Source organism: Pempheris klunzingeri, chromosome 22 (assembly GCF_042242105.1).
Source record: "Pempheris klunzingeri isolate RE-2024b chromosome 22, fPemKlu1.hap1, whole genome shotgun sequence".
In the NCBI taxonomy this organism is placed as follows: domain Eukaryota; kingdom Metazoa; phylum Chordata; class Actinopteri; order Acropomatiformes; family Pempheridae; genus Pempheris; species Pempheris klunzingeri.
The window spans coordinates 1,702,602-1,774,690 of NC_092033.1; the positions used below are offsets into that span (position 1 = coordinate 1,702,602).

The 72,089-nt window shown below is 43.0% G+C and overlaps 3 protein-coding genes across 3 annotated transcripts in view; 1 reads left to right on the forward strand and 2 right to left on the reverse strand.

Moving 5' to 3' along the window:
• Nucleotides 1-5,311, forward strand: part of tymp (thymidine phosphorylase) — a 6,601-nt gene extending 1,290 nt beyond the window's left edge. Inside the window, exons 4-9 of the mRNA XM_070854076.1 lie at nt 650-779; nt 887-1,005; nt 1,703-1,865; nt 2,931-3,158; nt 4,228-4,368; nt 4,888-5,311. Of these exons, the coding sequence (XP_070710177.1) occupies nt 650-779; nt 887-1,005; nt 1,703-1,865; nt 2,931-3,158; nt 4,228-4,368; nt 4,888-5,033 (927 nt within the window). The 3' untranslated portion in view covers nt 5,034-5,311. The remainder of the gene's footprint in view (nt 1-649; nt 780-886; nt 1,006-1,702; nt 1,866-2,930; nt 3,159-4,227; nt 4,369-4,887) is intronic.
• Nucleotides 5,312-6,397: 1,086 nt separating this feature from the next.
• Nucleotides 6,398-9,260, reverse strand: lsm8 (LSM8 homolog, U6 small nuclear RNA associated). Its single transcript, XM_070854001.1, has 4 exons — nt 9,074-9,260; nt 8,820-8,860; nt 7,789-7,916; nt 6,398-6,558 (listed from the first exon to the last, which is right to left on the reverse strand). Exons 1-4 carry the CDS (start codon nt 9,102-9,104, stop codon nt 6,468-6,470), a joined length of 291 nt encoding a protein of 96 aa, XP_070710102.1. The 5' UTR covers nt 9,105-9,260; the 3' UTR covers nt 6,398-6,467.
• A 5,100-nt stretch (nt 9,261-14,360) lies between these two features.
• On the reverse strand, nt 14,361-53,093 carry grip1 (glutamate receptor interacting protein 1). Its single transcript, XM_070854208.1, has 27 exons — nt 52,958-53,093; nt 35,462-35,542; nt 33,381-33,546; nt 33,159-33,304; nt 32,981-33,064; nt 32,702-32,777; nt 31,941-32,086; nt 31,186-31,333; nt 30,844-31,013; nt 30,208-30,345; nt 29,925-30,074; nt 29,160-29,346; nt 28,898-29,043; nt 26,952-27,032; nt 26,112-26,181; nt 24,793-24,938; nt 21,344-21,488; nt 20,673-20,812; nt 20,001-20,204; nt 19,715-19,868; nt 18,968-19,006; nt 18,575-18,686; nt 16,554-16,664; nt 16,354-16,470; nt 16,129-16,275; nt 15,457-15,747; nt 14,361-14,378 (listed from the first exon to the last, which is right to left on the reverse strand). The coding sequence occupies exons 1-27, from the start codon at nt 53,091-53,093 to the stop codon at nt 14,361-14,363; spliced, it is 3,549 nt and encodes a 1,182-aa protein (XP_070710309.1).
• Between the last annotated feature and the right edge of the window lie 18,996 nt (nt 53,094-72,089).

Consider the following 72,089-nt stretch of genomic DNA (forward strand, 5'->3'; position numbering starts at 1 on the left):
ACTGTTAGCTCTATTAGCTCCACTAGCTATAAGCTCTGTTAGCTCTATTAGCTTTATTAGTTCCATTAGCTGTTAGCTCTGTTAGCTATACTGTTATAATAAAACCTGTGTTTTACTGTTGCATTTGCTCTGAAAGAGTTAAACTCCATCTACAGAAACATGGTAATGAGATGTTTTTTCAGACCATCATGCTCCTGATGAAATGATCTTGTGACTTTTCTTCATGCAGCATCATCAGGTCAAAGTCTTAATGAGCCCAATGCTTTGGTTTATGACCAAATTAAACTGGGATGGTGACAGTTATGAAGCTAAACATCAGCACGGTAGCTTTGGCACAGCCACAACATCTGAAGTCAGCATCCTGCCATCATGACATGAACAATGCAAAGTGAAAAACCAACTCATCACACCGTCAAATCCACTGTAATTTCCGTTACAGTCACAAAACTGCAAATCAAGAGAGTTTCAGACGTACAAAAAGAGGAAGTAGTAAAAATAGAGACGGCGGGCACAAGCACTTCACTGTTTTCACACTGGGGGAGTCCTGAACCCTCATCGATTATCGTTTAAATCAGAGAATAATATCAAAGCCAGCTTCACAGATTCAGATGCTCGGTCTGTACTAATCCATAATATTCTAAATGTGCAGATTCAGGAGATCCTGGGCTCCGTGGGCTGTTGCATTGTGGGTCAGACGGAGATGCTGGTTCCTGCAGATCGAGTCCTGTACGGTCTGCGGGACACCACCAGCACCGTGGACAGCTTACCACTGATTGCTGGTGCTGAACTGGTTTTAGTAGCACGACCTGACATCACTACCAGCACGACTACAGCAGCTCTGCTGAGCAAATGTGAAATTAAAGATGTTTTTTTGTTGTTGTTTCAGGTTCGATCATCTCCAAGAAAGGTGCTGAGTCTCTGTCTGCTCTGGTGCTGGATGTAAAGTTTGGACGAGCTGCTCTGTATAAAGATCAGGAGAGCGCTAAAGAACTGGCACAGTTATTAGTACGTATATTTAAATTATCAATCATATTGAAACGGTAACTTGTGCATCTTTAAATCTGAGCTTTCTACATATTTGTGGTTTAAAATGACGTAGTAGGTACAAAAGGTTTTGGAACTGGTCCAGTGGATCGCCACAGACTAACCAATCAAGCCAGCAGCAGACCAGCAACTCCTGTTTCTGTTCTCTAAAATCCCTGTTTTAGTGAATGTAGTCTGGTGTGTGTGCTGTTTGTGGTTAAACCAAAAGGATCTTCCAGGTCTCTCTCTGTAGGGATCCTTTCCATGATGCTGTCACACACTTAGAATAACACTCTGAGCCTGTCAGTGGATCAAACAAGCTCTTTTAGTGGACCTACTGTGATCAGGTGCAAAACATTTTTCCCCTACTAGTCATTTAGACACTGAAATATGTACATTTTATTACCATTTAAGTACTTTACGCACAATTGCTGATTACACTCACATGTTTTAACATATGATTCGTCACAGGATTCGTTGTCTTCAGCCTGCTCACGTGGAAAAGTGCTCACCAGACTCCATTGACAAAAACAATGATTTTACCTCCCAGAACACAGGAGTTGCTTCTTCCTATATTTAGCTAAAACATTCAACATGTTGCACAGTATATACTGATGATGATGATGATGATGATGATGATGATGATGATTACGATGATGGTGGTTATGTGTTATTTCAGGTGAACGTAGCAAACGGCCTGGGCATGCGTACGGCGGCGGTGCTCAGCTGTATGGACGCTACGATCGGTCGATATGTAGGCAACAGTCTGGAGGTGATCGAATCTCTGGAGACGCTGAAGGGGAGGGGCCCCGACGACCTGATGGAGCTGGTCACCACTCTGGGTAACGAGCGGACTGACTAACTAGCACACACACACTATAGACCTCCACTACACACTAACACACTGACTAACTAGTTATTTAACCCCTTGGTGACCAGCTGGCTGATATGGTTGGTACCAGTGGATGCTGGGGGGGGGGGGGCTGGTTCACCATCACACAGCTTTACTGAGACACTACAGACTTCCCTCTTCCCCTAAATGTGACCAGAAGTCCACTTTCAAAACACTGGGTGGGTTTTTTTTAAATCACTTGCTGCTGACTTCTGCTTTACCCACAATTCAATGCATGAGAGCAACACTGTTACTGGAAGCAAACATTAACTTTACAGCTTTATTGTCCAGCTGAGGCAACAATCATTGTTTGTAGGCTGTAATTCAATTTTATGTAGGCTGCTGTTTTAATCACAGTAAAATCTGTTAATTAGAAGTTAATGGTAGGTTTGGGTTTATTTTTAATATATATTAAACATTATTATATTAACAAGCTACCGATTATGTTCGGTCACTGCGTTAACGCTGAATCTCCACATCTCTAATTGATTAAACTTGATTTTCTTCTAAAGCATTTAAAGTTTCAGGAAAAACTCAAATATAGAGTAAAACTGTCCGGTGCTGTTTAACTTTGCTATGGCATCACACAAATGAGCTCACAGTGTAGAAGTAACAAATTTGTATTATGAATGCTAAATATATTTCAGCTAACTAATAAATGATGGTGCATTATTTGGACCAAGTTAAACCATTAAACTAGCTTTAATTTCTGTACATAGTGACGAACAGCGACGCTGACAGATATTGATTAATATTGATAGATGACAGGATGAGAAGAATCCGTGCGCCGAACAAATTAAACCAGGTGCAGCAGTTGAGTAGTTCAGGTGAGTAGTTCAGGAAGTCTGGGAAAGTAGATGATTCCCAGAGGAAGCACAGAGCCGGTGGCTAGTTCAAAGAGCGTGGGACAGTGCTGTAAAATATAATCTAATATTAACTTGTTGTGTCACATTATACTATTGATGTTTGTCCAATTCATGGAAAATAATATTGAGTTTTGTTGCGTTGTCTGTAGGCGGTTTGTTGCTAATGATGACAGGCTTGGTACCCGACCAATCAGAAGGCAGGAGGCAGATTTCGGACGCTGTGATTGGTGGAGCCGCTCTGGCCAAGTTCCGGGCCATGATGGAGGCTCAGGGTGTTGCCAAGGAGACCGCTGGGCGGCTATGCTCCGCCCACACAGATTATTACAGCATCCTGAGGAAGTCAGAGCATCAGGTGGAGCTGAGGAGTCCTGAGGATGGTAAACACACTAAAACACTCAGAAACAACAAGAAAACACTCAGAAACAACAAGAAAACAACACAGAAACAACAAGAAACAACACAGAAATAACAAGAAACAACACAGAAATAACAAGAAAACAACTCAGAAACACTCAGAAACAACAAGAAACAACAAGAAAACAACACAGAAACAGTCAGAAACAACAAGAAACAACACAGAAACAGTCAGAAACAACAAGAAACAACACAGAAACAACAAGAAAACAACACAGAAACACACAAGACCATCAAACAAGTGTCAGGTTTTAAACTGATTTTATTTATATTTAATAATAATGATTATTTTTCTATGCAATAATATATCTACCTACATTTCACACATGCATTTACTAACTTATATATATTTACTAAGTTATATATTTACTTACTTAGATACTAATAATGGAGTAACACATTTTTTATTTATACTTATTCATGTGTTTATGTATTTACTTACATTTCTACATTAACTTATATATTTACTAACATATATTTTTACTTATTTACATTTTTACTTGCTCATTTACTTTTATATTAGATAACTTATATTTGTACAGTAGTACACACGTAAGTGTAACTTATTTCTTTACTTTTACTTTTTTATGTACTTTTTACTTAAATGGACATTTTCAAATAAATCTTCACTTATTATATATTTACATATTTACCATTTTACTTATGGACATATTAATTTAATGTCTTCTATTTGTATTTACTTAAGTACTCTGAACATATCTCTTAAACATTAAACATTTTTAAACTTATCTGTTTATAAACTAATATCTTTATGTACTTACAAAACATATCTTTTTTTACTTACATGTGTTTGTATTTACTTAAGTATGTAAAAATATATTATACTTCCTCACATTCATGTATATTAACAAACCAACTATTTAATGAGAAACTTGAGGAAGTAAAGAAAATGTTGTGACTAGTTTTAACGCTGTGAGTCTGATCATATGAACTTGATCATCTCTTGTATTAAAAAGTGTGTCAGATATCAGGTGTTGACACCTGCCTCCCTCCCCGTGTGGCGTCCCGCAGGTGTCGTCCTGGACGTGGATGGTTTGGTGTTAGCTAAGGTCCTTCACACGTTGGGGGCGGGACGATCGAAGGCTGGAGAACCTGTCAATCACAGCGTGGGGGCGGAGCTACTGGTGTCTGTGGGTGAGAAGGTGGAGAAAGGTGAGAGCTCCACGGTGATGGTGATGAGTTTGGCGGACAGCGAGGTGGATTCAGGAGGTTTTAGTGGAAATAACCATGTTTGCTGCCTTCACAGCCCACATTTCATAGACTACTGTTGTCTCTCACCAGGAGAGACAGAAACACATAGTACCACCCAGCCTAGCTTAGCTTAGCCTCTTAGCCTAGCCTCTTAGCCTAGCCTAGCCTAGCCTCTTAGCCTAGCTTCTTCCTGTTTTATAGTCTATGGCATAAATGCAATATATATATATATACATACACATATATCACAGTATATATGTATGTGTGTGTAATACAATAATATAAAAATGTAAAAAAACAAAAAAACGATATATAAAACAAGATGAAAGTGATTTTAAAAAATCAAGAATTGTGTGTAAATTAAGAATTTTTGAAGAATTACAGATGTGTGTGACGTGTATCCAGGGTAGATATTAAATGTTAAGACGTCTCCTGCTGAACGCTTCGCCACGTTTCATCTGTTGTTTTCTTTATTTCCAGGCGCCTCCTGGCTGCGGCTGCATTACGATGATTTGGCTCCGACTCCAGACCAGATGAGTCGACTGCGGAGCGCTGTGACTCTGGGAGCACGAGGGGAAACACGACGACGACAGAATTTAGTGAAAGAACTACTGCTGCCTAAATAAAACACACTTTAATGCTTTCGTTCATCAACACACACTCAGACGATGACAAACTTCCCCCTTAGTTCCTCAGTGCTACTGTAAACTCAGAGGATTTTATTCTGCTCTATTCTACATTTGTACTGTTATTGTAATGTGGGTTTGGCATAAAACAGGAAATTGGAAAAATTTCAGAATGAAAATGAAAACGACCCAAAGGGGGAAAAAAATATCAAAACTTTTTTAATAACACACAAAACTCCCTGTAATATTTTAAACTTTGTCCGTCTGGAATCCATTGGTCTTAATTTGTCTACATGTTTATTTTAAATGAGTTGTTCCTGCTGACGTGAATAAAAAACGTTTGATTCTTGTGTTTTTGTGACTTTCTGTCAACACGACTTGTTTGTTAGTAACTCATTACTTCATGTTTTTCAAGTGTTTTCACTTTTCGTGCTGGATTTGGTTTTTTTTAAAAAAAAGCAAATTAATGCAAAAAGTCAGTTTTGTTTTTCAGGGTATAAAATTAAAAGCTGCTTTTATGTCGTGAGAAGCCATAAAACCTGCCGCTGATTCAACATTAACATTATAACATCACTTTATTGGCTGTAAATCACCACTTTTTAAAGCTTCTTCAGAGCCACAACAGTTTACAGGTTCTAGAAATGATCAGTGAGGTTTTTATGATCTATAAAGTGGCGTTTTAATGTTTCTGAGTAAAGAGCAGTAAAAAGCAGGATTCTCACTTCAAAACAGAACCAGTAGAGACGCCTTGTGCAAACTTTGTCTAAATAAATATGCACACCTATTATTCATACTGACGTAAATACATCACTTACGTTAGATTTGTTTTAGTGAAATATTTTTTGTAATGTGTAATTGGTGCAATTACAGTACGATCTATCTGTGATTAGTGGTGCTGTTAGCTAACTCAGCTAGCTAATATTAGCTTGCTGCCCATTTGGTACGAATGTCGTGAAATATTTTGAGTTATGAGCTAGTTAATGTTCACGTTTTGTTTTGTAAGCTAATTTCCTCCGTTTATAATGTTACGGCTAACAATATTGCTAACGTTGGCTAAGGAGGAGAAATTTTATGTTTTAATTTTCTTAAATACAAAATTCCCTGACTTTCCCTGTCTGGAATATTATCTCCTTCATTCAATGACTTTCCAGGAATTCCAGGACACGTGGGCTCCCTGATTTAAACATCGAGTCTGTTCAAATCTAAATATGTTGACACCAGACAAAACAATTGGTCTGAAAGAAACAATTAAACCGACGTTCTGTCAAAACACGACAAATGAAACTTTATTAAAACAAACAATCTCAATCCAACAAAAGAAAAACAAACAACTTGCGGCATAAAAAAAGTTAATCCCACAGCTCTATTCTTTGACTTGTTTATTTATAAAAAATACAAACAGATAAATGTCGGAGCAGGAGTCTGAGGACAGACTCAGTGGACGACGGAGTTGAGCGGCTCGGCTCTGATGTTTCCTAAATCCAGAGTGGAGTCCGTCTCCTCGTCGATCTCCCCGATCACCGCCCTGAAACCACCAAGAGGAGCTTTTACTTCACCTGAGGGTTCCATTCCACATTTATCTGACATCTTCAGGTGCTCTACAGATTAGGATTCTAACACCAGAAAATGTATGAAGAGTTTCTAAAATATGATGTTTTGTTAAAGATTAATCAATAAGTCGATCATCATGTTTTTACTGGTGCTGCTGCTCATTCTGACAGTTTCTCACAAACCAATCAATCAATCAGTGGATTTCAGAGTCAGAGTTTCTCTGTTGGACTCATGAAGGACAGTTTAAAGCAGAAGGGGTCCAGAGATGTCGTCTGTTTTATTCCACATGTTCTTACTTATCAAAACCTGCTGCCTACATTACCCAGAATGCAAGCTGACCGCCTTCACACACAGAGACTGGAAACTCTTCTGATGATCGATGGTGTAAAAACATTTTCTGGCTGCAGATTTGCTGCTTTTCCTTTGAATGATTTTAATAATTTGAATGTGTTTTTTATTTTTTCCAAGTTTGAACTGATGGTTTGGATCACTGTGACATCATTTCTCACTATTTTCATTGTTTTTACAAACCAATCAATCGATGGATTGATCAGCAGCTACAGTTGATACTAAACAGTTCAGAATGAGCTCCGACGGTAAAATCCTGCTTTTCCTCAATGATGAGGAATAAAAATCAGAACAACAGTCACAGAGACACTTGAACTGGTACTTTAGTACTGACGCTGGACTCTTACTGCTTCAGAGTATTTGAACAGTGTGGTTCTAGTACTTTTACTGCAGTAAAGGGTCTCAGTACTTCCTTCCTTCCTAAGTTCTCACCCCCCTTTGACTTTTCCACATTTGCAGTGTTATGACCTGAAACTCAAACTGATCTTTTGAGCTGTTTGATAAAAAACAGCTCACACTTCTTTTTGTTGTACCACAAACTATAATTAAGACAAACCACTTCAAATGTGTGAACTATCTTGTGCTACGACCAAACTCGACTATTACTACTATTATTAAACTACTGTTTGTAGGAGAAAACGTCCAAAAGCAAGAAAAGAAAAAGAGTCACACAAAAAGTTTTACTGTCAGAACACCGTTTCAGTCTGTCGACCTCTTTAGACCTCTGCACCCTGATGTACTGACAGTAAGAAGGTTTTATAAGTTAGAAGGACCAGATCTCCTGTTTTCTTCTCTTTCTGATGCTGACAGATAGATTAATAGATTATTGACTGTCAGCAGGTCAAAGGTCACTCACACGTTGTCTCCTCTGACGATGTAGAGACCGAGCACCACCTGCTCCACCCCCTGACTGGAGCTGAACACCCGCTCATGACTCTCATCCAGAATCAGGTTGATGGTCTGATCGAAGCCCTTTAGCGTGCCCTGAACACACACACACACACACACACACACACAAACAGACACACAGACACACACACATTAACACACGTTAACACACACTTAGAGTCTTAATACTTGAATGATGCTGTGACACAATTAACATTTTGTTGCGATAAGATTAACAAAAAAAAAAGTACTAATCATGACGTTTCACAGTTTTCTCTTATCTAAGTGTGACAAGGCAGAAACCATTAGTCTTTTAATTGATCCTTAAACTGGGAGAGAATTAATTTACAATAATTGTCATCATTTAATAATCATTTCATTAATTTTTCAAGCAGGAATGATAAAACTTCACTGCTTTCAGCTCCTCACATGTGAAGATTTGCTGGTTTTCTTCTCTTCTGTCCAACCAACACTGACCTGTGATGGGCTCTTTTTTTTTTTTTTTTTTAAACTTCAGACATTTTAAAGATGACAAATCCAAAGAAATGTGGCAGCTATCTTATTCAAATTTGAGATATTTGTTCTTTCTATTCCAGGGCTCCTAAAACTTCAACTCCACGACATCTCTGTGGAAAATATTGTACTTGTAGCTCTGTCTTTAACAGCTTTAGGTGCTTTTTAGATGTGCTGAAGGTGAATATTTATAATAAACCTTTATGGGCTGAGAAAAAACAAGCTAAAAAGCTTCTAAAGCTAAATAATCTGTGTCAAATCCTTTTGGATCAGCAGGAAAAAGCATCAACACAAAGCTAAAAACAGGTCATGAAAAGATTTAAGACTCTTTAGACACATGTGGTTGCCACAAACATATGATGATCCTCTATCCCATGATGCATTGCTGTAGATTAAACCACCCAACAGGATGTAAAAGAGTTAAAATAATCTCCACCATAAACATCTACAGCAGAGCCTGAGACCCTCTCAGGTGTTTCAACTCACCACAATCATCCTGCCGTCTGAGGTGATGATGGCCACAGTACCTGAACCACACAGTTAAAGGAACAACACACTTTTCTGGACCAAACACTCATTAAACCAACTTGAGCAAAAATAATAGACTTCTCTGCGGACTGTAGCTGCACTCCTGCTCTGACAAACAGCTAAACAAATATCCCTCCTAGCTTGGACGCTAAGCTAACTAGCATTCATTCATTCAGACGGGCAGTTAGCATGTTAGCCGGCTAGCAGGATACGGTTAATGTAGCTCTCCAGGGCGGTGGACATGCTTCCTGCCGGGCTCGGCGGTTATTTATCCAGCAGAGAGGAGGTCGTTTCGCGTTTCCACCGGTTAGCTGGCGGTAAAACGGGGCAGAAACGTGACGGAGAAACGGCAGCTGATGCTAACAGCGACAACACACAGGCCGGACTAGTAGAGCACCGATCCACCCACCGGACAGGCTGGAGGGAAGAGTGCCGAGCGGGACGTCACATCCGGTTTAACGGAAGGACTCTAATAACATTATTTTCGATATAAATATAATAAAATTACAACTAAAATAAAACTGTAACATCTACTATTAACTATATTCGCATGATAATTCGTATATAAGTAGTTTGTGTCTCTCGTGTAATTAAATTACATTAAATCACAGCTAAACATTTTTTGGACATTTTTCAACATTGAACAATAAAGGAGGTCGTTTAACAGCTCTCACTGTTGTCTTTAAGAAATGTAGAGAAACCAGAAAGTCTTTTCTCACCATCAGGATGAAATAATATTCATCTGCTGCAAGTTAAAAAAAAATTAAGGTGTTTTCCAAGTTGTTACTGTTTGTTCACAAATCTAAACAAAGATGGCGGCCGGAAATTACGTCACATATCTTTGGTGCTGGAAATACACGAAGGATATTTACTCAAGTACAATTTTGAGGTACTTTACTGGAGTATTTCCATTTTCTGCTACTGTGTAGTTCTACTCCATTACATGCAGCTTGTCATACATTTACCTGCATGTATATTTTAATAAATAAAATGCTGTAAATAGGTTACAGTGGTAATACGGAAATTAAAGCCACATAATACACTGACATGAATTCGTTATTTTTTACAAAAAAATATTTAAATTTTCATTATATGGACGTGCCTACACTATACTACTTTGCTTTATATATATATTGCTGTAGTTTTACAGTTAATTTGTATAACTGAGTTTTATTTTTATGTCAAATATATGTGGCATATTGGTGTTGTTTACAGTTGATACCAATTTACCATATAATGAATGAAAAAAATGAAAATAATATATATATATTAGTTAGTATTTATTTTACACAGTCTAAGTACATTTCTCCAATATCAAAAATTATTATGTTGTGCGTTTATGTTACAAACAAATATGGAGTCCAGTCCTCCCAGCAGGTCTTCATCTTTATTGTTGCTCAGTAGTCGTCCATACAAAGGGGGGTGGAGGAGAGCAGTGGAGCCCAACAGGACAAACACCAGGAACGTCATGCTACCAAAGTATTAAATTTGTACAAAAATACTTTACAACATCCCTGTTCCTTTAAAGAAAAATACAGTTTGGTTGGTTGGTGAAGCTACATGGAAACTAATCTGACCCACTATTTCAAATGGCAGTGCAATGCATGTGTGTGTGAGTGTGTGTGTGTGTATATGTGTGTGTGAGTGTGTGTGTGTGGGCGGACGTCTTGCTGAGGTGAATCACTAGAGTGCAAATCCCTGCAATATTACACACACACTCACTCACTCACACATGCACGCACACACACACGCACACACACCAAAGCACACTAACACACACACAGTTAATACATGCGCACAAACACAGTGTGTATGGCTTTAGATCTCACTCAAACCCTCCTGAAGCCGCGGCCCCAAGCGACTTGGCCTTTTCCCGTTGGTGGAATAATTTGTCATGGCTAAGCGCTAAAATGCTATCAGTGCTAATCACCTTGCAAGGCTAGTTAGCTAGTAAGTTTCTAGTTCTCGCTACCAGCAAGATTATGAGTGTAGTGTGAAATGTTAGCCATATAATGGTAAATGCTAACAACGCTAGCTGTGTTGGCTCTGTGCTAGGTGAATACTTGTTGAAGCCCCGTGTTATCTGTGAGCTAAACCAAATATTAGCTCTGTTTACCAGGTGTCAGTCCTGTGCTAGTTTTGTTCTAGGTCTTTACTAACCACATACTAGCCATGCTATCTAGACGTTAGCCCTGTGTTAGCAGTGTTCTAACTAGATATTGGCTATTTACTATGTCTTAGCCCATGTAACGGGTCTGTGCTAACCATATTTAAGGCGTATTAGTTCTTTGTTAGCTGTGTGCTAACCTCATATGAGCTCTGTTTACTGTGTATTAGCTTTATTCTAATGAGCATTAACCATGTAACAGCTCAGTTATGTTAGCCCAATGCTGACACCTAGCTGTGTTAGCCCTGTTTTAGCTGTACACTCAATAACTTAGACATTTTTACCAGATGCTAGCCCTATTAGCTGTGTGATAACCAAATATTGGCTGTGTTTACCATGTGTTAGCCCTGTGTTAGCATTGCTCTACTAGCCGTGTGCTAGCAATGTGCTACCACATAGTTCTGTTCGCCAGGTGTTAGCCCTCTGTTAGCCGTGTGCTAACAAAATATTTACCAGATGATACACATATGTTTGCTAGATGGTAGCCATAGCTAGTATTAGCCTTGTGCTGTGTGTTAACCATATAGTAGCCATATGTTTATGCTAGCCCTGTGCTTAGTGTCTGCTAGCCACATGCTAACTATATGCTAGCAGTGTGCTTCAGTTTCAAACATCACAGTTAACAAAGTTTGGGACAGAATTGAATAGTCAATTGCAAATATCTACACAGAAACAGCCAATCACAGCCCTCCAATCTGGAGCACAGGGGGAGCTATTGGTCGCTCAGGGAGGGTTCTCATTGGCCAATTTTAATAGTGAGTTCAGATTGAGGTGAGCAGGAAGATGTTGACATCACTCCAAAATTAACACACACACACACACACACACACACACACACTCATACACTCTCTCTCACACACACACATACATACACACACACACACGCACACACACACACACACACAGATATTTACTGTCACAGGTTTTCCTGTTTTATCAGGATTTTTTTCTAGTGTAACGTCGTTGTTTTCGTGGTTATGAGGTGAAGGTTTTCGGGGATCAATGGTTTCGATGTGAACAGCGACGGGGCTGAACCGTTTTTTAATCTATTTTACATCTTTTCAGGTTCAGTCGCCATGGTAACAAACAAACAAACAAACAGAGAAAACTGACAACAGTCAATCAAAAAACACACCGATCGATTAGCATAATAGATCACTGTTACTGGGGGGGTGGGGTCAGGGAAGTTAGGGTGGGGGCATGCTTGGCTTCTTCCTGGGAGCTGATTGGTTGGTTTGTGTGTCGAGGAGAACCAATCACAGACAGGCATGGGATTTTTTTTTTTTTCTGATTGGTTCCAGCCAATCAGCCGAATCTCTCAGAACTGCCATCCTGGCTGCCTATTGGTCGAGGGAAGAAGTGGGGGGGGGGGCGGGGCAAAGCCAAGACAAGGAATTGAAGTGGGAGGGGCTTAACTGGCCTTGTGTTTAACACACACACAACATACAAACACACATACGCGCACATACATACACACAGTGTGGCCAGTCCAACAGGTGTAAACAGTAGAAAAAGATTCTTATTGAACTGCTCAGTTTTATCATCATCATCATAATCGTCAATATGATTATTACTCTTTCAGTCTGCAGCTCATTCATGGCACAGAACTAAAATCTTAACAGTGAGTCCTCTGTCCTTTTGTCCATTTCACTAGGGATGCTCCGATCAGCTGATAATTATTGGAAATGTTTCTCTTAAACTTGACCGATCCATCATGGCTGCCTGTTTTCCAACACTCAGGCTGGGTATCGTTTGAAATTTGTCGTCGCTAATGCTAAGAAAAATACTTTTTCGATACTTTGAGCACATAAAGATGTTTTTCAACCAAACTACAGTCTAAAATTGGTAAATTTTGGTGAGAAAACACCCTTCAAGTTCCATTTCGTATCACATAATCTTCCTTTAAGCTGGAGTTTGGCCAGTCAAATTTCCATTTTTTCTTATTTCAGGACCTCTGATCCATTCTGACCCAGTTAAGAAAGCAGCAGCTACTAAATGGATCTCGTTTGGTTGGTAACAAAATAGTGTTCGATACCCAGCCTTAGGACCCCACCCAATCAAACACTGTTCGTCTAATATAAACTGTAACCGTGCTGCCTTCAGGGACCTTACTGGGTCATGTGGTTTAGTTCTCAGGGAATTATGGGAGGATAAAGCTTTCTGAATCTTTGGGGGGGGGTTCTTCCAGTTTGTTCTGTTAGCAGCCAGAAATTTGCAAGAAAAAAACTCATCAAATGATACCTTGCAATCAGATTTAGCCAATAAAGGGAAAAAAGGAAATACTTGTGATTTTACTTTTTTTTCCCGTAAATGTATGACTTCCCATAAATTTAATTTAATTTGAGTTTTTTTCTTGTAAATTTACTACTTTAATTTCAGAGAACATCCAGTTACTCTTATCCAAATGATCTTTTTTGTACACTTGAGCAAAATGTGGTTAAACCAAATAAAAAGTAGTCGTCATTTGACTCGACTCCTGTTGACCTCGGTAGGACTCTAAACAAAGTGTCTGCAGGCTGCCAGTGGACAGTGGTCTTATTTTATATTTTTGATGTCTCAGAGTTTCATAAATATGTAAATGTCAGAATTATCTCCCAGCAGCTGTATGTTGTGTTGGTCTTATGGATCCCATCGCTCTAGATTCTTCTCCTAACAGGAACTACATCAAATCCTCACTTGATCAAAGCCACGTCTGAGTTTTAAGCTCAGACGCACATTTTCAACTTTACATTTTACCATCTTAAGACTTGCCAAGACTTAACCATCTTTAATCTTTAATCAATGAACCCAAACCTTCTGGGCCAATGACGGCACCTCTACCCGTAACCCTGCTGGGATCCACGCTTGTGTCGAGCATACTCCGGACGAACCTGACGCACTAAACATGCGGCAGTTGAAGAGATGCATCGTGGTAATGTTGCACAAACTACAGCTGGAGTACAGGAAGTGATTTTCTACGTTGGAAACATCAAAATGCATTTGGTTTACGCCATTTAAGTTTGCGCAAATCGAAACTACAAAGTTGTTGGTCAAAAAAACACAAGAAATTAACTGAAAAGTGTCAACAAAAATGGCTTTTGAACTTCCATGTGTGCTTGGGAGGAGTCAACGGTAATGAAACTTATGTGGCTTACTGTTCCCTTACTTTTCTTTATGTTGGAGTTTGTACCACTCGATAACGAACGCTAGCTAAGTGCTTTGCGGGGCGCAACCTTATTGCTAAAAGTGTTTAAATACGGTTCTGTTGTTTTCTTTAGGCTTTAGGATGGTGACTCTGCAGACGGAGCTTCCACAGGTAGCCTGAGGTGTCAAATGGGTTTCCTCCATCTTGTTCACTCCCTGCTCTCCATCTGGATTCATCAGAACCACGTGACTGCACATAACGTTGTGTTGTATTTCATAAGGGTTTCCTATTCAGGAGGCTTTTTTAAAAAAAACATTTAAAAACAGAAGCCGGTCAGTAATCAGTATTGATTCTCATGATCCCAGTGATATCGGCTCTAGACGGCCTGATCGGAGCATCCCTAGTCTCCTTGGCGACCTGTCTCTCCATCAGCAGGTTCTGGTTCTGGAGTCCCATCAGTCTTTGTGCTGCTGTGGTTTCTTGGCCGGTACAACCAGAAGCCATGGTTGTGGTTCTAGTAAGACCAGTTCTGGACTAGAAGCTGTGGTCTCGGTTCTGACTTAGTACCCATGATTCTGTGACCAGTATGACCATGAACAAATAAGACCACTGGTCGTGGCTCTGGTTTCAGTTGGATCAGTACCCATGGTTCTGTCAGACCAGAACCCATGCGTCTTGGACCAGTAAGACCATTGGCTGTGGCCTCTGTAGGGCCATGGTTCTGTAACCACTAAGACCAGAGCCCCCTGTGTCTTGGACCAGTAAGACCCCAGGCTATGGCTCTGGCTTAAGCAGAATCAGTAGCCATAATTTTCAAACCAGTAAGACCAGAACCCGCATTTCTTACACCAGTAAGACCACTGGCTGTGGCTCTGGCTTCAGTAGAATCAGTAGCCATGGCTCTGGACTAGTACCCATTAATAATCTGACCAGTTAGACCATTGGCCCCAGTGGTTCCAGTAGGATCAGTAGTCATAGCTCTGGTTCCAGTGACACCACCAGTTGGACCAGTATGCAGAACTGGTTCAGGTGAAAAGGTGAGGCGTTACTCCAGTCCATCAGTGTGCTTTCGGGCTGCTTTAGCAGTTCAAAGGTCGAACGTTAGTGGTCAAGGGTCAAAGTTCATCCAGAGGGCGTGTAGCACCGTGGGGGATCCACTCTGAACCAGTTTGGATGGGTCTAAACCAGTTTAATTCAACTTTGTTGTATTGTTCTCCTCATTGACCTCTATAGTCCAATCTGGTTAGAACCGGTCTGATCCAGTTTCATCCAGTTTTTGTCTGCTATAATGATTTATTATTCACCTGCCCCACCCCAAACCCCACCCCAAGCCCCGCCCCCAGCCCGTCTCCCGGTTGGCTCCACTTGATTGGACCGTCCTCTCCCTGACCAATGGAGAGGTCCGACGGTCCCACCTCGCCACCGACTGGCTGAGGGAAGTGGCTGCTGTTGGTGGTGCCGTCAGTGTGATTGGCCAGCGGGGACGAGGAGGAGGTGGGGTTTCGACTGATGACGAGCTCCAGGTGGTTTGGAGACTCCGCGATCAGCGGAACGACGAGGCAGCAGTCAAAGTCTCTTGTCCGCACGTGGTTAATCTGGAAACAGTAAATGGTTCAAGAATAACTTCAGTATCTTTAAAACCTTTTTTTTTTTTTTTTTTAAACATATTTTGGATATGAAATGACTGATATTTGCAAAAAGTTTTGGAATTGGTCCAGTAGATCAGTTTAGCCAATAACCAAGAATGTGATTTAGCTTTTTGGGGAAACCAGTGTCAGTAAGCAAAGAGACCAATCAAGGCAGCAGTAGACCAGCAACCCCACTGTTTTTTAAATCCCTGTTTTAGTGAATGTAGTCTGGTGTGTGTGCTGTTTGTGGTTAAACCAAAAGGATCTTCCAGGTCTCTCTCTGTAGGGATCCTTTCCATGATGATGTCACACACTTAGAATAACACTCTGAGCCTGTCAGTGAGATACCTGTAGTATTCGGTCATAGGCTCGGAGGCCGCCCCGCTCTGCCGGGCCTCCTGGTCGGATGTTGCTAACGTAGACGCCGCGGTCCAGCAAACCGTCAGAAACGCTGAAACCAAAGTCCTCCAGATCTGAGGCCTTTTCTAGGGTCAACTACACACACAGACACACACTCCGTTAGGATCACAACAGGTAGCTTCATGTCCAGTCACTTCGAGGGTCAAATGTCACCTTGTGGAGTTCCACAGGGTTCTGGTTTAGGATCTCATTGACTTCCTGCCTCATCTTCCTCATGGCGAAGGCTCGGCGCTGGGGGTCAGACGGTAAGGTGTTGGACCGAGCTGTCACCTGAGAGAAGGACACAGGACATGAAATGTTTGAGTAACAGTCAAAGTGCCAGAGGTCAGAGGTCAGAGGTCGACCCTGGTTACCTGCGGTCTGGAGTTGCTGCGTTCCTGGAAGCTCGCCTGGCGTCCCAGCGTGCTGCGCAGGGGGGTGGGGTCATGGTTCAGACTGAGGCTGGAGCCTGACATGATGGTTGCCTGGAGACAGCCAATCATAAACATCCAATCACACACAGCCAATCAAAAACAGGCAGTTGGATCCTCAAAAACACAGAGGTTAAAGACATCCTGGGAGTCAACCTTTGATCTACTAATGGGATCTACTATGTTTCTATTGATTGGATCAACTCTGGCTTCCACTGGCGAGATCTATTGTTTCTTCTGTTGACTAGATCTACCAACATGATCTTTAGACAATTATTGGTACAGAATTGATCTACTATCCATAGGGTCTACTACAGCTTCTATTGACAGGATATACTGACAGTATCTTATATATCTTATATTGTTTCTGCTGACAGGATCTACTGTTGGTTGGACTGAATGATCTGTTTTTTTTCTATTCATGAGATCTACTAATGATTCTATTGTCAGGATTTACTGTTCTTTCTATCAACAGGATCTACTGTTATTTCAACTGGCAGAACCTATTGAGTTGATTTCCTTTCCTTTCCATCAGAAAGGATCTACTACTTTGTACCAAACTGATCCACTGTCAGGATCTACTACTGTTTCTTCTGACTTGTTTACCTGTTCCTGCTGACAGGATTTCAACTGATGTGATCTACTGACTTGATGTATTGACCTCTTATGAAATAATCTACTATTGTTTGTACTGAGATGATCGATCACTGAGGACCTTCTACTATCTCTACTGACAGAGTTACTCACAGATCTACTTACAGGATCTACTGATAGCTTCAGACTTGCTTAATCTACTGCGGTTTGACCTGAATTTGCTAAAATTTGACGTATGTAGTGAAAGGATCTACTGAAGAACACTTGATTTGATTAAGGTGATCCACCGTTATTTCAGCTGGTTGGATCTACTGACCTGATGTACGGTTCTTCCTCCTGATGGGATCAACTAACAGAATCTATTGTTGTTTTCACAATAATCTACTCCTGTTTCTACTGAGATTACCCAGGACCTCTCACGTCGCTCAAAAGATGCCCACGTCTCAGCCAATCAGAATCAAGGACTCATCAGACGCATGCATGACTTGACAGATCTGCTTCATGACTGGCAAAACAAACTACCCATCAGGCCACCTTGCACAAGCTCTCCCAGCATGCCTTGCTCAAACTGCCATGCCCGGTGCAACATGACTCTGCCACGTGATTGGTCAGAAGCTGGGTGATGTCACTAAAATGTCGTGTCACAATGACGTCACCATGGTCTGCAGCTTGCTGCTGGGGTGCGGTTAGAGTCGCATTCAAAACCAGCTAACATGTCTGATGTTTCACAACGCTAAAAGTCCAGATACAGAGAGGGGAGAGAGGAGAGGAGAGGACAGGAGGAGAGTTAGTAGAGGAGAGGGAGGAGGATACCAGAGTGAGGAGGTGCTCTTCCTTCCCAGACTCCTGGAACAGAAGGAGTCATTTCTCTTTTTCAGCTTCATTTCTCCATTTAGAGGCTTTTTTTTCCAACACGTTCTTTCAGCATGAGACCAATGTGAGCCATTACTACCAGTACTACTAAACTACTACCAGTACTACTAAACTACTACTACCAGTACTACTAAACTACTACCAGTACTACTAAACTACTACTAGTACTACTAATACTACTACTAGTACCAGTACTACTAAACTACTACCAGTACTACTAAACTACTACTAGTACCAGTACTACTAAACTACTACCAGTACTATTAAACTACTACTAGTACCAGTACTACTAAACTACCAGTACTACTAGTACTACTAAACTACTACTAGTACCAGTACTAAACTACTACCAGTACTACTAAACTACTAGTAGTACTACTACTAAACTACTACTAGTACCAGTATTACTAAACTACCACTACTACTACCACTACTCCTATTACTAACACATGTAGTAACAGTACTACTATTGTAGTACTTTTAAGAGTACTACTCACCTCCAGCTCTCTGAGGATGCCGCTCTGGCCGCAGGTCTCCAGATCCTCCAGAGCCTGAGACCAGAAGTTCTCCTCCTGGTCCGGTTCCGTCCCATCATGCCCCACAGTGAACCTGGGGGGAAAGGTCAAAGGTCAGCCAATCAGAGCAGAGAACATCCCGACGGCTTCACAGAGGGAGGAGGGCCGGTGGCGAGCGGGTCATGCTGGTGAGAGCCGAGTGCTTTTTCCGACACGTGTGCAGTGACAACATACACATCCATCAGGAGTGTGTGTGTGTGTGTGTGTGTGTGTGTGTCAGCGAGGTGGGGGTCAGAGGTCATCAGGTGAGGGGGTTTCTCCTGGAGGTCAGAGGGGTGACAGAGGGGTGACAAAGGTCAAAGGTCAGCGTGGTACCTGCTGTCTGTGATTAGACCGCTGGGCAGATTACAGGCTCTGCAGACAGAGACACACCCCCGTTACTGCTGTTAGCTCGCGGCTAGCAAACCCCATTGATTTGAATATAGAACGCTAACACGCTAACACACACTGTTTATGTACAATAACTGGTGCACCGGCTGTTATCAAGGCACTATTTACATACATGCTTTATAACATAACATCTATTTTTTAAGCATGTGATGACTATTGTGTGTGTGAATGTTGGATGTCAGGGAAAATTAGTTAGTGTAGAAATTAGAATCAAATTTAAACAAATTCATAGTAACTACTGTTTGTTATCTGCTTAATTAGAGCTACTGAGAATTAAAGAGCAGAATTCATTAATTGTACACATGATTTTACTTATTACAAAAACTGGGCAGGAAAAGAGTAGTACTCAGATCCTGTACTTAAGTAGAAGTACTAATACCACACAGTAAAAGTACTCTGTTACATGTAAAAGTGCTGCATTGACAATGTGACTATAGTAAAAGTATGTAGTATAGTATAATGAGGAAAATGTACTTGTACACTGTTGTACTATCATTTATTCTGCCATTAGATTATTATTCATTAATATAAAAGCTAAGTCTTTTATTTTATATTCATTAGAATACGTTTACCGAAGACATTAGTGATTTTTATGTTTTCAGTATTTATAGTGTCTATATCTCTTTTTTTTTTAAAATATGAAATTCAAAGTTAATCCTCTCCCTCTCTCACCCTCCAAGAGGTGGGCGGTCCCAGTCGTCGTCGCTCAGGCCCAGATCTGACAGCGGATTGGCTCTCTGGCGAGCGGAGGATGATGATTGGCTGTTGGTTGTCTTGGCGTTGCGCCACTCGTGGAAACTGTACGGAGACGACTGAAACGGTGGAGCTGTGCACAGAGACAGAAAGAGACAGAAATGTTTTATTACTACAGTCACTGGGGGCCGACTTGTGTGAAGCTTTAAGGACAGAGGTCAGGGGTCAGGGTTCAGAGGTCAGAGGTCAGAGGTCGGCGTCCTACCAGGGCTGGTAAAGGTGCTGTCAATGTTGGATCCGTCCCAGGACTCCACGGCGCTGTCGACAGACGGCAGCGTGCTGAACGCTCTCTGGCTCGACAGAGGCGCGACCATGACGACAGGCTCCTCCTCCCCGTCCTGGTGCTCCTGAACAAGCCCCGCCCCCGGCCCCAGGCCTGGACCAATCACACAGGACTTCGGGCTCGACACTAAAGAGACAAAACGTTCTTATTACTTAGAAAAACAAAAGTTTAACTCTGGTTGTTGGCTGTTTGTTGTCTCAGTTTAAAGCAGGAGTTTATAAAACTATGCCGAATTAGCTTTTAGCAGTTCCTCTTTGCAGTGTAGCCGTGGATGTACAGACAACTGTCACCGGATTACTTTGACACTGAAGAAAACTTTAAAATGTGACGATTCTCAGGCAAGTTCTGCAGTTATAAGGAGCGTCTTTACTCAGAGCAGATTTATTAACATCAAAGGTAATTATATCTCAGGGAAGTTAAAGTCAAACTGAATCTAAAAATGTGTGTTCAGATTTGACTAAAGTATATTAAAAAGCTTAAATATTTTTTGTCATTCTCAATAAAGGGAAAAATCCAGGGAATCTTAAAACTTGATTTTCTGAACAATAATCCCAGTGTGTGTGTGTGTGTGTGTGTGTGTGTGTGTGTCCGTACGTTCTCCCTGCTTCTTGATCTTCAGTGTGACCGTCTCCCCAGCTTGTTGAAGCAGACTGATGGCTTCGCTCAGAGGTTTCCCCTTCAGACTGCTGCTGTTGATCGCCAGAATACGATCTCCTACGTGGATCGCACCCGTCCTAGAGTTCACCACAACACACACACACACACACACACAACACACACAAATATACAAGCAGACCAGGTTAGGACATCTTTGTCTTATTAAATCTACAAATTCTGCATCTGCTTTGTCTTAAACACTCTACAGCTGTCTTGATTAAAACTTTAGATTAGATAAAGTTTTCCTGTGAGAGTTATGCACCAAAACTCCAATGTAAAAAATCTAAATTAAAACAGAAAATATGAGTAAATAAACTAATCATGAAGAACATATAGTGTTATAGTGTTATTTATTGTTAACAGCAGAGGGCGACATTCTCCAGCTGCCACTGTCACAGCTGATATCAGTCAGTGATCAATCACTCAGCTCATTTCAGACAGGAAGTGTAAGAATAATAATGTTAAATATTTCAATCTGACTTTTTTTATATTATAACATATATATAAACATACTTTACATAAATATATAATATAACTGAATGAAATGAAAGTGTGTGTGTGTGTGTGTGTGTGTGTGTGTGTGTGTGTGTGTGTGTGTGTGTGTGCACCTCTCGGCCAGCCCTCCCTTGCTCAGTGAGGAGATGATGATGGGGTCGAAGGGCTCCTCTGTGCCTGAGATGGTGATTCCCAGCGGGCCTCCGTACCTCTGCAGCTCCACCGTGTAGATGATGCTGCCGGACACTTCCTGTTCGTCTGAAACAGTCGATAAAGATTCATTCAACACAACTCAGACGTCATGTGACCTCAGTGAAGAGCTGGAACAAGAAGATGAAGATAAACGACAGGAGGAAACACCACGAGCCTCCAGGAGAACTTCAGCGCTCCTTGTCACCTTCAGAACCTTCTCAGTGACCACTAGAACCTCCTGAAGAACCTTTAGAACCTCCTAAGGAACTTTCAGATCCTTTTCAATGACCACTACGATCTCCTAAATTACTTATGGAACCCTCTCAGTGGTTACTAAAACAGAACTTACTCAATTACCATCAACTGGCAAATCTCACATAGTACTGAAGGATCTCCACAGTGACCACTAGAACCTCATGAAGAACTCCCTAAAAGACCACTAGAACCTCAAATTCATGAAGAACCGATAGAAGCTCCAAAATGACCACTAGAACCTCCTTAAAAATCCACTGCCCCTCTTCAGTTACCTGAAGGATCCCAAGAAAGGACCTCTAGAACCTCAACAGCCATCAAAAAAACTCCCAGATTAATCTAGATCATCAATAATAACCACCACAGTCTACATAACGACCCTCACAGCCCCCTAAAGGAAATCTAGAACCTCCACAATGACAATAGAGACTCATAAACCACCCATTCCTTCCAAAATGGCCCCTAGAACCTCCTAATTGTACTCTAGAACCTCCTCAGTCACCTGAAGGATCCCAAGAACCCCTAAATGAGACACAAAACTGATTCAATTGCCATCACAAAGCTAGCAAAACTCACTAGCCACAAGAACCTCATGAGGAACCCTTTAAATGACCCTTAAACCTCTTTAATAACCCTACAGTCTACTTACCGACCCTAAAGGAACTCTAGAACCCCCGCAATGACTACTTAACCCCAAAAAACCCTCTAGATCCTCTTAAAAGAACCCTAAAACCTTCTTCAGATTCTCAGAATAATGTCGGTGAACACGTGAAAGGAACTAAAGTAAAACTGAACAACAACTGAACCCAGGTTCAGGTTCTCCACACGTTATTATAGACTTTCCAACCTTGAAGGAACCTTGGGGGGGGGAAGCAAAACCTGGTGTTAAAAGGTTAATAAAGAGCCGCTGGAGCTTCTCCTTGGTAATGCAGAGGTTGTCGGGTCCCTGATTAGTTCCTAGATGTCCCTGAAAAGCCTCTACAGGTTTATAAGGAGCTCCTTCACAGGGTTCACAGGGTCGCTGAGCGGAGGGAGCAGAAGGTCCTTGAATATATTCTGAGGGTTTGATTACTTTGGTCTCCTCCGTGTGATGAAAAGCAACCACTCACACGACTCTTTCATTTTCAGGTAGTTCTGGTTATGGTGAGAGAGAAAAAGGAGCAGTACGTCTACATGCGAAGTGAAGATTGAGCGCGTTAGTCAACATCTCAGTTTCTACATCAGAGTAAATGTGGCAGAGTGAACTAATGAGCTAACTTTCTAATTAGTGACCCCCAGACGATCTGCATACTGATGATTTAGCTTTTCTCAGACATGTAACATGAACTCCCAGGAGAACAATCTGCACTGATGCTACTAACAGAGACGCTAAACTCTTCTGAGTGTTAAAGACCTCCTGATGTCCCTAAACATGGAGGAAGTTAACCACAGACTTTGAAGGAGAAAAGGGTTATTTATGAATCTCATGTAGGACCAGAGGTGGGATGGGGGGCAAAAATAAGAAAATAGCCCATAATATTCATTAAATTAATACATTTTATATGAAAAACAAACCCGATAATCAATATAAGCTATTTATTTAACTTAACTTACTTAATGTTTTCTTTTATTACAACTTATTCCCCCTGGTGTGTTTGTCATTATAGACTCCAGCTGTGTACATAAGGTGTGTAAATCTGTTGTATTAGTGTTTCAATAAAGTTAAAACAAAAGTGAAAATGGCGTCTTTCACCATCCAGGTGATGTCGGAGGTGCCGGCAGTATCGGGAACGAACGCGGTCGTCTGACGCGACAGTTGATGGTTTTAACGCATGTGTGTAAAATACTTTAAACTTTATTTATACAGCACCTTTCATACACAAACTGCAGCCCAAAGCGCTTTACAAGTGAATAAATCAATAACACAGGTATTAGAATCAAAAATCAAAGAAGCTGAATGTGTTTTAACCTTTAAAAGACGTGAAAAAGGTGTCAAACACCATCAAATAATAAAAAAGAGACCATTTCTGACTTCTACTTTTCAAAAACGTTATTGATTGTAACATTTTGAAATAAATAAGATCTCCTGAGCTTTGAGATCTATAAAAGTGTCAAACATGATGTTTTATTTATGAGGTTTTGCACAGTTTTGTTCCACCTTCTTATAATAAATCTACTAAACTGAAGGCTGATGGCAGCATTAGCACCGTTAGCTCACTAGAGGGCGCCGCGAGGAGCCACACAGGTGAGACCACGTCAGGACAAACTGAAGTGAAAGTAAATATTGGAACGACCTGCAGCCACTCTTGACTTGACATGTTGTTCAATACATCGTCTTTTTGTGCGTTTGTATATTTGTATTTTATTTTGTCATGTTGTTTTCTACCTGCAGAGGGACTAAAGATATATTTATACTGATGCTCATTAATTAACACGCCATCAAAGAAATAAATGAAACTCAATAAAATGCATCAATAAATAAGAACAATGACAGAAACAATGGTTCATCTGGGACTCGGGACGGATGATTATCAATTCAGCTCATCAGTCCCATTTTTTATCAATTCCCTTATTGACTTTTCATTGTTTTAATCTTCTTTAATGACGGGCAGTAATGAGCTGCACACACTGACGGCAGAATGGTACAGTAGTGGATATTCTATCAGCTGTTAGCTGCTGGCATGTCTGCACTTACATTAGTACCATATGAATTTATAGCTTTACTCCTAAAACGAGCAACGACGTGCATTTTAATTAATAATCATAATAAGAAACTGAAACCAACTCAAGAGGAACTTATTTCTGCTGCGACAGTATTTTTCTACATTAAATCGTCTCTGACTTCTGGAAACACCTGATGCTTCAGTAACGTCTGTTTAAAACTCCCTGTGCGTGTGTGTGTGTGTGTGTGTGTGTGGGCTGTTTTATGTCGTCTGGGTCTGAACACAGTGACTAACGGCAGGAACGTGGCTCAGGTGTGCAGAAGCTGAGCCTCCCTGTGCAGCGCTCATGTTATTATGACAGGATATTTAACCTCAGTGACCTGCGTGCTGCTCGGTGAGGAAGCAGCGACACTCCTAAATACATAAATCCATTAACTGTGTAGACGGGAAACATCCTGGATGTCTGAGCTTCATACCCGAGTTGTCCTCATCTTTCCGGATCTTCAGTTTGACGAGCTCCTCGCACTGCTGCAGGATCTGGACGGCCTCCTCCATGGAGCAGTTCTCCACCCGGATGTTATCGATGGCCAGCAGCTTGTCTCCCAGCTCCAACGTCCCCGTTCTGTAAAACAACAAACGCAGAATCATCATTAACAGTTTAACAGCGCTATTTCTACATGATTTGGTCTAACAGGTGCAAAAAGTGTTGGAATTGGTCCAGTAGATTGCATCAGACAGCGAAACGTAAACCTGTGGGGCCACCGTCCACTAAAAGAGCTTGTTTGATCCACTGACAGGCTCAGAGTGTTATTCTAAGTGTGTGACAGCATCATGGAAAGGATCCCTACAGAGAGAGACCTGGAAGATCCTTTTGGTTTAACCACAAACAGCACACACACCAGACTACATTCACTAAAACAGGGATTTTAGAGAACAGGACACAGGAGCTGCTGGTCTGCTGCTGCCTCCATCAGTTAGTTTGTTTCTGTTATTTTGTGTGACTTCAGTGTTTTAAAAGGTTAGTTCAGATCCAACACAATATTTGTGCGACAAACAATAACGCAAACGAACTAACTGATGGAGACCAGCAGCTCCTGTGTCCTGTTCTCTAAAATCCCTGTTTTTGTGAATGTAGTCTGGTGTGTGTGCAGAGAGCGATATAACGGCTGTTATATCAAGCTCTTTTAGTGGACCTACTGTGATCAGGTGCTGTCGCCCCAAATGATCCAGAATATGTACAAAATCTGACCCAGGTTTAAAAATGCCGTAGTTATCCTTTAATCTCCCACATTGTCTGTAATGCTCCCTGACTGGCAGATGCTTCCTGCTGATTGGCCGACAGAAGCTCTGTATCTCATATTTTCATTTTCTTCTTCACACTCCAAAACACACGACCTACATAACACAACACACACACTCACACACACACACACACACACACACACACACACACACACACACACACACACTGACCTGGACTGTTAACCTAATTAACCAACCATCTACAGACGGCTGACCAGGCTTCACACAGCTGACACTCTACTTTTTGCAGCGATGGAAAGTAACTAAGTACATTTACTCAATTACTGCACTTAAACACCATTTTAAGGTTCTTGTTCTTTATTTAAGTTTTATTTTTTTTAAATCGCCGCTCTCTTCTTCTACTCCACTATGTCTGTCTGAGAGCGAGTACCTTTACTTTTGATACCTGAAGTACATTTTGCTTGTTTTACACAGTGGTATTGTTAGTTTTGTGTGTGTGTGTGTGTGTGTGTGTGAGTGTGTGTGTGTGTACCTGTGTGCGACGCTGCCTTTCTTGATGTCAGAGATGATCAGTGGATCACCTGGTTTCCTGTTGGACGGAGCTGCAGGCAGACAGACGGACGGGTTTGAGGTGATTTCATACAGAAAAAGAAAAGTTCAAACAGAAAACGGTGAATAATTTAGTTTGTTTACTCCGCTGCTACAAGGCGTAATGATTAAATGTTAAAAAGAGACATGAAATCAAAAGGAGGTAATGTAATATTGAACTGACAAATGTTTATCTCAGCACGAGGACGTCCACGGCTGAGTATATTAGAATGAAAACACTCATTTAAAATCAAAATTTAATTTCCCAGTCGCGTCTGCTTGATGTAAAACAAAATGAAAATTAATGTTTACGCATCCGGTTTTTAATTTCATGTTTGAAGATGCATCATTACTGTCAAAATCCCAGGTTGATAATGATCATATAATAAAATTAACCCACACTGCACAGTGAAAGACTGAACTGTTCAGCAAAGTCAAGCTGCTAAAAGTACAAAGCATGAAATATAAGAAAAACACAGGTGGTCCAGAACGTCACTGATGATTTAATGATCCCAAACAAACCCAGAGATTCAATTAAAGCCGCCCGACAAATGTTGCTGTTCTGGAAGCTGCTGAGGAGCTTTTTCTTGTTTTTCTAGCAAGCTAACGTTGGCTAATTAGCGTCGAACATGAAGTACAGCTGCAGCTGATGTCGTTACGTTAAAGTTATCACGGTTCATCCTCAGGGGAACATGAATGTCTGGGTTATCTGAACACCAGACTCCATTGACAATAACAGTCATTTCCCCTCATAGCACAGCAAATATTCTAAACATATACTCACAGCTGATGGTGATGCCGAGCTCCACTCCTGGTTTCTTTGGGAGCTTCACGTGAAACGTTCCTGAACTGGGGACGACCGACTCTGGGAGACACAAACAGAGACAGAGATGGTGAGCGGCCACTTCAGCTCGCTTCTCAATCTAATCTTGGTGACTGAGTTTGAAACATCAGGTAGTTAAATTAAATCCTGTGTGTGGAATTTACCAAAGTACTTTAACTTAGTTAAAGCAGTTAAATCGCTCTCTTCAAACCCACCAGACTCCATTGACAAAAACAGTAATTTTACTTCGAAGAACACAGGAGCTGTTGGTCTACTGCTGCCTCAATCACTTAGTTTATGTGTGTTATTGTGTGACTTTGGTGTTTTAAAGGGTTAGTTCAGATACAACACAATATTTGTGTAACACACACTAACATGCACAAACAAACTGATGGAGGCAGCAGCAGACCAGCAACTTTCATGCTGTGTGAGCTAAAATCCCTGTTTTAGTGAATGTAGTCTGGTGTGTGTGCTGTTTGTGGTTAAACCAAAAGGATCTTCCAGGTCTCTCTCTGTAGGGATCCTTTCCATGATGCTGTCACACACTTAGAATAACACTCTGAGCCTGTCAGTGGATCAAACAAGCTCTTTTAGTGGACCTACTGTGATCAGGTCGACCCCAGCAGCAGCCAACTGAGGCGATCTACCGGACCAATTCCAATAGTTTTTGAACCTACCAGTCATTTAGACACCAAGACTTGTAAAAATAGGTTTAAAAGTACAGGCCTGGTACCAGGCTGGTGTCCATATTCTTTGGTCATGTTATTGTTTGTGTCAGCCGAGCTGAACCTTATAATTAGCAGCAGTGATATCTCATTCAGTAACTCCCCCACTGGGTCTGAGTCATTGACAACATGTTGTGTAGGTGGTTATTTATACCAGCAGGAGTACGTTACAGTGACAAAGAGTCTGACGGATTTCAGAGAGACGCCAGAGAAACAGAACTGAACACAGACGACCGACCAAACTCAGACACCAGACTGTTGGTTTGTCTCACAGTTTCATCAAGTCTGTTTTTCCATTTTGAAAACCAGAAACTAAAACTAAATAAAAAGTTACTGTACTAATATTATTATTATTATTATTATTATTATAACGTTCCATTATTGAGTGTTATAGGTGTTAACGTCATTTTTACAGTGTGCTGTTAATACTTTTACTTACCTCTGTATTTTAACTTGGGCCCTACTTTTACATATCCTGGTGTCTAAATGGCTGGTAGGTAGTAAAAGTGTTGGAACTGGTCCAGTAGATCACCTCAGCCAGCAGCCACCAAACGGGCTGCAATGGCTGCAACGTGATCCTTTGGGACAACTGCACCTGATCACAGTAGGTCCACTAAAAGAGCTTGTTTGATCCACTGACAGGCTCAGAGTGTTATTCTAAGTGTGTGACAGCATCATGGAAAGGATCCCTACAGAGAGAGACCTGGAAGATCCTTTTGGTTTAACCACAAACAGCCGTTATATCGCTCTCTGCACACACACCAGACTCCATTCACTAAAACAGGGATTTTAGAGAACAGGACAGAGGAGTTACTGCTGCCTTGATCTGTTAGTTTGTTTGCGTTATTGTGAGTTACATGAATGTTGTGTTGGATCCAAACTAAACCTCTAAAACACCAATGTCACATAATCACACAAACAGACCAACCAACCAAGGCGGCAGCAGACGAACAACTCCTGTGTTCTGCGAGCTAAAATCCCTGTTTTAGTGAATGTAGTCTGGTGTGTGTGCAGAGAGCGATATAACGGCTGTTTGTGGTTAAACCAAAAGGATCTTCCAGGTCTCTCTCTGTAGGGATCCTTTCCATGATGCTGTCGGACATTTTCTTTAAAGATAAACGGAACGGAAACATACTCTGTGTGTGTGTGTGTGTGTGTGTGTGTGTGTGTGTGTTTGTGTACCGGCCACGTCGAACTCGATCTCCAGTGTGAGCTGGGCGGTGATGGACGAGTCTCTGAGCAGCTGATTGGTTTCTTCCAGAGTCGAGTCTTCAGTAGGAACTCCGTTTATGGACAAAATCCTGTCACCGATCTGCAGGATGCCACACCTACACACACACACACACACACACACAATAAAAAAGTGTATTATAATGAAAATAAGAGTAAAATTGATTAGCCTAGAGTAAGAGAAATAGAAATTACTATATTTCTTTAATCTAACCTCTCAGCTGGGCTGTCGGGGTCGATGTAAGCGATGAGCGGCGGCGAGGAGAGCGTTTCCGTGGCGAAGACTCCGCCCTGCAGCTGCAGGCCGAACCCCATGATGCCGTCGCCTAGCAACATCACCTCCGTGGTTTCCGTGTGAACGACCTGACCGGCGAGACCCACGGTGCTGGACGCAAGAGACACTGACGGAGAGAGAGACAGAGAGAGCGAGAGACAGTTGTTTGTTTGTTTTGAGTTTTTCTTCTTTGTTTTGTGGATATTTGGACGACTGTGTTATTTGTTTCGCTCTCTTCAAAGCCACCAGACTCAATTGATAAAAGCAGTAATTTTAGCTCACAGAATACAGGAGCTGCTAGTTTACCGCTGCTTCATTCAGAGTATTTGCTTGTGTTATTGTGTGGTTTTGGTGTTTTAAATGTTTAGTTCAGATCCGCACTAACACGGCAGTTCATCCATCACGGCAGCGGTAGACCGGCAACTCTTCCTTTTCTACACGGTAAAATTACTGTTTTTGTCAATGGAGTCTGGTGGCTTTGAAGCAAACGAAAAGAAAGAAAGAACAGCTTCAGTTCCTGTCAAAAGGGCTGCCAGATGGCGCCGTAACGAGTGAAAATATTCTGAATATAACATAATTCAATCTGGAACTATCCCTTTAAGTAGAAGTATGTCAGTACACAGCGGAAAATGTACTTAATTAAAAGTTAAAGTTCACGGTGCAGAGAGTGTACGGCTCCGATCAGAGGTCAGAGGTCAGACTCACAGGAACTCTTAAAGTCCTTCTTCTTGCCCTTCCTCCTCATCAGCGTGCCCCGTGGACTTGTGGGATACATGTTCCTGGGCAGGGTGCTCATGTTGAGGGACGAGAGACTATAGGCCGACATGGAGCCGGGAGAGAACGAGTGGCTGAGCGCTGCAGAGAGAGAGAGAGAGAGAGAGAGATGATGAGCGAAGGTCTCTCTCACTCTCTCACAACAAAACACCTTCACACTTCAGGAGAGAGAGAGAGAGGAGAGAGAGAGAGAGAGAGAGAGGGGTGGACGTACGAGGGTTGTTTGTATGGCGGTTGTGCGATCTGGCAGCTGATTGGTCGGGGTGGTACGTGTTGTAGTGGTAGGGGGGGAGGATGGGGGCGGAGCCTCCGGTCTCCCAGGGGAGGGGGCGGGGGCTACGCTGTACCTTGACTGCACGTACACACACACACGCACGCACACACACACACACACATACACACACGCACACACACGCACACACACACACACACACACACACAGGAGGGTGTTTAGGTTAAAACAGGAGGAAAGGTCAGAGGGTCAGAGGTCAGACTGCCTTCATCACAGCTTCTAAAAGATTACATCTTACTTATGTAATCTTTTAGAAGCACAAGATCTTAACTTATTCATTTTTACTGGATTGTTTATTTGTATGTGACTTTATTGTGCTGTGGTGCGTTCAGGGCCAGGCTATGGTGTTGTGGTCTACTCTGTTGTATCTATTCATACTGTGCTGTGGTGCATTTAATGCTTATCCATTGTGTGTGCATTGTATAATATCATGATGCGTTCAAGGCCGGCATGTTGTGTGCGTGTATAACTGTGCTACGGTGTGTTCACAGCTGGTATGTCATGTATTTATACCCTACTGTGGTGCATTCAGGGCCAGTCTGCTGTGTGTGTTTTTACCGTGCTGTGGTGCGTTCAGGGCCGGTCGGGCCTGGTGCTGAGGCAGTATCTCCATGCGGACGGTCTGACAGGAGGCAGAGAGCAGCTGAGTGGCTTCAGCCAGAGAACAAAACTCCATCGACTTCCCATCGACAGACAGAATGTGATCTCCTGCGTGAAGAGCGCCGCACCTGCACACACACACACACACACACACACGAACACACAAAATACACACACACACACAAAATACACACACACACACACACACACACACACACACACGGGTTTACAGGTTTTAAATCGTGGAAGAAAAGAGTGCTAATATCAAGATACAGAGGTCAGGGGTCAGGGGTCACGTACCTGTCTGCTATGCTGGCCGGTTTGACCTTGTCGATGATGATGACCTGCTTGTTGCAGAACATGGAGGTGGACAGAGCCACGCCCAGACTGGAGCCCGTCGCCTTGGCAACCTCTACCAGCAGCGGCCCCGACGCCGTGGCAACAGAATCTGACGGAAACGGATTTTTAGAAAATGCATTTTGGCGCCGACGGCTTCGCACGGCGTCCATTTTATTTCACACGTTCACGTTATTCACATTAACTATATTTCTGATCGGGTTCTTTTATGCAGACGATGCTCAACTTTACAAATCACTTCATCCATCACGTCCAGTGAAAACTACAAACTGTTTCTGATAAACTGACGGACCAACTGTTTCTTTACGGGCTGAGAAAATCCTCGGCCATCTCAAGCTAAATAAACTCTTTTAAACCCGCTCGGACAAGCGTGATGATTTTATATCCCATGATGCATTGCTGTACATCAAACTACCCAACAGGATGTAAAGTCATTAAAATAATCTTAATTTAGACATTTATAGTTGAATTTAGTAGCTGTAGCTAACAGATACTTACATTATCGATTGGACTGACAGTTATCGATAAGTTGTCGTAGTTGTTTGATATTTCATATATTTCTATATCATTAGAAAAGCTGGGATCCTTAAATTTTTTACCACTTCTGCCCAAAAACGTCACAGTAAATTGATTTGATAAGGTAGTTTTCTGTTCTCTGATATTTAAGGGCTGAACTCACGAACAGAGTTTAAACTGACCCATGACGGAGACGTCGTACTCGATCAGCAGCGTCGCTTCCTGCCCGCACTGCTTCAGGATGCTCATGGCCTCCGACAGCGTGCTGCCGTGGAGACGGATCCCGTCGATGCTTAGCAACCGATCACCAGGCTTGACAGTCCCTTCTCTGGAGAGAGAGAGAGAGAGAGAGACAGAGAGAGAGAGGGGGAGTGAGAGTGAGACAGAGGGGGAGGGAGAGTGAGACAGAGAGAGAAAGACAGAGAGAGAGAGAGAGACAGAGAGAGGGGGAGTGAGAGTGAGACAGAGGGGGAGGGAGAGTGAGACAGAGAGAGAAAGACAGAGAGAGAGAGAGAGAGACAGAGAGAGAGAGACAGAGAGAGAGAGTGAGACAGAGAGAATGAGAGAGAGACAGAGAGAGAGAGTGAGACAGAGAGAGAGAGACAGAGAGAGAGAGAGACAGAGAGAGAGAGTGAGACAGAGAGAGAGAGAGAGACAGAGAGAGTGAGACAGAGAGAGTGAGACAGAGAGAGTGAGACAGAGGGGGAGATTCTATTATTTTATATTCTTTTGTACACGTGACTTTTTTTGGCAACACGTTTTAATGCAGTAGAATCAGATAAACACAAATAGTCAAATGAATAGAAATATGATAGAGAGAGAGAGAGAGGGAGAGAGAGAGAGAGAGCAGGACTGTATGTCTGGTATTCTGTCACAGGTTCCTACAGGAGCTCCTGAGGGACAAGAAGCCTTCAGACAGACAGTGAGGTCAGAGGTCGCTCACCTGTCAGCCGGGCCGCCGGGCCTGATGGTTGTTATGACGATGGGGCGAGACTTGTTCCTGTCTTCATGGGCCCCGCCTGCAAACACACAGTCAGGTCAAGGTGTTTAACACACACAGACACACACACACACACACACACACACACACACACACACACACACACACACACACAGACACACACACAGACACACAGACACACAGACACACAGACACACAGACACACAGACACACACACACACACACACACACACACACACACACTCTCTGAGCTCTACTCACCTCTGATGACGAAGCCGAAACTGTTCCCCTCTTTGTGAAGTGTGACTTCCACGTTCTTAAACATGACCCCTGACCCCTGCACGGCTGAAACACACCAGAACACCGTGAAGATGTGATCCACAATATCGGTGCAGTATTGATCACCGTGACACCAAACCAGCTGTGGCTCAGTACTTACACACAGGCGGCAGCTCGTACTCGACCTCCAGGACGACGCGCTCGCCGACGTTCTTCAGCAGACTGATGATCTCGTCGTGTCTGAACTTGGCCAGGTTGATGCCGTTAACGGCGCGGATGTAGTCGCCCACGTTCAGCTGGTCGCTCCTGCACGGACAGCCAAAGCACCGGCGGTTAAATCTACACACACACACACACACACACACACTCAGTGATGCGTCACCTGGCAGCGATGCCTCCCTGTCGCAGGTTCGATACCCGGGGCTTCCCATCTTTGTCGATGCCGCCTGAAACCGTCAGCCCGAGCGTCGTCCCCTCCTTCTTCATCAGCTCCACCACCGAGCAGCCCCGAAACTCGTCTACATCACACCAGGAAGAGAAAAAAAACACTCAACATACATTTTAATTTTCTCAATTTCATTAATTCCACCTCTGCGTCTTTTCTGTCTCTGCTCTCTGACTTCATAGTCTCTCCCCCCTCCCTCCCCCGACTCTCGGCACACAGAGATAAAATAATAATCTGGGAAAAGAGAGAAGTGAAGTCATCTTCTGTTCTGTCGCCCATTCATATTTTATCAGACGCCTGAAATATTAAAGAGCGGGAGAGACGGGAAGAGAGGGGGAGATATTTCAGAGCAGACCTGCTGCGATCTGACGTGAGCCGTCCGCAGGTGATAAGACATAAAGCAGGATTTCATTAAAATGTTGTATTTTAATATTAATCAGGCAACGCGGCGCCCTCCACCACCGAGGATTTAGACAGGCGGTGACCAGCGTCGTCTTCCTCCTCATCTCCTTCCTCCAAAGAGGCTTTACGGAGAGCAGCGCAAACCTCTTCAGCTCCTCACAAACGTCAGCTCTGACTCACAGTCTGAAAAAGAAAACCCCCCGTAATCCTCCAGTCTGATCAAATGTTAGATGAAGCGGCGGCGGGGAGCGAAAGTTTCAAACCGCCAGCTGACTTCACACTGAGAGACGCTCTCAGAGGAGACGAGTTCAGATTCACAGTCAAATCTGAAATAGATTCTTCTCAGCAACACGACTGAGTGTGACTTTAAATTCTACTATGAGGACGTCAGAGGTGGTTTCACTCTTGCTGACTAGTGGCTCCAGACCTAAACCACCTCCTTCCACCGGTTCTGACTGAAGAGCTCAACCGGTTACTGGAACTAGTCAGTGGACGCTCGACCTTTCACTCTCACTGGTTTCCAGGCTGCAACGTTATCAGCAAAATGTGCAAAAGTTGTTTGTTTTGATTTCAGGAGGACGAGCTGGTTTATTTAAGCCTTTAACGCCAAGTGGATCATATTTGATACATGAGTTTGAGATTTTTTGTATCTTATGTGTGTTTTATATGTTTTTGTTTGTTTAAGATGAACAAACTGAGCAATAAATTGCACAAAAATGCAGGATGTAGTAAAAACGATACAAATTAAGACTTTTTAAACTTCAGAAGGTTCAATAAACACTCCAGTTTCAAAGAAATTTGAATTTTCTGGCAATTTTTTCATGGTTCAGGCATTAAAAGGTTAAGGGGTTTTAAAATAACATCTTTCAGTTTAAGAAAATGCACAAAAGAAGAATAATCAGACTACATGAGGTATCAGATCTTGTTTTTCCCTAATTGATGGTGAATTATTGTGTTCAGTCTGTTATTGACAGACATTGTTTCTACTGTTTGGCAGAAGAAGACTTTTCCTCTTCCTGCTCTCTGAAATGACTTATTATCATGAGCGGAGCAAATAAAACATTAAATGAATGAAATGAAATGAAGTCGGCACCAAAATCTGATCCAGTATGATGATGTCCTGGTTGACTGGTTTCTAGCTCCTCTAAATGCTTCATCAGCTGGTCTTGTTAGTTCACATCTTCACACCGGCTCCAAAACCTCGACTAGCTCTTTAAACTAAAAATCAAACAGGTCTCCCATCCTCCTCCACCGTGACAGCTCGGCGACGGCAGACGGCATCCCCGACACTGTTTTGACAACCGTCCCAGGACGCAGGTATAATGTTTACAGAAGAATTGTATTAATATCATATCAAATTCTGATGCGTTCTGATACCAGCTGCAAGTAGGTCACCGGCTCCAGGTGGGAGGAGATAAACTGCGACTGCAAGCATCTTCCTGCAGGTCACACGGGTAGAAAACATCAGCCAACGTTTGTGTGTGTGATCTATTTTCAGAGCCGTTATCTTCATCTGAGCGCTGATTAGCTGTGCTGGGGGAGTCACACAGAGTGGGACGGGAACAGAGAAGGGAAAATGAAGGAATGGACAGAACAGATGACAGAGAGTGTTTTACCTGGTATGCTCTGCCGCCTGATGGCCAGCGCTCCGTCTGGAGGCCGCGACCCGGCAGAGTGTTTGGTGTACGGCCCCTCATCTGAAACACAAAGAAACACACACACTCATCACTCTGACCTGCTTCTACCAGTTCCCTCAACTGGTTCTGAAGCTCAACCATCTCTGGTTACTGGTGTTAGACCTCCAAACCCTCAGCTCAGCCAAGAGGTTCTGAAGATTCACCAGTTTCTCTTAACTGGTGCTACTGGTAGCACCAAAACACCATCACGTCCCTAAAGTGGTACGAGGCCTCCATCACTTCTTTAAACTGGTTTGAAGCTCGACCAGTTTCAGGTTCTACGAGCGCCTCCGAACCTCAACCAGTTCCTTTAACTGGTTCTAAACATGTACCAGTTTCAGTAAGTAGCTCCAAAGCTCCACTGCCTCCTACCAGTTCCTCTTACTGGTTCTGAAGCTCTTCCAGCTCATGGAACAGGTTCTGGGCTTCTACCAGTTCTTTCAGCTGGTTTAGAGCCTCTAACTGGTTCCAAACCTTCAACCAGTTCCTCTTACTGGTTCTGAAGCTCTACCAGTTTCGGTATGTAGCTCCAAAGCTCCATCGCTTCCTTTAACTGGTTCCAGATCTGTACCAGTTTCTTCTACTGGTTCAAAATATTGACCAGTTCCTCTAACTAATTCAGAACCTCAACCAGTTCCTTTAACTGGTTCTGAGGATCTACCAGTTCAAACATGTAGCTCTGAAGAGCTCTGCAACTTCTTTCAGCTGGTTCCAGACCATTAGCAGTTCACCTACCAGGCTCCAAAGCTGGTTACTGGTTTCTGTAACTGGTTCTGAAGCTCGTCCAGCTCATCTAACTGGTTTTGGACTTCTACCAGTTCTTTAAACTGGTTTAGAGCTTCCAGCAGTGCCACAAACCACAAATGACAAGCACAACATCTACAGACTGGTGTTGTCATTGACAGGCTCCCATGATGCATCTGTACTCACCCTCATCATCAGACAGCGCCACGTTTCCACCACAAAAATACATCTCAGAGCTACGATGCTAACTAACACTGATCCTCTGCTGTTTAAAGCCTTCTGGCCTCACTATCCAGCGCTAGCTAGCATGTTAGCATCCTCTGCTCCTGATGATGCTACTTATTAGCATCAAACAAAAGACGGCACGACTTCCTCTGACCGCCCAACTGTCTGGTTTGCAGTCTAAAGCTGCTGCTGAGAGGTCCGTCACGTCAGCCACTTCTCATGAATAAAGAAAGTCCTGCCAGAGAGAGCCGACCTCATCTGTGCAGCCACCAATCCCCGCGGAGCACGCTGCGCTCCATCTACGCCTGGACCAATCCCAGCAGCCCGCCGGTGATGTCATCACACAGACGGAGCAGAGCCATGAACCGTGACATCAGACCAATTGGGATGCAGAGATTTGATTGGATGGGGGTTTTAATTGGGTGACGGATGTGACTGGAGGATTTGGAAGCTCTGGAGATGGAGATGTGTGGTAGAAAACAAACAAAACCAGAAATATCCTCATTTTACAGCTTTTATACCAACTCCTGGAATCCCCTACAAACTATACGGGTTTAAATATATATATATATATATATTTTATGGGTTATTCAGGTGGAAACAAACATGAGAAATAGAACTAAATATAGTTTAGAAGGACAAGATGTGGGAAGATGCATGTAGAGGGATCAATAATGATTCATGGAAGGAGTTTTCTCTGTTTTGGACCTTTACCAGTTCTCCTAACTGGTTCAGAAGCTGGGCCAGTGTCTAATGATTAGATCTACCAGTTTGTTTGAGCGGCTTTAACGTTCCATTAACTGGTTTTAAAGCCACACCAGTTTATTTAACTAGTTCTGAACCAAAACAGAAATATCAAAAACTAATTGGTTTAATCCTTTTGGTTTAACCACAAACAGCCGTTCTATCGCTCTCTGCACACACACCAGACTACATTCACTAAAACAGGGATTTTAGAGAACAGGACAGAGGAGCTGCTGATCTACTGCTGCCTCGTTCAGTTAGTGTGTTTGTGTTCCTGTGTGACTTTAGTGTTCTAGAGGTAAAATTACTGTTTTCGTCAATGGAGTCTGGTGGTCACTGAGGCGATCTACAAGTCATTTAGACACTAAAATATGTTTTTTTTACCAGATTGAAGGGTAAAACTGTTTGGTGGCTGCTGGCTGAGGTGATCCACTGGGTCACTTTTTCTACCTACCAGTAATTTAGACAGCAAAATATGTGACAATAGGTTTAAAAAATACAGGACTTAGAAAACAGATTCTCAGTTTATGTTGATGTGAAACAGAAACAGCGATTCCTTACATGTGAATCTTAAAGAACGAGTGTGCTACAAACAAATCCATTGGTCACAAAGATCACTGCTAACGATAATAAGCGCAGGTCGCAGCCCTTCCAGTCGACATCAGAGGAGCTGCTTATAAATAGTTTATTAAATGAGTTTTGTCTAATTACAGCCGAGCGCAGCGTCGCCTGCTGTTTCTGTTGAGCTCTATTTCCTTTGGTTCTAGTCTTTAGTTCTAATCTGCTCTAGATCTACTCTACTCTGTGTCTGTTTGGTTCCAGCAGCTGAAACACAATGAGACCCTGAAAACACACACACACACACACCATAGCTAACTGAAGATGAAAGCCTCCTCCTCCACATGTAGGACAGCAGCGTTTCTCTCTTTCAGTCTCCAGCTACAGTACACACTGTATATACATATGTGTGTGTGTGTGTGTGTGTAGGTATACGCTTATATCTCTACACACACACACACACACACACACCAACATACTACACATTGTGTTGCGTTATATAATTTTAGCTGCAATTGTGTTCAAAACAAGGTCACACACACACACACACACACACACACACACACATACACACACACACACACACACTGGAGGTGGTGTTCACTTCTGATCATTACACTTCAAATCAATTATATATATATATATATATATGTGTGTGTGTGTGTGTGTGTGCAGCTGAAACAATTAGTGAATAATAGTTCCAATTATGTGATTTTTTTTACATAACTGCCTCAAACATGAACATACTGAAATTAAAGCTTTTTTTTTTTACATCTCTGTTTTTTTAATGTAATGTAGACGTTTTTTCCTTGTCTGGAGGTTTTAAGAAGATTTAAAGGTTCCTCACTGGCTTCAGGGCTCCTGCACCTGCACCAAAGTCAAATTAAACGATCTTTCAAGGTGCGTTTTAACACCTCACGCTCAAACTCAAATCAGGCTCCCTCTGACTTATATTAACGCAATTAGAATTTCAAGCACTTTATTTAAAATCTAAGCACTTTTCAAACCTCAGACCTTGAAAACACCACATGAAGATTCAAGCATTCTCAAGGATTTCCAGCACCGCGACAAACTTACAACAATTTACAGACAAAAAAAAACCACCTCTTTCCTGCATTTTCTGATATTTAGTGGATCAAACACATAAGAATCTAATTAATAGAGAAAACATGTGATGGTTTGGTGCCAGAGGAAGCTTCATGTGGAGCAAAGGTCATATATGTGGAGAAAACATGTCTACATCCATCTGTTAAATATTCCAACACTGCTGTTTCACAGCCGCTCGCTGAAATGTGTTTTTACTTGTATATTTAATATCCACTGAGAGTTACTGTAACACCGTGATAATCCATTTTTAATTATTGTACTTTAATTAACAGGATGTTAAAGTGTGAAACCTCAAAAACACAAACACACGTCTGAAACAGAAGCTAAATGAATGAATAAGAGCAGCTGGGACACTTTCTGCCTGCGGGTGAAAAAAAACAAACAGGTTTGAACAAATTAACAGGAAATTTGTGACAGTTGATCTGAAGGTAACATTTTGAAGTGAGCCAGACTGAACGCACCTTCACTGCTGCTCAGCTGCAGCGACAGCAGAGATATTAATAGAGTTAATGACAACAAAGTGTTTGATGAAGAGCTGCAGGAGGCTTGAAAGGGACTTGAAAAGTTATTATTGGATGTATAAGGGCGAGAAATACGCTTTAATTATTTATTATTATGACTGTTTTGATCTAAAATGCCAAATGTGTCTTTCAATTTTGTAAATATTTGCACACATGTTGGTGTCTAGCAGCCTTTACATTTCTCTTTTCAAAGCCAGACTCCATTGACAAAAACAGGCATTTTACAGCAGCCATAAAACACTGACAGGCTCAGAGTGTTATTCTAAGTGTGTGACAGCATCATGGAAAGGATCCCTACAGAGAGAGACCTGGAAGATCCTTTTGGTTTAACCACAAACAGCACACACACCAGACTACATTCACTAAAACAGGGATTTTACGTCACAGGACACAGGAGCTGCTGCTGTACTGCTGCATCTGTCATTTAGTTTGTTTGTGTGACTGGTGTTTTAAAGGGTTACTTTGAATCCAACACAATATTTGTGTAACACACAACAACCCAAACTAACAAACCAATCGAAGCAGCAGTAGACCAGCAGCTCCCGTTTTCTGTGAGGTAAAATGACTGTTTTTGTCAATGGAGTCTGGTGGCTTTGAAAAAAGCGATGAAGATCTGACTGGGATGCAAACAACCGGGTTCAGACTTAGTGTCCACTTGTCTAAAGCTCGGGGGAAACTTGGGTAAATTTAGCTAATACATCAAGAGAGAACTCGGCTCATTTTCTCATTGACCTCCATCCAATCACACTTCAGACCAATCAGACGCCCATAAAGACAAACTCGAGGCCTCAAAATGGCGGCTCACAAACCAACGGGTGACGTCGCGGTGACTTAAAAATAAAACATCCCGTCTAACTGGATTTAAAAGCAGTACTTTCTGGTTGTAGGGGTGTGTGTGTGTGTGTGTGTGTGTGTGTGTCTGGTCATGTGACCTCTGCTGCTGAAGGTCAGACAGCTGTTTGTTTAGTAACAGTAACAGAAAATAAAAATTGTTGAAAATATAATATTACTAAAAATAGTAATATATAAAATATAATAGTAAAAAAGGTTTTTAAAAATGTAAAAATAATAGTAAAAATAGTACAAGAATGAGTGTAAAAAATAAAATAAAAAGTAAAATTATCAATTAAGGAAATAGTAAAAATAGATAATAAAAAATAACAGTAAAAACTGTAAAGAAAAAAAACTCACTGAAATAGTAAAAAATACTCACAGAACATTTTAAAACGTAGTACTTTCACTGCCATCAGAGTACTTTTACTGCCATCAGAGTACTTTCACTGCCATCAGAGTACTTTTACTGCCATCAGAGTACTTTTACAGTGTAGTTTTTCTACTTTTACTGCAGTAGAGTATCTGAGTGTCTAATGTTTTCAGACAGATAACATCAGGCTGGTTGTACTTCCTGTTTCCTCCCTCCAGTCATTAGTGGTGGAACTCCTGCTTGTATTCAAACACCTTTATTGATTAACGTCTGTAACTGAAGCTTCGCTGTCTGAGCTGAAACACTTTGTTTTATCCAGAACACTGAACTTCAGCTCATTACCACAGAAAATATTCAGGTTTTTCTACCACATCAAACGACCTGAGACTCCAAAACGAGTGGGATTTATCAGACGTGACGGTGATCTGATCTGAATCTGATCCAGAATCAATCGTTTGCTTTTTAAGTTTGTTTAATTTAATTCTGTTAAATCATCTATAAACCTCCTGAACACACAGCTGTAAAACAGACAGAGCAGCAGGAGCGTTGTGAATATAGACACATAAATAAATGAGGATTAATCTACAAACAAAACTGTTTCTGATTAATTGATTATTTCAGCTCTAATAATAATAAAATAATAATAATAATAATAATACAAAATAATAATAATAATAATAATAATAATAACACAAAATAATAATAAAATAATGATAATAATAAAAATAATGAAATTTTTTTAAACTGTCAAATATAAATATCTTGGATTATATATTTTGCAATATATTATACTATATTTTCTAAATCATATATACTTTAGTATATCATTGTATAATGTTACACTGCTATATATCACATATGACCAAACATTTTACATATATCATATTATATTGTTACATTATATTATATTACAGTATATTATATTATATTACAGTATATTATATTACATTACATTATATTATATTATATTATATTATATGAATACACACAAACATTATCAGTACTTTATGTTATCTACTTTTCTGGCTTTGCTGTTGTAGTTTGGACTTTAAACTTTCTATTTTTATTTCTATTCCTGTTTTTAGTCATTTATTTTTTCACCCTCTCCATTTATCTGGATCTATTTCCGTCTTCTGCCTCCAGGATCGATGAATCTTCTCCTCTGTTATTTTTACTGGCCGTCAAGTATTTCTGACGTCGTGGTACTACTACAGTAGTAGAGAGTACTTCGTCCACCGAGCAGCGATACAGAAACACCTGAAGCTCCACACCTCCTCTCTCTCTCTCTCTCTCTCTCTCTCTCTGTCTGTCCTCCTTTCTCCCGCATGCTCGCTCTCCCTCGTTAATACACACCATGAATATTACATTCATGAAAATAAGATGCAATCCTCTCTCTCTCTCTCTGCTCACACTCACTCTGAAGGTCTCTCGCCCAAAGCGACCTGCAGAAATCGACTGAATGAATCCATCTGGAGATCATTTTCAACCTCACACACACTTAAAAACACACACATTAACACACACACACACACATTAACACACACACACACACACACACACAGAGCTGAATTTGGTCATACACAAGCAGCTCTCTCTCTTTTCAATGTCAGCAGTTTACACCAAATGACGCTCGACCACAAGCTCACACACACACACACACACACACGTATGTTGCACATGCAGACGTGCTCATCCCTCCATCACACACACACACACACACACACACATCCTCTCTCTCTCTCTCTCTCCCACTGTTCCTCTATGTCTCTCTACCTTTGTTCACCCTGCGCAGGATCTGGCAGCGACATTTAAACGACACGGCGATCATGGTGAAGCCGAGCCGAGCGTCGCCTCCCCCCCCAGCGCCATGCAGATGCAGCCGCCACAAACTACACCTCCTACTCCTCCTCTTCTTCCTCCTCTTCTTCTTCCACCACCTCCTCCTCCTCCTCCTCCTCCTCTGCGAGCGGACTGACAACGACGGACGACCTCGTCACACAGAAACCATCATGGAGACGCTTCCAGAGGCTCGGCGAGCGCGAGAGGGAGAGACGGAGCGCTGCAGATGTGAAGCTCCTCCATAAAATGAGGCGGCGGAGGAGGGAGGGAGGAGGGAGGGAGGGAGGCAGAGTCTGCGCAGATGAGAGGATGAAGAGGAGGAAGGGGAGGGGGATGATGGAGAGGCAGAGGGAGGCGGTAATGTGTGTCTGTGCAGCTGGACGGAGGGATGAAGGAAACAAGCAGGAGGAGGAGGGAGGTGGAGATAAAAGGGAGGATAAACAGATGGAGGGATGGATGGAGAGAATAAACGGTGACAAAACAAAAACAGACGAAGAAAAACAACGGAGGGGAAGAATAATAAAGGAGAGGATGGAGGGAAAGAAGCTGCTCATACTCCGAAAAGTACTAAAACAACACCAATACTGCTGCTACTGCAAAAACTACAACAAATACTACAACTACTACTGCGACAACAGATACTAATGCTGCTGCTAATACTCCAAAAACTACTACTGGTGCTACAAATACTACGACTACAGCTGCTGGCAGTAGTGTGTAGTATTCTACCACACCTGATAGTACTACGAAAACTAGCACCGCTAATAAACAGCGAAGGTGAGCATCAGGTGAATTTGTGTACCAGGCGGAGCTCCACCACAACTCTGAACACACAACAGAGGGCTGGAGAAAAGTTGGACCACCAGTAAAGTTGTACGAGGCAAGTTAGCGAGAGCATTAGCCCTAGTTAGCACAAGTAATAGCCACACTTAGCACAAATATCAGCCCTAGTTAGCACAAATATTAGCTCCAAGTAGCACAAGCATTAGCTCCAGATAGCATAAATATTAACCCCAGTTAGCACAAGCATTAGCTCCAAGTAGCACAAACATTAGCCCCAGTTAGCATAAGGATTACCCACAGTTAGCATGAGCTTCAGCCCCAGTTATGACAAGCATTAGCCACAGTTAGCACAAGCATTAGCTCCATTTAGCACAAACACCAGTCCCAGTTAGCACAAGCACTAGCCCCAGTTAGCATAAGGATTAGCCCCAGTTAGCATAAGGATTAGCCCCAGTTAGCATAAGGATTAGCCCCAGTTAGCACAAGCATCAGCTCCATTTAGCACAAACACCAGTCCCAGTTAGGACAAGCATTAGCTCCAGATAGCACAAGTAAAAGCCCCAGTTAGCATGAGCTTTGGCCCCAGTTATGACAAGCATTAGCCACAGTTAGCACAAGCATTTTTTCCATTTAGCACAAACACCAGTCCCAGTTAGGACAAGCACTAGCCCAAGTTAGCACAAGTAACAGCCCTAGTTGAACTGTTGAAGCCTGTAATAAACCCTTTGAATGCTGCAAATATTGTCAAAGATTACACAAGTAGTTCTGCAATATCTTAATGTGCACTTTGATGTTTTAAAGACACAAACTATCCAGTTGGGTTAAAGTGGGAAATATATATATATTTTTGATGTAGTGTTATGAACCAATAAAAAAGCAGCTCTTCTGTTCCCTGTGATGTGATTGGCTGCCAGCGGAGGAGGGCGTGTGCTCGTCCAGCAGGTAGTGAAGTGGTCAGACATGTGGGTCAGTGTCCCAGCGGCAGATTACACCGGATTAGTGCCACAGAGTGTGTGTGTGTTAAAGGTATTAGCAGTGATATTACCATAACTGCAGTAAAATGCAGGTCAACATGCAGCTCTCTCTCTCTCTCTCTCTGTCGGTGTCTCTCGACCACTCCTCACTGTAAACTCCCATTAGGTGGTTTAAATTGGTCGTTTTTTGACTGGGGTTTGGCTCAGAGAGTTTCTGACTGAGCGGGTCTCCTCTGACTCTCTCCTCTGTGCTGCCCCCTGCTGGTCACACTGTCCCCTGCTGCTCTCTGAGCCTGTCACGCCCCCTGCTGGAGGCAGCGAGGCAGCACAGCAGGAGGACAGCATGACTGCACAGTATACTGCGTTTATACTGGTACTACATACTGGTACTGTATACTGGTACTACATACTGGTATTATATACTGGTACTACATACTGGTACTGTATACTGGTACTGTATACTGGTATTATATACTGGTATTATATACTGGTACTGTATACTGGTACTTTATACCACTACTAACACTACTACAGCTCCCACCAGTACAACTATTACTACAAGTACAACTACCACAACAACTACTACTATTTGTAGTAGTTCTGCTCATCAGATGTAATAATAATGAGGTGATGAAACCCAACCTACTGCTGTCAAATCAGCCAGCCTCCCCCAAAACACACACGCGCACATACACACACACGCACGCACACACACACGCGCACATGCACACACACACACACACACACACACAGCTGCAGCGGTTACCATGGAAACAAGCTGATGAATAATTGAGGGGAGAGAGAGAGAGCGACCCTGCACCGTACAAAGAGTGATTTTGCGAGATGAAAGAAGTGCTCACACACACACAGATGCAAACACACGCACACACACACACACACACACACACACACACACACACACACACTCTACAGGTTATTATCACAGCCTCCAGCATTTTCAAAATAACCAAATCAGAGTACAACACTGACAGTGTGTGTGTGTGTGTGTGTGTGTGTGTGTGTCGACACCCACTGCCCAAAGTTAAACACGTGGGTTTGAGTCACCATGACATCTCCTTATGTAAGTGCACACACACACACACACACAGTGCTAATAACACTGTTCCAGCGAAGTGAGGAAGAGGAGCTGACGGATGTGTAAACCTTTAATTAGCGCTAACGGTCGCAGTCAGACTGACAAGGTTTGCATGTGTGTGAGGAACAGATGGGACCGACCGACAGCTCTGTAATCAACAAACCAAGAACACCTCCAATCATCACATCAGCTGCTCTTCGAGACGCCTGCATCACGCCGACCCGTCGCCCCAGACTCTCTGACTTCCTGTCTGTGGACGTAAATCTTTTAAAAACACCTAAAAAACACACAGTTTCATTTTTACTTCCTGAAAGTACGACGTAGATGTGCATCACAATACACTGAGTGAAAAGGCTTTTACACCTATTTTAAACTTGGGCCCTATTTTTACAACATTTTGGGCTCCAGATGAGTAATAAAAGTGTTTCCAAGTGTGTGACAGCATCATGGAAAGGATCCCTACAGAGAGAGACCTGGAAGATCCTTTTGGTTTAACCACAAACAGCCGTTATATCGCTCTCTGCACACACACCAGACTACATTCACAAAAATAGTGATTTTACCTCACAGCACACAGGAGCTGCTGGTCTGCTGCTGCCTGGATCAGTTAGTTTGTGTTATTGTGTGACTTTGGCGTTTCAAAGGGTTGATGGGTGAAGCAGTTTTGTGGCAAATAAGCTGGCAGATTGAGGCAGCAGTAAACGGGCAACTCCTGTGTTCTGCAGAGTAAAATCGCTGTTTTTGACAATGGAGTCTGGTGGGTTTGAAGGAAGCTCACACAGAGGCGATTTCTTGGACTAATTCCAAAACTTTTTGCACCTACAAGTCATTTAAAACACTACAATATGAACAAATACACGCCGCTTTGAAAATATGAGTTCTCCTTTAAGGAGGAATTAGTGCGGGAAAAAGGAAGAGGTTGTTCTTTAATTTAGGAGAACTAATTAAACATCATATGCAAATAATGAGGGGAAAGTGCTCTGAATCCCGAGACGCCTACTGATTAATTAAGGTGAACTTGTGCAGATTTGTGCTCTACTTCTTCCTCCCTGGTTGTGTGCGTTGTTCCCTTTGCTGTGGAGATAAAGCAGCAGCGAGGAACGCTGCCTCCAGAGCAAACCGCAAACCGCGGGACTGAGAGTCTGACACATTCACACATGGTGGCTATTAAAAAAAAGCAGGTGGGTGTGGTGTCTCTGTTATGACAGGACTGTTGACAGGCAGCCAAAAACATGAAAATAAAGATGTTTCTTTGCTTTTAACATATTCTGCTTCCTTTGATTCCTCAGTTTTACCCAAATCAGAACGAGGCCTTGATAAAAAAAAACGAAACAACACACAAACAAAATGCTAAATCAGAGCCCGACCCTCCCTTCAGCCGCCCGTTTTCCTCTTTAATCTCCATCATGTTCAACACAGGACCAGTTATGCAAATAAACCCCTTATTTAAAGCATTAATTAGCAAATTTTTCCATGTCAACAAGCTGCACATAACACATGACTCCTGTGAGTTGTGCTGGTCCGAGCTCTGCATCGCACCACATCATTTCACCTCATTAACGTGCAAATGTATGCATCACAATGTTTGAACGCGTAATGAGATCGTCGAGCGTGCTCAGAGAGTATGGCAGGCAGGCAGGCAGGCAGGCAGGCAGGCAGGCAGGCAGGCAGGCAGGCAGGCAGGCCGGCAGAGAGGCAGCTGTCTGGTTATAAAAGATGTAGAGAGGCCTTAAGGTGGGACGCAGGTGACATCACTGATGGAGGCGTGGCCAGAGCGGCACCTTTCACCTGTGGCCTCCTAAAATAAACTCCCTGATGTGGTTACAGAGCCAACAAACACCCCAAAACTCCACCAGATAAAACACATTAATGCTCTGATTTGTGACTGTTCATCAATAATATACTACCAATATTTAGGAGTGGGATTTAAAGGGTTATTTCAGCAACTTTGACCCTATTTTTTTTTGTAGTTTTGGGCCGATAAACCAGGGGTGGAGGAAGTGCTAATATATCGTACTAAAAGGGTAACGTCAGTATTTTTAAACCCCTTTATAGGGACAAAAAGTGTTGGAACTGGTCCAATCGATCACCTCAGACAGCAGCCACGAACAACATTATGGAAAGGGTACGAACTAAGCCTTTAAAACAGCAAAGTCACATAATAATACAAACAAACTAACTGATCTCCCCATATTATTTGGATATGATGTTTAATTACAAACACGTCTTCTTGTCTGCACTGATTCCTTCTTAGAGGAGAACAGGTAGATCACCTCTGTGAGAGCTCTCCTCAAAACCACCAGACTCCATTGACAAAAGCATTAATTTTACCTGGCAGAACACTTAAGTCACACAAGAACATGATTGATGATGATTACCTGATTGAGGCAGAGGTAGACGAGCAACTCCAATGTTCTGTGAGTTAAAATCTGTGTTTTTGTGAATGGAGTCTGGTGTGTGTGCGATATAACGGCTGTTTGTGGTTAAACCAAAAGGATCTTCCAGGTCTCTCTCTGTAGGGATCCTTTCCATGATGCTGTCACACACCAAAACTTTTTCATAAATAATAATAAAGTCATCTAGACTCCAAAGTATATCCAAACAAAGGCCTTCAACATCTTCGTGTTACTGGGAGGAAAAAAAAACCCAATGGCGGACAGCGAGGTGGCTACAGTGGGTGGAGTTAGAGGAAGTCACATGATCAAGAGCAAAATCTGAACTGAGCGTTTTCACAAACATTCACTCAAAGATGGAGCAGGAGAAACAGAGGTTGGTTTGGCATCTCTAGACACACCAGGGACACATATTTATGTTGAAAAGTGCAATTTGCATCATATGGGGCCTTTAAAAAGATCAGAGCTACCCTTTCAGCAGCAGTTTTGCATTCAGGATTTGACTTATAGTGCAAAAGTACTACCAGAAACTGTAAAATACACAGTGGGATGGTTTCATCTGTAACTATCAGCTCCAGCAGGGAGAGATGTGGTGGAACAGAAGCAGAAAAAGACATAAACGTGTGCTTTATTGGAGTAAATGCACTTAACCCACAAGAACCTGTTTCTCCTCTAAGTGAAACTATGGGGGAGATAAAACAGACTAAATGGACCAAAGGAGCTCATTTCTGATCTATTTTAGAGACATTTTAGAGTCCAACATCTGAGATGTTAAATGTGTGTCATTATTCTTTTAAACTGTTTCATTTCACAGTCAGGACAGGTTCATATAATCTAGGACGGGATTAGAGCTGTTTGAAACTCACCTTCAGCTGGTTGTGTCACAGGTTCATTACAATATACATATATTTATTTACTATTGCCTATTTTCAACTGTTGTTTTCTTTATTTCTTTTTTCTATTACTGCCTCTGTTGCTGCTGTAACATGTAAGTTTCCCCCAATGGGGGATCAATAAAGTAAAAGTCTAAGGTTTTAATCAGGCAGACCACCATCTTGGAAATGGTCACTGGGTCACATGACTGCACCAGGAAGTTTAGTATCTGTCACTGAGGGACTTCCTGGGTTAAATTCAAGGATAAAAGCTGTAAAGGGACATTTCCAGAATATTTTAAAAGGTGTGTGACACCTTAATTTTAACCTTACGGGTTAACATCAGGTCCTGGTCCACACAGACCGACCCCCCCCGCTGGGTTTCCCACATACAGACTGAAATGAGCGACAACTGGGGCTTAAAACTCAATAAAATAAGAAGCATTGAAGCAGGAGCGTGCAATTAGAGGAGGAGGAGGAGGATTAGAAGCTCGGCGGCTGCAGTTAGAACTAATTCAGAGCTTTTCCAGGCTGCTAAAGCTGCTTCAGCTCAAACACAGGTTTAATAAAGACGACGTGAACAGAGCGACAGCAGGGAACGATGAGGAAGTCACCCGAGGACATTAACAGAAAAACTGCAACCAGGAATGTTTTTACACAATCGATCATCAGAATAGTTTCCAGTCTGAGTTTTACTACTAGTGTGACACAACCGGACCTCAGGCTAAACTGTCTGCTTGCATTCTGGGTAATGTAGGCAGCAGGTGGAATAAAAAAGATGACGTCTCTGGTTCTGCTGCAGCGATTCTGACCCTTTTTGGTTCAAACTGTCGTTCATCAAGTGTTAAATCTGTGGAGATCTTTTTCTTTTTATTATTCTTACTAAAAATATTTTTTTACTAGTTTTTCTGTTATTTTTATTTTTTTACCATTATTCTTTATGTTTTTTACTGTTATCTTTAACCATTATTTTTAATTTTGTGAACTATTTTTACTTTTATATTTATATTATTATTTCTTTACTTTTAGTATTTTTACTATCATTTTACTATTTATTTTTGACTTATTTATTTTGTTTGTTTACTTTTTTTTTTTTACTATTTTCACAATTATTTTTTCCTGATATTTCCTATTTATTTAATTTTTTTATTATTTAATTTTATTTATTTATGTTTTTTTATTCTTATTATACAGATATTTTTACTAAATACTGCTGGTTACAGCCCACTAGTGACAACCAACCGGGGTTAAACAGGCCAAACTCGGCGAAACCAAAGCCTGAATAAAAAGACAAACAGGAATAAAATGTGTGTGTGTGTGTGTGTGTGTGTGTGTGTGTCTCTGGGTGAGCCAGTCAACCAACCTTAAATCGCCTTCATATAGAATCACACGCTGTGCTAAACACACACACACACACACACACACACTGCTAGCTAGTCGGTAGCTGCGAGAAATGTCTCTTGGCAGCTCGGCTACACACAGTCATTTTCCACATAGGAATAATAAAGTTCAGTGACACTTATTAACACCCAAACACACACACACACAGAGAAAATCCTGTTTTAATAACCAGGGAGAGAGTCACACCGACATGCCTCCACAAAGGAGTCGGCTTTACAGCATTTGTGGCAGCAAAACAGCCAAATTTCTCCCCAAATATTGAGCGAAGTGCCGTTAATCTGCCGGTCCGGTTCATTCAGAAACATCTGAGACAACAAAGTGAATCCTTTATCGTACGCTCGCAGCTGGGAGCGCTCACAAACGCTTTAATTAGTGTAAACAGTTTAGTGGACGGCGAGTTCAAGTCCTGACGGAGATTTCTCTGGGGGGAGACAGATGGAGTTCACCCACGAAAACTAAAACACTCCTGAATCTCATTTCAGCTGGGCTCATTTCAGCAGAGTGTAAATTCAGCAGATAATAAGACGCGCAGGGGAGTTCGTGCGTTTAGCTCGGAGGAACGTGACGAATAAATACCAATAAATACTTTTTCCCAGCAGCACGACGACACGCACGAGATCAGACTGAGCCAGTGCGTCTTCTCAGCTGTTCGCTCAAAGGCTTCGGGCGAATTTCCAATACTCTTCATCTATTTTAGTCGTTCTTTGTGTTGGTTGGAGAGCTGCAGCAGCCAGTCCAGAGGTGGAGAAATGATCAATAACTTTAATGATCCATTAATTGCTCTTAAAAGAAGAAAGTCCAGCTGAACTTCTTTGGGTTTTCAGACAGAACAAAACACCTTTTCAGTACAAAAACCAGAACCATAAAACCAGTACAAACAAGTCAAAAGGTACAAGACAGAACGTGTTGCGCTGACCACGGCTCCCACTGGGGACTGTGGAGACTAACTGGCCTGAGTGGGAGGCCAGGGACCGGGCGGAGGTAAAGGCTGAGCTTGGCAGAGATCACAGGATGAACTCCACTCGTTTTTTGGGGGTTTTTTTGGCTGCATTTTTGCATCAGTTTGGCGCCGTATTGCAGCGTTTTGTGCCAGATTGCATCAACACAGAAGGGGCAACTGAGGTTCGTGGGTGTTTTAGCGTTTAGTGTTAAACTGAGAGTCCTGAGAGTTTAAAGACGAACTGTTGACGGCAAGAAGCTGTTGGCAAGTTCCTGTTTAAATCAAAGTGAAATGAACAGAGGATTCATTCTTTTTGCAGCAGAAAGCTCAGACTTTGTTCCTGATGTCATTAAATTATGTTTTAGATATTAGATATATAAGGCACTAAGACTTTTATTAGTTAATTGGGTTTATTCACTTATTTACTCTTTTAGTTGAGATTTTAGAAATATGAAGCGTTTGAAAATACACCTGCTGTTACATCACATCCTCACTCACCATTCACACACCATTCACACACCAGTCACACACTTCGACACGCTGACGTAGAGGAGAAGGGGATCGCCATCTTGGTTTCATCTGGTTGGTTAGGTTTGGGCATGACAGCTGCTGGATGTTAATGTCTCCTTTAGACTGCTGAGTAAGCGTCTAACATCGGCTAACATCGTTACCAAAACTGACAGCGCCAACACCAAGCGAACCGACAAACACTCCAGATGTTGTCCAGGCCGACGCAGAACTCTGAAACGACTCTTCTGCAGATTTGAAACTAACTCTGAACAAACTTTGTCATCTTAAGAGCACGTTGTCTTCCACGCTACGAGCAAAGACGTCCAGATAAACTCCTGTGGATCTGCTAAAACCAGAACTAAACCAGCTGCAACGCAAACTTCTTTTATAACCGACCAGTTTAAAGTTAAATCGTACAGAGCCAATGAAATTCAGGCAAGATTGGAGGGATTTAAAGTTCACTGTATATGTTTGAGGACACTGCGAGGCTTATTGATCGCTGCAACGAGTAAATCGTGTAACTACGAAGGTTGTGCTGCTCTATTTGTTTGGAGCAGGCGGCCAATTCTTAAAAATGCAGCTCTAAGACAATGAAACCACAACACTTCCTCTTCACCTCTCTTCTATCGACTCTACTGTCTCATGAGGGGAAATAAATACGGGAGAAATATTAATAAAAACCTAAAAAATAAACCCGGAATCAGAAGCAGGATCATGTACAGAAGATCATCAGAGATCACGTAAAACAGCACATTAGCTCAATAATGTGAATCAAACACGGCATTTAAATCAGAATCCAACATCTGGAGCACACCTGATCACAGTAGATCCACTAAAAGAGCTTGTTTGATCCACTGACAGGCTCAGAGTGTTATTCTAAGTGTGTGACAGCATCATGGAAAGGATCCCTACAGAGAGAGACCTGGAAGATCCTTTTGGTTTAACCACAAACAGCACACACACCAGACTACATTCACTAAAACAGGGATTTTAGAGAACAGGACACAGGAGCTGCTGCCTCCATCAGTCAGTGTGTCTGTGCTTTTAAAGGATCCAGAGTTAAAAATACAGAAGTTATTCTTTAAGGGATAAATGAAGAGATTCCTCGAGCAACAATCAGACCAGTTGTGTGTGTGTTTGAACATGTGTGTGTGTGTGTGTGTGTTCCCCACATTGTCAACATTCCTTTCCACAGTCAACACTTCCTCCCTTGTCATTACCCACAAACCACCTGGCCCCCCGTCACCTGGATACCTGTGTGTGTGTGTGTGTGTGTGTGTGTGTGCTGTAACTGAGCAGCGCTTCGCTAACGACCTTCATCTATAATACAAGACCTTTTACACACACACACACACACACTCTGGGCTACTTCTGCTATAATCTGTTGATAAGCTCCTCTCTCGCTCTCTGCACTCATCTCATACCTCGCTCGCTCTTCCGGCAGAACAATAAAACAAAGCCCCCCTCTCTCTCTCTCCCTCTCTCTCCCTCTCTCTCTCTGTGTTCCTCTATGGGACTCACTCACTCAGTAGGTGTGTGTTGTACTTGCTGGTGTAGTAGTAAACGTCTTCGTAGCCTTCCTGGTAATCGTCATCTGCCCGGTACCTCCTCCCTCGCCTCCTCCTGCCCAGCAGGCGCAGCAGAGCCAGAAACCGCTCCATCATCACCCCCACCACCACCGCCGCCGCCTCCACCACCACCACCGCCGGGTCCGAACTGGGCCGGGCCAAGCCTGGTCCGGGCTGAGCTGTGAGCGTACAGCGAGGCTAATAACGGCGAGGGCTAGCGGAGAGCGTTATTCCACAGAGACACAGAGGCAGAGTGGGATCAGGTTTCCTCCTGCCTGCTTCACACACACACACACACACACACACACACACACACACACACACACCTCTGGATGCATTCACACACACATTATCTAGCCTGTAACACTCTCTCTCTCTCTCTCTCTCTCTCTCTCTCTCACACACACACTCACTCACATGCTCTTTGTATTCTCGGCTCTATCTGCAGCCTCCCTCTCCTCCTCTGTTCCCGTCTTCTTTCGGCTGTTGGTGCATCTAGCCCGGGCTCAGCCAATCAGAGCGCTCGCAGCTCACACACACACACACACACACACACACACACTTGCTCGCTCGCTGCTCTCGCCCTCTAACACACCACTCCTCCATCCCAGCACTGTGTGTGTGTGTGTGTGTGTGTAAATGTGCACTTGAGTCAGCAGAGAGAAGAGATGAGCTTTGTTTCCTTCATTAGCTCCTTCCATCCTTTGTTGCATCCTTTCTTCCTTCACTGCTTTTCCTCCCTTCCTTCTTTTGTTCCACTGCTTCCTTGTTTCCTTCCCTCCTTCCTCTGTTTTCTGTGTTCCCTTTACTACCTTCCTCTCCTCCTCCTCCTCCTCCTCCTCTTCATCGTTCACACACACTTCATTCCAGTGAGGGGGAGGGGAGAGCTCTTCAGGCAAGTGTGAGTGTGTGTGTGTGTGTGTGTGTGTGTGTGTGAGAATTCCAGAGAGTGGTCTGTAATTGAACGCTGGGAAACAAGGAGAGGAAACAAGGAGGAGGAAAAAGGAGGGGGAAAAAGGAGAGGAAACAAGGAGGGGGAACAAGGAGAGAAAACAAGGAGAGGGAACAAGGAGGGGGAAACAAGGAGAGGGAACAAGGAGGGGAAACAAGGAGAGGGAACAAGGAGGGGGAAACAAGGAGGGGAAACGAGGAGAGGAAACAAGGAGAGAAAACAAGGAGGGGAAACGAGGAGAGGAAACAAGGAGGGGGAAACAAGGAGAGGAAACAAGGAGGGAGAACAAGGAGAGGAAACAAGGAAACTAGGAAAAGAGAGGGTAGGCTAGAGGAGGGGGAGGAAGAGGACAGAGGAAAAGGAAGAAGAAGAGGAGGAGGGGAGGAGGATGAAAGGAGAATGAAGGAAACTGGGATGAAAAGGGAGGAGAAGAAAGGATACTAGGAGAGGAGAGAAATGAGGGGACACTAGGGGTGCATTCCATTCGGCTAACTCCCTCTCTTCCTCTCTCGTAATGGAGGAAGACGAGGAGCGAGGAATCTCGGGAGCGTCCCGAACGCTCCTGCGGTCAAACTCTGTTCAGCGATTGGTCGGCTGATGTGATGTAACGGGAACAGGAAGAGGAACAGGAACAGGAAGAGGAACAGGAACAGGAAGAGGAACAGCAGCGTTACCGTTACCAGAGTAGTTCTCATCACCACGGCAACAGCATCCACACTTAAACAAGCCAGTTTAAATGAATAACGCTCTGCCGACGAGATGCTGTTTTTTTTTTTGCACCAGGATTAAATCCCACATCGCTGATCTCTGATTTGCTTGTTGAAGAGTTTTATGGCTCCAACGAGCTGATGTGATGTGGGCGGTGCCCGCTAAGGGAGCCGACCAATCAGAGCAGACTGGGGCCTTAAAGAGACAGGAGCTGAAACGGAGCGTTCAGGAAGTAGGCGGTGTTGAGCCTGGGAGCATGTCTACTTTAATGTTGTTCTGTTTTAGGGGAAACTATTTATTCGTAAAATAAAAGCAGTTTGCCGCCATGTTTCTGTGTGTTATCGGAGCAGCATTGATCAGGTATGAGGTGTTCACCCATCCTCACCCCTGTGGGAGGAGCTAAGACGAAGGTGAGGAGCGCGAGGAGACACACGGTGGTATGTAAACACCTGATCCAGGTCGTGACTGACACTGGATAGACATAAGGAGTGTTTTGACTGTGTTGACTAAAACTGATCATAATCACATGACTGAACTAATAAACATTTACGTTAACAGGATAAATTAGGAGGCACATTAACAGCTTCTCCGTGGCTCCTTTCTCCAGCTGCTCCTGGGGAATCCCGAGGATTTCCCAGACCAGATGGGATATATAATCCCTCCAGGTGCTCGGCGTCGGCCTCGGGGTCTCCAAAACCCTCCAACACTCACTGCCAAAACACTCTGCTACAAGTAAAAGTCTGTGCAATGAGGAGAAGGTAGTTAAAGTGTTAAAGTAGTGATTATTTACTCCACCACTGATTGTTTGGTCTGTAAAAACAGTGGAAGTAATGAGAAAGACCAACAGTCCAAACCTCGAAAATCATTAAAAACACATTCAACATCTGAGAAGTTGAAAACCAGGAAACCAACACAACTGAACCTCAGACTCAACTTGCATTCTGGGTAATGTAGGCCATGAGTCCAACAATATCACAGCAGGGAAACAAGGGAGAGCATTCACTTTATTTTTACTATTACTTTCTTATTTAGTTATTTTATTTTTTAAACAATTTTTACTGTTATTCTTCCTAAAAGCTGCTTGCTGCAACCCGCAAGTGAAAGCCAACGGGGGATAAACGGGTCAAACTCGGCCAAATCAATGCCTGAACAAAACGTCTGAGGACAATGTCACAGCAGTGAACCGCTAAATCTGTAATCCACTGATTGTTTGGTTTGTAAAAGTGGTGAAAATGGTGAGAAAATGGCGTCATGATGAGCCAGAGCAAGTCTAAAACCTCAGAGGAATTAAAAACACATCAAAACCATTAAAATCACTCAAAGGAAAAGCAGCAAATCTTCCCATTTAACAACCACAAAATGATTTTATAAAGACAAATGAAACACTGCAGCTGTTGCATAAACTGTTGGTTAATTAACTGTATTTAAAAAAAACACAATATTTTATATGCTTTGTGTGCAAATCTCTTCATCTGTAGAGCAACTAAAGCTGCGGTAAGAAGAACAATGTGGTGTAGAAGGAGGAAGGAGGCTCAAATTTGTACTTAAGTGCTTGAGTGAATGTAATTAGTTACACTGACAGGGAGTCCTGAACCACCTCGACTTGTCCCTAAACCTGTTTCCTAACTGTTGGAGTTAATAAATTAGGACACTTATAAGCTGGACGGAGTATTAAAATATGCTGAAAAGTAGCCGAAGCCCTGCAGTCTGACTCAGTGGATGTGATCTGCTGAGATTAGCCCGTCCTGCCGGGTGATTATTGCACCCTCCTTCTTTCCACTGAACCTTCTGGTCTCAGTTTCAGGCAGCGTCAACAACGAGCTACATGCTAATAATGGCGAGCCATCAGCTTTATGAACAAGCAGTGAAGGATTCTGCACCTGCACTCCGACCTTTTAACTGGACTGAACAGATTTCACTCTTTACTCTCGAGTAGATGACTGGAAATAAAAAGTTGTTGGGCAGCAGGAGCTTGCTGAGCCCAGTTAGCGGCGGGCCGAACCAACGTGTCCGTGTCGACCCCGCATGGGTTAGTGAAGGGCTGGCACAATAATTTGGCTCCATATGGGCCCCATGTGGGCTGTTAATGAGGCCTCGGAGAGCTACAAGTCAGCCCCATGTGGTGCAATAATCTCCAAAAGACCCCGAGTCTAATCACAGTGTCCGATTAATAGAGTTAGGGTAGTGAGCGGAGAACAAGTGTCGGTAATCACCTCATCTGAAGGATGAATTTGTTAGTCATAAAACCACTGACAGTCAACGTTAGTTTCTTTTAGCTGTTTTTTATTGTAACCGAAACGAATTAAATCTCCAAACCTGAAGGAGGAAGTAAATTTAACCCAAACCGCGACATTTATCCTGAAACCTAACCAGTTTATTTCTGTGCCTAAACCAAACAAAGCCTCAAAAGTAACATATGTAACAATGTACATGTCTTCATATTCCCAATAAGTGTGAACAGATCGTAACGAAACTTAAAAAACGAGACCTTTCCCGACTTTCTTGTTTCCTCTAACAGATTTTCCCAAATACCTGCTTCCCTACAGCACCAACAGTGTGCAACATTAGCCAAAACTAGCTTAGTAGCGCCCACCACAACACGCAGTCCGACACCAAGTCCACACAAGCACAGAAGCAGCATTGATCTGGCGTTAGCTGCTTTCTAACGCTAGTTGATTAAATAATTTGAAAACAGCAAGCTAGTTAGTAACATGGATGGATTTTCATTGGGCTTCCTTGCTTGCTAACGTTGCCGCTAGCAAAATACCATATGAGTGGATGTGTTAGTTGGCTATGTTGCCAAATCATTTTACCCGCTAGTGTGATCCATAATAGTAACTTAGGTATTATGACAGAGTTCATTTTAGCCAACAACTTTTATCCAACTATAAATGACGCAACAGTACAAAGAGCAACACAAGGCAGGAGCAGCCAACTAAGCTAAGTTAACGTTAGCCAGCTAGCTGTAGCTTAGCTACACAGCACTGATCTGGCGTTGTTGTTTTATAACGTTAGCTGTAATTTGAAAATAGCAAACTATTTGATATCATAGAAGGACCTTCATGTGGCTTCCTTACTTGCTACCATTATCGCTAGCAAAATGCTATCTGAGTAGATATGCTAGTTGGCTAGGTTGCCCAATTATTTCACCTGCTAGCACGATCAATGATACCAATTTATAGATTATGATAAACTGTGTTGATTTTAGCCAACAATAAGTGACACAAGGCAGAGGCGGCTAACTAGCTAACTATAACGTAAGCTACATGGCGTGGATGTGATGCTTTTTCCCTTGTAGTGTTAGCTTAAAAGTAATTTGCAAACAGTAAGCTAGTTAGCATCATGGAGGGACCTTTGTCTGGTTTGTTTTCTTGCTAGCGTTATCCCTGCCAACATACTGAGTGGATATGTCAGGTGGCTAGCTTGCAAAATGACTTCACCAGCTAACGTGATCAGCGACACAAACTTGCGTATTACGACAAATGGTGTTGATTTTATCTGATTATAAATGATGTAACTGTACAAACAGCGGCACGAGGAGCTAACTAGCTAACTGTAAGCTAATCTAAGCTAAGGTTAGGCAACTACGTGGCATGGCTGCTTTGTAACGTAACGTAGCCAAGCTTTGAAATAAAACAAAAGAGAATAAAATGAATAACACTGGTTGGATCCTCGCTCTCCCTGTGAACTGTACATGTTCTGCATTTCCTCCCTCTTCCCTGATCCATGTAGGTTACCCAGCTGACAGCAGCAGCCCATCCAGCATCCTCCCTCATGGGCATGTTGGCTGTGGAAATGAGAAACCGGCAGTCTGTGGAGAGCAGACTGTGATCAGAATATTATAATCATGCACACAGGAAGATGGTAAAGCAGGTCACTGTGCGTTTCATCCCAAACATCAAGACAGACGCCATGACGCTAAAAACGGGCTCAATCTGTTGGTCTTAGCGGTCAGAGGAAACACACACACTCCTCGCCAGCTTTTTAAATATCAAAAACAGCACAAACGCTGCGCTCACACCTAACCGGCTCGGTTCAAACGGGCGTGTTTGCCTGCTCGCGGTGTAAAAGCTGTTCAAACACCTCTCGTGCAGTTTGTTTGTGGTCTGAAACCAGCCAGGGGGATTTTGCGATGGCAGATATGTGATTTCAAAAGCTAAACTACCGTCAAATCCAAATGTGCCGGTTCAGGAAGCAGCCCAACAAACAGGAGTACGTACGAGCGATTCAGTCAATGATCCCAGAACATAATCTAAAAGTTCTGAACAAGACGGCTCTTTTTCTGTTTGTCGTTCTGACCCGGCGCCAGTGTTATTTTTACATTATTGTTGGGTCACTGGATCAAAACGCCCCTCTGGAGCCGAAAAACTGACACAAACGGATGAATTTTAACATCTGAGCGTCCGGAGCCAGACAGTGTTTGTCCACCATCAACTAATTTCTGTTAAATAATCAGTTAAATAACAAACCGCTGTGTGTTGCCGTGTGTCATTTTTCCGACAGTGTTTTTTTTTTTTTCCTCGTCCGACAGGCAGCAAGGCATCGTGGGATACGAGAGCTGTCAGGACATGACAGGGGTCAGAGGTCAACACACACACACTCGCACACACACACACACCAGTCACGGCTTCCTGTCACCGAACACCCTGCAGACCGGCTGTCAATCACCGTGTCAGATTCAGAGGTCAAAGGTCAGAGTTCAGACAGATTTACTGTGTGTGTGTGTGTGTGTGTGTGTGTGTGTGCGTGTGTGTGTGTGTGTGTGTGTGAACAGGTGAGCAGCTCCAACAGAATATTAACCTCCTAACGTTAAATGTCACAACAGAAGTCGTTATGTTATCGGTCTGTCTCCGTCTCAGGAACGCAGTAGTGAGGCTGCTCGCTTCTTAAAGGGATAGTTTGGTGTTTATCAAGTTCTCATCACGGCGGTCGGCTCGCTGTGGACGGGCAAATGTATTTTAACCACCTAAAAGAATATAAAAATCAGTTCAAGTGTTCGCTATGTTTAGAATATTTTAGTACTGTACATTACTGGCTGTCTTCTCTCTTTGTCGTCACTCACTTCAAAGCCACCAGACTCCATTGACAAAAGCAGTAATTTAACCTCGTAGAACACAGGAGCTGCTGGTTTAACCGCCGTTAGCTTGTTTGTGTTGTTGTGTGGCTCCGACGTCTCAAGCGGTTAGTTCGGATCCAAACCAGCGTGTTCGTTCACTGATCAAGGCAGCAGCAGTGTGTGTGTGTGTGTGTGTGTGTGTGTTCTCTGTGAGGGTAAAACTACTGACAATAAACCTGACAGAGCGTCACACGCTTCATGATTCCCACTTCATCCGTGTGGTAAAGTTGGATTAGCCTCGGTGCCGGCTGTGGACAGTGAGGGAGGAGTCGCCGCATTAGTCATGACTCCGTCTCCCCTCACCTGTCAGACATCCCCGAGCATCCCCACGGTGCAAAACGCCTCACCGGTGCTTCACACTGACAGAAGTGACAGGCGGGCAGAAGGGCGAGTCACATTTACAGACACAGGCAGAGAGAGAGAGAGAGAGAGAGAGAGAGAGTGTTGCTGCTAAAAATGACAAGCGGGGGTTCATTTGCATATCGCTCACAAGCCTCTGCAGCCCTGTAACACGATTGGACGCCTCCGCTGTGTGTGTGTCTGTGTGTGTGTGTGTGTGTGTATGTGTGTGTGTATAATCTGATTCTCCATGCTCCACACACACACACACACACACACACACACACACACACACAGTTTATCCTCTCACTCCCCCTGCTGGTCGCTCAGAGGAACCGCAGCCTTCAAAGACATCAGCTGCATTCAGAACTCTGTAGAGAAAACCGCAAATTTTAGACGCTTCAGAGGCCCCGAGTCCTGCTGAGAACTACCCATGATGCACTGGGGCAGACAAGGCAGACAGACAGTGATTGATGAAGCCTGAGGGAGAGCGAGACAGACGGAGAGACCCAGAAACAAACCGAACAAAAGGGAGAGAGAGACGAGTGAATCTAAGGTCTTAATGGACTGCTGAGTGACTGACCTTGATTCCTAATGGACACACACACACACACACACACACACACACACACACACTGCATTGACTTCCATTCATTCCCTGAAGGCTCGGCTCAACCTGAACCTAAACCCAGAGAGAGAAAAGGACAAACAGCTGGACAACAACTGCACTCACAACAAACCGGACGACACAAATTTACCCTGAAAATAGACAAAAACGTCTCCACACACACACACACACACACACACACACACACACACACACACACAAGCTAGTAATAGTTTTTAAAACCATGTAAATTCCAATCAAACATCTGCCTGCACAAGCGTTTATTTTTGATTGATCAATTAGTCGTTTTCAAGCAAAAACGCAAAATATTCCAGTTCCAGCTTCTAAATTGTGAGTATTTGCTGCTTTTCTTTGTGTTTTATGACATTTAACTGCATATTTTTAGGTTGTAGACTCTTTGGTCGGACAACAGAAGACAAACTGAGAACTTGCAATGGATGTTTCTGATCAGTCAATATGAATATAGCCTGAAACAGTAACACCACTTGTTCTAAACAATAGTCATTCTGCAACAGAGCATAAAAAAAATACACATTTTATGAGAAAAATGTGCAATAATTTAAAAAAGCAAACTGAAAAATTTATCTTCAATGAAAATAGTGTTTTTGTTTGGACACGTGCGCAGAATAAACGTGTGTGAACCAATAAGCAGCAAACATTCAGCCAGCCTGTGTGTGAAAATGGGGTTTAAAGAGGATTCGGAGTCTTTTCTCAACCAAGGACGGCCTGCAATTTTCTGCTCGAACGTAGTTTCCAACAGTCCCTCTTCTACTTGACTCAACCTAGAGAGAAAAAGAGTTATCTTAAGACTGCAGCTGCTGCAAACAAACACACAAACACACACGAGTGCGAGTGCATGTGTGTGAGCTTCTTAAGGGCCATAATGGATAAAATAGACGAGAGAAACGAGTGGAAATACTCTCTTCTCTCTGCAGGTTTCAGTGTCGGACCGACGGCTGGACAAAGTGTGTGTATGTGTGTGTGTGTGTGTGTGTGTGTGAACGTGTGTGTGTGTCAGTGAGAAAGTGTATTAAGTGTTTTGTGTGTGTGTGTGTTCATGCTGGGCTTATCCAAGTAGAAAATGAGTATGTGTGTGATGCCAGCAGCTTGGCGGTCCACCTGGATCCTGCCCAGGGCTGGGAGTGAGAGAGTGTGTGTGTGTGTGTGTGTGTGTGTGTGTGTGTGTGTGTGTGGCAGATGAAGGACAGTAAAGGCAGATTCTGATCCTGACTCCTGTTGAAAGATTGTCTTTTAACCATCTGGCTCCTGTTTCATTAGTTTCTTCAGTCAGTCGTCAGCGGTGGATTGTAACTCAGTACATTTATTCCAGTGCTGCATACGTGAGTACAAATGTGAGGTACTTCTACTTTACTGGAGTATTTTCTGCTCGTGGCACTTTAGACATCCATTCCACTGCGTTTCAGAGGGAATTTGTGCCCTTTCTAGTCCACTACATGTAGCTGAGTTTCATTATTAAAGGATAATTCTGGTATTTTTAAACTATTTTTGTTATTCTATGTGTGTGACAGCATGATGGAAAGGATCCCTACAGAGAGAGACCTGGAAGATCCTTTTGGTTTAACCACAAACAGCCGTTATATCGCTCTCTGCACACACACCAGACTACAGTCACTAAAACAGTAATTTTACATCTAAGTTGTTGGTCTACCGCTGCCTTGATCGGTGAGTTTGTTTGTGTTATTGTGTGACTTTGTTATTTTAAAAGGTTAGTTTGGGTCCATCACAATACTTCTGCAACACAGAATAACACAAACAAGTTAACTGATCAAGGCAGCGGCAGACCAGCAGCTCCTGTTTTCTGTGAGGTAAAATTCCTGTTTTTGTGAATGGAGTCTGGTGTGTGTGCAGAGAGCGATATAACGGCTGTTTGTGGTTAAACCAAAAGGATCTTCCAGGTCTCTCTCTGTAGGGATCCTTTCCATGATGCTGTCACACACTTACAATAACAGTCTGAGCCTGTCAGTGGATCAAACAAGCTCTTTTAGTGGACGTACAATGAGGCAGACTTCTGGCTGAGGCAAACTACTGAGCCAATCCTAACACCTCTTGTACCTACAAGTCATTTAGACACCAAAATATGTAGAAATCCTCTCAGCTAAAGACCCGAGTACCGACACCTGCAGAGCAGCGGCTCTGAAAGCAGCACACGAACAAATGTGGCGTCAGAATGACACATTCGGGTGTCCACACACTTCTGGCCGTGTAGGCAGCACCGAAAGAACCAGCGCAGCGTTACCTCCAGATACAATATTTACACAACTCACACACACACACACACTTAAATGGATAAAGTCGGAGCGCTATGCACAATGACACACACACACACACACACACAGTCAGCAGTTTGTTCCACAGAGTCATGGTGAGAGAGAGAGAGAGAGAGAGAGAGAGAGTCTCTTGGTAAAATGTGTCAGAGACGATAGGGATAATACATTAAGCTGCACACACACACACACACACACACACACACACACACACACACACACACACACACACACACACACACACAGTCAGGTCTGCTTCAGTAATCCTGAGGACAAAGATGAGCAGAGTTCTGACATCAGCACCTCTTAAAGGACAGTGTGTGTGTGTGTGTTTTGATGTATGTGTGTGTGTGTGTGTGCTTTGATGTGTGTGTGTTTGAGCCTTTTTCTCTGTGTCGAAGTCAGAGAGCTTAAAACGGTGAGATGATGTCATGCTGTGACACACACGCTGTAATCATTATCACACACACACACACACACAGACACACACAGACACACACACACACACAGAAACAACCTGAACAGAACATGTGAGTCACCCTCCTTTTAAAAACACACTGATTCTGTTGGTTTCTACTGTTTCTATCCTAAATGTGGCAGCTCCACTTCCTGAGCTTCACCTGTCCGGCCTGCGGTGCTCAAACACACCTGCTCTGTTCAGACGTGCTCATTCAGTTCGGAGGTTTTGCTCTCTGGTTGAAGCGAAACAGCGGGAAGGAGCCACGGAGGATTAATAAGACCTGCGGGGAGATCAGGGGCTGCAGCAGACGGACCTGGACCTCCTGGACCTCCTGGACCAGCAGGCCTCGGAGGTCCGCCGGGATCATTCCCACCCGTGAGCCGGAGGGTTTCGGCCCACGGCTGCAGACACAAAACCCCCCGAAACAACCAAAGCACACAGCAGCGGCACGTTTGAACAGGAAGCGAGGTGTGTGCTGTCACACAGAGCGGACGTCCACAACAACAACAGTTACTTCCACTACACAAACGTCTCAATATCACTAAATAAAAGTCAGAGGGTCAGCGCCCGCCATCTTTTACTGGAGTGGTTACGATTGTTTCCATGGTGACAACAAGAGAAGTGAATATCTGGGCGTCTGATGTCACACGGTGGGACGTGACCGCCGGACGCTCGCTCGCTGTCACGGTGCAGTAAAGTGGAAGCAGCCTCCGGTTGTGCTCGTGCTGAAGGAGCAGCTCCGTCGGCTTCACTTTTAAAAGCAGCAGGACGAGAATTTTACTGCAGTTCAGGAACTCTGTGGTTTTATTGTGTTATTCAAAGAGTGTGTTGGTTTATTTCAGCGGCAGAACGTTTCTAGAGCTGAAACAATTAGCTGATAACTGCTGGCAGAACAGTGTAGGTCTGCAGCTGGTGATTATTTTCAGTATCAGTTCATCTTCTGACTCCTTTTTGCTGAACAAATGAATTATTTACACCATAAAATTAGAGCTGCAAAGATTAATCAATTAGCTGTCAGCTGTTAATTAATCGCTGCCTATTTTGATGCTCGATTAATCGTCATTTAAAAAATGCCTTCCCTCCTCTGTGGCAGTGAACTGAACATCTTTGCGTTGTGGACAAAACACTTAAATCGAGAAAATGACAGATTAGTCGATAATTAAAATAAGCTACATGTCCAAAAGCATTAAACAGAAAATCCTCACATCTGAGAGTGTTTGTGGGGTTTTGGTTGGTTTTTTTTTGCTTGAAAAATGATTTTCAGAGCCGCTGAAGATTATTTCACCTTTTGGAGAGCAGGTGGAAGGTTTAATGGTGTAATTTGCAGGAAAACTGACAGGCAGCCAGTAAAAGATGACCGTATCCACTCTGTGCTCAGGACGCAGGCTGCAGTTGTCAGTCTGCAGCGCCGGCTGGACGAGGGCGGCCGTGTTTGTGAGGAGGCCAGCAGAGGTCTGGCCACCGCTCAGGGCCTCGCTGTGGCCTGAAGGCAGACAGGTGCTGGACCCTTCTGGACCTGCCAGGTAAGAAATCGGGGTCGTGAACCAGACGTCCTGCGGTAAAATCCTGCCCGTCGTGTCTGTTTTCCCCTCAACAGGTTTCTAATGGAGCGTTTTGAAGCCTCGAGTGCTGGAAACTTCTGATCTGAGAGGTCTGTCCGTCACAGTAAATGTACCACAAGCACTCAAAGCCTGCAGGAAAACAGATCTGAGCCACTGAGAGCCAAACTCGTGGGAAAATATGACTAATTAGCTAATTACTTTCCCTCTGTGAAGCTTTTCAACTGTCATTTTCCCGCTTATGGCTTCAACTGTGTTAACATTTAATATGATGTCCTTTAAACCAACGCTGGTTTTAATCCTGAGCTCTATTTTTACTTATGTTGGAGTCTAAACGGTCGGTACTAAAAGTGATGGAAGTGGTTCAGGAGATTGAAACGGGCTGCAACGTGATCCTTTGGGACAACTGCACCTGATCACAGTAGGTAGAAACAGAGATAAAAGGGGCTACCTGGATATTTTTACACGAGACCCTTTTAAAAGAGCTTGTTTTAGCCACTGACAGGCTCAGAGTGTTATTCTAAGTGTGTGACAGCATCATGGAAAGGATCCCTACAGAGAGAGACCTGGAAGATCCTTTTGGTTTAACCACAAACAGCCGTTATATCGCTCTCTGCACACACACCAGACTCCATTCACAAAAACAGTAATTTTAGGTAACAGGACACAGGAGTGGCTGGTCTACCGTTACCTACATCAGTTAGTTTGTTTGTGTTACACAAATATTATGTTGGATCCAAACTAACCCTTTAAAACACCAAAGTCACGCAATAACACAAATTGCGTTAACAAACTAATTGATTAAGGCAGCGGCAGACCAGCAGCTCCTGTGTCCTGTTCTCTAAAATCCCTGTTTTAGTGAATGTAGTCTGGTGTGTGTGCAGAGAGCGATATAACGGCTGTTTGTGGTTAAACCAAAAGGATCTTCCAGGTCTCTCTCTGTAGGGATCCTTTCCATGATGCTGTCACACACTTGGCAGTAGCTAAAACAAACACTTTCAGTGGGAAAGGTTTACAGTAAAGTCGTTACAGCCTGTTTCTACTGATCTGCTGGACCGATTCCTTTAACACTTTTAGTACAGATAGGATTCTAAAGGAGTGAGTTCTCCTTTGGGGGGTCATGAGCTGGACCCTGCTGAGACACTGAAGTTGGTATGTGTGGATTCAGACATACGTGTTACTACAGACCCATCCAGCCGCGCTCTGTGTCTCTTATGGCTTGTTTATCTATTATTTACCTGTTATCTATTTTTACTCCCCTGCCCGTGCTTGTCTGATGTTTCCTCCTCTGTGCTGCTGTTTTTCCATGTTTCACCGTGCGGCGGCTCTTTGACATTTTAATGTATTGTTATTTTCCCGGCACCCTGCTGCGAAGCCCCGTGACCACGGTTTAGCTGGGAGCCGCACACCTGAGGATTGTGTTATTATCTCTCCATGAGCACTACAGACAGGTTTACTGCACGACACTAAATCAACACCGTTGTGTGTTTTATAACATGCAGCCTCTGGGAGTGAAGCGGCTCGGATCACAAGACATTTAACATCCTCCCACTTACACTGGGAGCCGCGCCGGGGATCGTGTTTCTAACCTCACTGGCGGAAACAGTCAGTCGATCAGCAGAAAATCAGTCATCAACTATTTTCATGATTGATTCATGATTCCAGTTGTTTGATTGAGCAGAAAAGAACATTAGATTTGCTGGTTTCAGCTTCTTAAAAAGGTGAGAATTTGCAGATTTTCTGTGTTTTATCACTGAATATATTTGTGTTTTGGACAGTTTGAAGACATTTTGATGTTTCATTGAATAAATCACTACCAGTTAACTGACAGATTGATCCATCATGAAGATACTCAGCTGTTGGACGGTCGGTGGAGCTGCTGGTCTGTTGGTTAGCATGTTAGCAGAATGACACCAAGAATTAAGAACGCTTATTAGTGATAAACACTTACATGGTATCAGGGCAGCATTTAATAAATATATTTATATCATTCGGGCCACAAAACAGAGAGAAAAGCCAGTTATAATATTCTCCTTTACATTTGAGCGGCTGGAAATGTCAGATTTGGGGCATTTTTGCTTAAATTGACTTAATTGCTAATAAAAATAGCTGCTGTTTAATAATGGATTTGTTGCAGCTCTGAATGTTATAAATGCTGCAGGAGCTAACGTGGCTAGCACGCTAACAGAGCGTCCCACATGTGGGTAATTAACAGTTTGATCCAACATGGTCATTACCATGTGGGGCAATTAGTCCTTTAATACCCCCCCACTCTGTTTTGGTCTGCCATGATTAGAATAGACGGCCTGTTTTTGATCGTTAATATCTCGTGATGAGTTCAGGCGTCCACTAATCCAGGATTTATCACATTGTTGGTCTGCTTTGAAGAAACTTTTGCTTCAATAATCTATTTTTTCACGGCGTCAGCATCCTGTGGGCTGAACGGCGGGTAGTTAAAGGCTCATTCTCCCATTTTTAAGCCCTCAACTCCCCAAACTGCAGCGACAAGAAAGAGGAAGCGTTTGCAAATTTCATCTCGTGGAGTATAAAAGCGTGTGGAGACGTCGAAATTCACCCCAAAAACAAAACGAGAGTTTTAAAAAAAGCCAGAAGCTGCCGTGTCTGTCATTTACCTTTTAAGTGGAGAGCGTGTCCTCGTTCTGCGGCGGCGGGCGAGTACAGTTTGTAGTGTTCAAACCTTGTAAATGTGAGCTAAAAATGGTTTGTTGAATGTGACACCGCAGGATAACGACTCCTGCTACAGTTTCGGTGGGTTATGACACATCAGCGGCGCTTTTATCCGCGTCTGACTCACATTTTGATTCCTGCCAGATGAGAACGAAGGTGTGAGGGCAGGGCAGCTGTCACCAATCATTTTATCCACTAATCGATTGATCAGTACATGGAGTGATCACTGCAGAGTATTATATATATATATAGAATAGGATAAACTAACTCTATTAAACCACATCAGGGCCACAGCTGACGTTTTCATTCACTAATTCATCGATGAATCATCGATAAAATGTCAAAGCTTCAGATCAAATGAGTCCAAAATCCAACGATAGTCGACATAAAATGAAGAAACTCATATTTGAGAAGCTGGAACTTGATGATAAATCTGCTGTGGTGCTTTTTTTTTTAAAAAAAAAAAAGACAAATGATTAACTGATTATTATGGCTGCCAACTCATTTTCTGATCACAGGCTAATTGATTAACCAGATTCACGGACTTCATGAAGTATTAGCATGAAAAATAAAGTACCAAAAGTGAAAGTGCTCATATTAGAATGAAGTATATTATGTCACTGGACGGACGGACTAATGCTGCAGCGGCTAAATGTGGAGCTCATTTTCATAACTTTACATACTGCAGGGTAGATTAATCAATACTAAAACATCATCATTTATTAGTTGATTTACATTTTTTTTTTATTAACAATCTGAATAAAATAAACGTACTGAGGTAGAAAAAAACAGCGTCGGCTTCTAAAATACAGTGAAAACAAAATCAGAACAACGCTCATCAGCTACTAAAATTTAGTTATGACTTACAAGATTAATCATGTGATCAATAATATGTTAATAAATGGTTAAAGTAGGCTGTTTTTGTCCAACCAAAGATGTTAAGTTTAATACTAGAGAAGAAGAAAGTCAGCAGATATTCATATTTGGAGCTCAGGAACCAGAGAATATTTCAACTTTAGAGAAAATGACTGAATCAGCTGATCGATTATCAAAATATGTGCCAATAAATGTTTCTGTTCATAGACAGAATCACTAAAGTAAACGGACTCCACAGTTTGTAGCAACAATCTGCCAGGTTTCCTCCATTTATCATGACGACAATTACTTCTTATTTAAGGGATTTATTGATTTATTGATCCCGATCCACCATAACTGAGTGGGTTGTACTTACTGTCACACTACAGCAAAAACACTCCAATAAAGGGACAATACTCTTATTAATCCACTGGTTGATCAAACTTAAAGCCGATTTTGAACTAAAAATAAACATCAAATGTGAAAATACAAGATATAAATGAGAAAAATAGATTTGTCCTTAATGATATTGATCACCTGCAGCCGAACAGCTTTCAATAAACACACATTTAAGACGTTCCCAAACAGAATTTAACACTTTTTAATTATGTATCAATAAGTTGAATCAAAGCACAGTATGATGGGGCAGAAAGTGGAAATACTAATAAGTACAGGTATTGTGCTTCAGTGCAGCACGTGACTGGATGGACTTAGTTACATTTCACCACTAATACACCACCCATCGATCACCACTCGAACCAATCAGCCAATCATTCAAAACAGCTCCAGGACACATAACAGCACGGGGGTCAGCGGACACAGTGCACCGCCCCGTGTTGTATGATCGGAGGGGTGTTATGAAAATACTGAGCAGCGCTGCTATCTGATGCCAGGAAGCGTTAGAGTCGTCGGTTTTAACGGCAGAAACCGGCGGGCAAGTGTGTGTGTGTGTGTGTGTGTGTGTGTGTGTGTGTGTGTGTGTGTTTCATCAAAACCATCAACTGGATTTTCTCACCTGAGCCTCCAGTCGGGGACACACAAACCGCAGGGTCACCGATTTCACCGTAACACCAGTAAACACCGGCGCTGCTACCGTCAGCAGCCCGGTGGAGGTGGCCGTTACACACACACACACACACACACACACACACACACACACACACACACGGACAGACCCTCGGCTGACCAGCACCAGCCGTCCTAACCGATCCCAACCGTTCTTAGCCTGTTAGCAGCTCTTGCTAACTTGGCTCGGCTGATCGGTAACCGGTGACCGTTGGTGGCCGTTAATGACAAACCCCGTTAGTGTAGCACGAGTAGCCTTTAACGTGAAATCACCGTAACGTCACTGTAACCTCACCCGTTGCGTCAGATTAACACACACACACACACACACACACACACACACGGTATCAGTTACCAACTTTCACTAATTTCACCGTCTGCACGAGCTCTACCGGCGGCGGCAAAACCACGCTGCACTGAGACTGCACCGGGGGTAATTAGTACACACACACACACAGACACACACGACCGCACAAACACACACACAGGTATGCACTAACACACACACACACACACAGGGACACACTCGCCGGTCGGTGTGAACCCGAGCAGGATCGGTCCGGTCCGGTCTTACCTCCCTCCTGGTCCGGTTGGAGACAGGCCGGGATGTTTTTCTTCCAGCCGGGCATGATGCACCTCAGGGCGGATAGGGAGTCCAGGGCGGCCCGCTAGCAGACACACACCACCAGCAGCGGGAGGAGCAGCGGCAGCGACAGCAACATGGCTAGTTAGCTTTAGCTTAAGCCGCTACACTACACAGGGATCCACCTCCCCCTGCACTCCCAGCCTACCTCTCTCTACCACTCCCTCTCTTTTTCAACCTCTCACAGGCACGCGAACCCCTCTCTCTCTCACCCTCTCTCTCTCTCCCTCTCTCTCTGTCCTCTTTGTCTATGTCTCTCTACCCCCTCCCCCTTCTGTAACTCTACCCCTCGAGCCTCGCTGTGGTCTCTGGAGGAGTGGGAGAGAGAGGTAGAGTAGTAGGGGGAGAGAGAGGGAGGGTGGGTGACGTGATGACCGTGAAGGAGGCAAACAGGGAACCGTTCGAACGTTGCGGGCTTCGAACGTTCGAACCCCGTCACTGTGATTCCACCTCGCCGCCCCAGAATTCCATCTTCATCTTCGGTGCCGTTTTGACTGCCCAGGCACGCGCCTCCCAGCAGACAGCGGGAGTCTTCCGGGATCAATAAGATCCCCCCCCCAACCCAGTATGGATGGATCCATGACACTGAGTCAGAACTACACTGGCTTTAAGGGAAATACTTAAACATAGTCACAGTTTAAAGAAGAGCGCAAGTTTCCTTCATTTATTTTTTATATTTTGGTGTCGAAACGACTAGTTGGTTGAAAAAGTTTGTATCTGATCCAGCAGATCGCCTCAAATCAGGCTGTAATCGCTGTAGCGTGATCCTTTGGGGCAACTGCAACTCCTGTGTCCTGTGAGGTAAAATCACTGTTTTAGTGAATGGAGTCTGGTGTGTGTGCAGAGAGCGATATAACGGCTGTTTGTGGTTAAACCAAAAGGATCTTCCAGGTCTCTCTCTGTAGGGATCCTTTCCATGATGCTGTCACACACTTAACAATAACACTCTGAGCCTGTCAGTGGTAAAAATAAGCACTTTTGGGCCCACTTGGCTTAATGGGATTATGTTACAGCCATTGCAGCCCATTTCGCAGCTGTCGACTGAGGCGATCTACTGGACCAATTCCAAAACGTTAAGTACCTACTAGTCATTTTGAAGCAAAAATGTGTAAAACTAGGTTTAAAAATACCAGCGTTCACCCCCTCTGTGGTGCATTACAGTTCCATACACTCCTGAAGAAATAGAGCTTCTAAAAACTCTTTTAAAAAGGCCTTCTAACAACAACTAATGCAGCTCTTTCCAGAATCCTTTAAGACTCTTCTAACTGTCTGGATGAAAAAAAGCTTAGTGCACAATAAAATAGATTTGTAACTTGTTTTCTTAATCTAAACAAAGATGGTATGAAATGACGTGCTCAATTCGTACATACACTACAATTTAAAAATGTGATGACAGTTAGAACAGGTCAAATTCAACAAACTGTTTGACTACAAAATGTGGTTGAAAGCTGCGACTAAAGCCAGTAAGTAGACTTTGAGTTAAAGTTTGATCATTTGAGAAATACTTGCAGTCGGAAGAGAAGATTGATGCCACTTTCTTATGTGTTGTTAGATATGTAAATACAGCTAGTTAGCTTAGCTTAGCATAAAGACTTAAACTGGGGGGAAACAGCTAGCCTAGCAGCACCAGACACCAAGCAGCAGTTCTAATGCTACTCTGGTGTCAGTATGTTGTATGCTGGAACACTATTTACATACATATAGACGTTCATTTATCCAGCAAAACACTTTATTTACAAATCACAAAACTAACATAGCAGTACTGAAAAAAAACACGTGTACTTTCATGAA

Excerpts from the sequence above, each read along its gene's own strand:
- lsm8 (XM_070854001.1), bottom strand. The coding sequence starts at position 9,104 with ATGTCCACCGCCCTGGAGAGCTACATTAACC. Across the intron at positions 8,861-9,073 it reads CCTGGAGAGCTACATTAACC|GTACTGTGGCCATCATCACC; the intron begins GTATCCTGCTAG and ends TGTGTGGTTCAG. Across the intron at positions 7,917-8,819 it reads CAGACGGCAGGATGATTGTG|GGCACGCTAAAGGGCTTCGA; the intron begins GTGAGTTGAAAC and ends GTGTGTGTTCAG.
- grip1 (XM_070854208.1), bottom strand. The coding sequence starts at position 53,093 with ATGGAGCGGTTTCTGGCTCTGCTGCGCCTGCTGGGCAGGAGGAGGCGA. Across the intron at positions 19,007-19,714 it reads GACCGCCCACCTCTTGGAGG|AGCCTGTAATCTGCCCAGCG; the intron begins GTGAGAGAGGGA and ends CTCTGTCTGCAG. Across the intron at positions 16,665-18,574 it reads GCATCCTCAGAGAGCTGGAG|GCAACCATCATGTCAGGCTC; the intron begins GTGAGTAGTACT and ends GGCTGTCTCCAG.